The sequence below is a fragment of the Rhinolophus ferrumequinum genome, chromosome 17 (genome assembly GCF_004115265.2).
Source record: "Rhinolophus ferrumequinum isolate MPI-CBG mRhiFer1 chromosome 17, mRhiFer1_v1.p, whole genome shotgun sequence".
In the NCBI taxonomy this organism is placed as follows: Eukaryota; Metazoa; Chordata; class Mammalia; order Chiroptera; family Rhinolophidae; genus Rhinolophus; species Rhinolophus ferrumequinum.
The window spans coordinates 18,156,018-18,228,106 of NC_046300.1; the positions used below are offsets into that span (position 1 = coordinate 18,156,018).

General features: G+C 37.5%; 2 protein-coding genes across 4 annotated transcripts; both read left to right on the forward strand.

Annotated features, from left to right (window-relative positions):
* The first annotated feature begins 10,285 nt into the window (after positions 1-10,285).
* On the forward strand, positions 10,286-41,407 carry DYNC1LI1 (dynein cytoplasmic 1 light intermediate chain 1). 2 transcript variants are annotated; one of them, XM_033132799.1, is made up of 13 exons: positions 10,286-10,567; positions 10,778-10,851; positions 26,531-26,647; positions 27,365-27,595; positions 29,606-29,775; positions 31,562-31,655; positions 34,253-34,388; positions 34,871-34,982; positions 36,569-36,628; positions 36,749-36,793; positions 37,343-37,463; positions 38,462-38,617; positions 40,597-41,407. In XM_033132799.1, the coding sequence occupies exons 1-13, from the start codon at positions 10,422-10,424 to the stop codon at positions 40,710-40,712; spliced, it is 1,578 nt and encodes a 525-aa protein (XP_032988690.1). In that variant the 5' UTR covers positions 10,286-10,421; the 3' UTR covers positions 40,713-41,407. The 2 variants fall into 2 exon arrangements, with proteins under 2 accessions (XP_032988690.1, XP_032988691.1); XM_033132800.1 differs by having other exon boundaries at positions 40,600-40,756.
* Positions 41,408-53,220: 11,813 nt separating this feature from the next.
* Positions 53,221-69,393, forward strand: CMTM6 (CKLF like MARVEL transmembrane domain containing 6). Of its 2 annotated transcripts, none has more exons than XM_033132960.1 (4): positions 53,221-53,457; positions 61,284-61,460; positions 65,899-65,997; positions 68,616-69,393. In XM_033132960.1, the coding sequence occupies exons 1-4, from the start codon at positions 53,320-53,322 to the stop codon at positions 68,751-68,753; spliced, it is 552 nt and encodes a 183-aa protein (XP_032988851.1). In that variant the 5' UTR covers positions 53,221-53,319; the 3' UTR covers positions 68,754-69,393. The 2 variants fall into 2 exon arrangements, with proteins under 2 accessions (XP_032988851.1, XP_032988852.1); XM_033132961.1 differs by having other exon boundaries at positions 53,221-53,454.
* Positions 69,394-72,089: the final 2,696 nt, after the last annotated feature.

Sequence of the window (72,089 nt, forward strand, 5' to 3'; positions counted from 1 at the left end):
CTAGTGATGTCTAATAGATGATATCCAATAGAGAAACCTAACTGTTCCTCTGAAGAAAAGTAGATGAAATAAACTGTGGTTTATTCATACAATAGAATTCTACATAGCAATTAATATGAATGATCCAAGACCCATTTATAATGCTACATGTCTCAATCTTAAAATATAATATTGAGTAAAAATAGCAATTTGCAAATGTACACATAATGCAAATGTACACAAAAATAGCAATTTGCAAATGTACACATAATGTACAATTTATATAAACATACAAAACAATGGAATGTACGAATATATATCTGCATAGAATGAAATTCACCTGTTTTTATGATAAAGACTACCTCTAAGGGAAAAATGATTAGAAAAGGATGGAGAGTGGGCTTTCTTTAAAAAATTCTCAAAGGGAAAGACTTTCTATGGTGATAATACATTACTTTTATATAATGTTTATATTATATTGTTAATGTGTATTAATGTATCAATAAGTATTGGTATTATTACATTTTTATATTTATATATTTGAAATATTTTATAATTAGTAATTAAAATGGAGATTTTTATATGGCTTCAAAAAGGATTTCAATAACATTGAAAAACTATTCATATTCTTTAATAACTTTTTTGCTCTAAACCTGTCTATTTTGATATATCCAAGACAAAAAAAAAATTTTTTTTATCCCTTAGCAGGAAGTTAGAGAAACTAACAAAATGTAGAAAAATAAGAGACAAAACTCCTTGATTAAAATTTCATGATGATAGAAAGGTCAGATTAGATGTGCAATAGTTTACCCTTATTGTGAGAGGTTTTTAGGTAATCATGAGACAGGGCAAGTCACTTAATACTCCTACCCCTCAGTTTTCATTTCTAGTGGCTGAACTATGAAATCCCTTCCAGCTCGAAGGTTTTCTGAGATTCTAGAACTCTAAGCTCTTTGTGAGAGCTTAGAACTCAGATCAGTTTGCCAGGAGTTGCTCTCTCCTGGCGAAAGTTAAAAGCAGTCTCCTGTCATCTGGAGAGAATCAAGCAGGGAAGGCTCAGAATACAGAGGACAATGTGGAGAGGAAATCGACACCCTGACTTGGCAGACCAGTTAGGAACCAGCTGGAGCAGGGATGCTGAGAATGTCAGTCCTGTAGGTAGGACAATGATTGTTCTGCCCTCTTGGACAACAGCAGTGTTTCAGAACAAGTGTATCTACTTTGTTTTTAAGTATTGGGCTTTACATGCGTATCTCATTACTTGTAGTAAAAATTGATGGTAATTTAAATATATACAAGAAATTCAGTAGTTGCATTTTTCTTTGACATGATTAGTATAATGGTATTGTAGTTATGTTTTAAGAAAAACAGTCCTTATTTTTTTTAAAGATATGCATTGCAATGCTTATGGATGAGATAATACCATGTCTTGGATTTGCTTTAAAATAATTCCGAGATGGAGGGAGAGGATGGGAATCAAACTAAAATACGATTGGCCATGTGCTGTTGACTGCTGAAGTGGAGCGATGGCTATGTGGGGTCATTACACCTTCTCTCGACTATGATGTATGTTTGAAATTTTCCATACTGAAAAAGGCAAAAATAATTCTAGTAAAATAAAGTGCTTTATGAGCTAGTTTCTCTTCTCAGTTATTTACACTTGCTGAAATTCTACCCCTTCTGACTTAGGCCCCACAACTTGCCTTGGGCATTTCCCCAATCTATTCCCACAACATCTGGTATGAATTGATTTGCTTGCCATGCAATGATAAACTTTTAAATCAATGTTGAAGTTGATTTCATAATGATAGAATTCTAAGAAGTTTTCAAAGAAAATTGGAATTTTTGTCTTTTTCAGGAAGGGAAACTATCACAGTCTCCTTACTGGATAAACCAGTAAATCATTTCTTTTAGAAAAACTGAACTTAGATTTGTTAAGCACCTATAATATGTCAGGTACTGTTTGAATACACTATTTTTTGTTTCACTAAAATTGCTTTAATTAGAAATACATTTTATTATTCTTCATCTTAGAGGTGAGGTAGCTTGACCCTGTCAAGGTCACCTTGCTAACAAGTTTGGAGCCAGGATTTTTTTAGTTCATAGGTGGATAAATCCAAAACCTGTGTTCTTTGTACTGTATAATCTTGGTTTGTGGCCTAGCAGTATGAAAACCCACCTGGAAGCTTTCAGAGATGCAAGCTCTCAGGCCCCACTCCCAGTCCTACTAAATTAGAATCAGCATTTTAACAACGTTCCCCTGGAATACATGTGTACATTTAAACCATTTAAACACTGAGAAATACTACTCTACGAAACACCTTATAAATTTATCTCAAGTAAGGATAAACATTTTGCTAACATTCATAGAGTCCTTACTGATGTCAGATTTTCTATACTCCTAAATCTAATTATTCGAGTTGAAGAAATTCAGGCTCCAGAATTTAATGCCAAGGTTACAAAGTAAGTGGCAGAGTCTAAATTTGAACTCAGATTGGTCTGATTTTAGACCCAATACCCCGTGTACCTCACTCCAAACATTGAATCCATTTTATTTCATCTAAGTGATGCAAGTTAATTGTCTATATCACTCAATTTATCACTAACATTGTTTAATCCAATATTTAGGTTTGATAGTGTGGACGGAGTCTCAAATGTCAGACTCAATATAATATTGCTATTTAAAACAAAATTTTAAGCCATGAAATCATATAGCCAATATACTTAGACTAGAGCCAGTGTATCCAAATAAAAATATATTAGAGTGAAAATTCTAGTAGGTTTTCTGGCTATTCCTCATTTACAAAAGGGTGAACTGAAATATAAGATGAGCTTGACTCCTCAAAACAATACTGAGATTTACTGAGGAAGGATCAGAAAGGACATTCAGCTTCTCCATTTTATTTTTACATTACTAGGCAACTATGACTTTAAGTTTCCTAGTAGTAAAACGTCTAGGATGATTAAAATCTCCTTAAACCCTTTCAAATAAACAACTCTTTTATTTTACGTGGTGTAAAATAACTGAATCATTTTGCTTATAAGAAATTTCCTGCTGGGCAACTCTTTTGTCCTCTTTCCTATCTGGGGGTAAAAAAGAAACATATCTAATGTTTTCGTTGGTATATTATAACAACATAATAGTTATAATTCTCAGCTTACTTCTAGTAAAAGCAATGTGAAACCATAATTAACTCTAAAGTAGACTAAATTGTTATAAATATGAAGTATCCTGTAGCTACAAAGGGCAGCACATTTCTAAAAATACCAGAGAATTTCATATTTTTTTCATTTTGCCTTACACAAAACCCACAAAGCAGAAAAACTTAATGACTTTTATGACCAAGTATTGTCAGATCTCAATCTATAAAGTCAGTTATTAGATATCATCTCCTTTAGGAAGTGAGTAGGTGGCAGAGGGTAACTGGAAATCTAAGAAGCTGCATTAATATCACTATTTTTTTAAAAAGGTAATGGACTTGAACTTCAGAGTATTTGATTACAAGGAAATGACATCCTCCAAAATATATGCAATAAATATCCAGTTAACACTATTTGAACCTTTTTCTTCTTTTCAGTGGTAAAGAATAGATTAAAATAATGATGACACTAACCATTCTAAAAATTCTATCTATTCTGTATTTAAAAATGTGTAAGGAGATAATTAAAACACTTAGATGAAGAATAAATACCCTTCTAGCCAAAAAAGATAGTCTCTTGTTTTCCCTGTGCATTTCATTGGTTGTCTATTCAAGCTATTGTGAATGTGAATTGATTTATAGGTTGTTACCCTTACATTCATCACCTATTTTCAGAAATGAATTATTTATAGTGTGGTGAGCAGCTCAGTCTAAAATGAAAAGACAATTCTAATTATTACTTTAGCTAGGACTTTAAAAAATATTCAGAGGGGATTATTTTTCAATGATACATTTTTAAGCAAATAATTTTCTTTGTACAATTAAATTCTAAAGTATGCTTGCACACAAAAACACACGTGCATACACAGGCATTGATTTTTTTAAGAAGGAGGAGGGGTGGATTTCATTTTAGACTTCCAAATAGAGGAGATTCTCTTTCTAGTGTTTTCTATTTAGAGAAAAGAGAGAAAAAAAACACCCACCAAGAAAGTCTATTGCTTTCTTCTTCTGTCAGGTATTTCTCCATCTTTTTTCCTTTTTTCTTGTCTAAGATTATGAAGTTCTGTAAGGGCTCACCTGATAAAAATCTTAGGTGAGGAGCAGGAGAGAAGGTAGGTCTATAATTAGAGGGACTGGTGACTAGAAATCAGTTCGATACCCATCATTTCATTCATTCTAAGGAGGTACTTAGAATAAGATAAACAGGACTAAAAGGAAAGCAAATCATGCATATGTAACACTGGGAGTCTATTTTCCCTCTAATTGGATCCCTTGATCTCCTGCTGGGAGAAATTGTAAGGAAGGACTCTGCCAATTCTAACATAAGAATTTTTGTCTCAAATGTCAAGGATGTTACCAAAAAAAAAAAAAAAAAAGTCATGTATTGTGTAGGGGAGAGAACTATTTAATCTCTGAAGTTCTTCCCTACACTATTTTATTACCTGAGTTGCTTATAGGAGTCAAACTTTAAAGGTCCACTCATCTCCTTACTTATTGCCTGTTTCTTTGGTTTTGGCTTTTCAGCGGGCATTTATATCAACTGTGATTGCCAGCATTTCGCACAGTGGGTGAAGTAAGTCTTATTTGAAAATCTGTCAGAGGCAGCCTGTGGAAGTTGGTACAATAGGAAGCAGCTTAAGGAGTGGCTGCCTTGTCCCAATTCTCAAACACAGAGGGAGGGACCCCCAAAAGAAAGAGGAAGCGGTCTGTATCTCCCACCTCAGCCTGCAGAAGGTTCCCCTCCCACACCAGTTTTCTGCAGAATTTCTGCACCTGCCCAATGATCACTTTCTTCAAATAAATAAGTACCCACTGTGGCCTTCAGGAAGCTGAGTAAGCAGGGGATGATGGTTGACCGAAAGAGAAAAGAGATGTGTAGCTCTGGGAGATAGAAAGCTGGAGAGAGGAGGAGCTGTCTCTCTTCTGGCTAATATCTCATTTCTCACTTCCAGGCCTTGAGGCTCAGCTGAATTAGAAACAAAACTGAAAAAGACTCTGGGGGACATCCTGGGGCATCCCAGTAGGGTCTAAGCACTTCCCCATATAACAGCAGGGTACTATAACTGATGACCCTAAGGAAGCCCAGGGCCTCCAATTAAAGGTAAATCTGTATTCATATAACCTGTTAAAGTAGCAAGAGAATATGTAATATATTTTAGAAGGATTTATATTTAAAAAATGGTTAAAATTAGCCTAAACAAGAGCTCCTAATTTCAGGTGTTGGAGTGAAGAAATGTTTTGTACCCACTTTTCCTCTTAAAACACACACATCATCATCATCATCATTCTGAAATTTAGAACCCAGTAGCAAGGAGTAAATCTGTTCATTCATTCATACTTTTTAACAAAACATTAGTGAGTGTCTGCTGTGTCCCAGGCACAAAGTGCTTGGGATACATTAGTGAAGCCCTCACAGAGCTTAAGTTGTAATAAGTAAGTAAATTCTATATTATGCTAGACGGTAATAATAAGTAAATTTTATACTACGTTAGAAGGTAATACATTTATGGAAAACAAAAGGCAAGCCAGGTAAGAAGAACCTGGAATTCCAGGGATGAAGGTTCAAGCTGCAGTGTTAAATGGGGTGCTTAGGGCAGACCTTATGAAGAAGCTGAGAACTAAGCAGACATTGCAGAAGGAGAGGGAGTTAGCAAAGTGGCTCTTTGGGGAAAGATACTGGCTTGGAGAGCTCATTACCTCCTTCAAGGCACAGGGAAGAGCTAACACAAAGGGATACGCAGTATGTTTAAGGAACAGCAGTGGGGCAATGTGGCTGGATGTGAGAAACTAGGGAGGGAGTGGAGACGAAAAATTCAAAGAGGCAATGGGATCAGATCCTATACAGTCATTGTAAAAACTTTGGCTTTTAATCTGATTAAAATGGGGAGCCACTGTAGGTTTTGGGTAGAGGAGTGACATAATCTGGCTTAAATTTTTAAAAGATTCTTCTAGCTGCCATGTTGAAGAGCCTTTTTTAGGCAAGAGATGATAGCTCAGACCAAGGTGGTATCAGTCAGTGGATGAATAAGAAATTGGATTGTGGATATATTTTGAAGGCAGAGACTACAGGATTCCAAATGGATTCAATGTGGGGTGAGAGAGAAACCGAGACGTCAAGAAAGACTCAGGCACCAAAGAGTTGCTTCCTCGCGGGAAAGGCCGTGGGTAGAGGAGCTTTTACAGGGAAAGGTCAGAAGTTCAGTTTGGAGCATGCTGAGCTTGAGATGTGCTATTTAGATATCCAAGTGGAGATGTGGAATAAGCAGTTGGATGTATTAATCTGGAGTTCCAGATGGAGCTCTGGGCTGGAGAGATACATTTGGGAGTTTTTATCCTACAGATGGAATTCAATGGCACTCACCAAGGGAGTAAGTGTAGCTAGAGAAGAGGAACAAAGATGGAACCGTGGAGTCCTCTAACTTTAATTGGTCAGGAAAATGAGGAAATGGTAAAGGAGACTGAGGAGCAGCAGCTAGTGAGGCAGAAAAAAAAAGACAACATGGTGACAGGGAAGCCACGTAAAAAAGGCCATCCAGAAGAAGTGATCAACTGTATTATGTGCTGCTAATAGGTCAAGAAAGACAAGCATTGAGAATTTGCCATTGGCTTTAGCAACAAGCAGGTCATTCACAACAAGGATAAAAGCAGTTTCTGTGGAGTCACAGGGATAAAAGTCTGATTGAAGTGGGTAATAAGGGTAAGGGAAAAGAGGACTTGAAGATAGCCACAATAACAGCTATTTTAAAGAATTTTGCTGTTAAAGGGAGGAAAGAAATATAACAGTAGCTGGTGAAGCAGTAGGGTAAAGAGAAACTTTTATTTTTAAGATAGGAGAATTAATAAATAGTATGTTTTATGCTAATGGAAATGATCCAGTGGAGATCAATAAATGATTATATAGAGAAAGAGGGGGAAGAATTGTTGGAACAACGTCCTCGAATTGAGGAGATGCAATCTTGTGCATAAATGGAAAGATTGCTTTAGTATAAGACTATGGATTATTCTTCTATGATAATTGGCAGGATAACTGGTATGAAAGTTTAGGTACTGGAATGGGAGTAATTGTGTTAGTGGAAATCTCTGTTAGTTCTAAGGCCTCCAAGGAGGAAAAAAAAAAAAAAAAGAACAAACAGCAAAGGATTAGGAAGCAGAATGGCTTTGGATTTCTCAATGGCAACACTAGAATCTAGCAGATTCTAGGGCCTTTAAAAATCTAAGGGAAGATAATTTGAAACCTAAGAATTCTATACCCAGCCACACTATCACTACATGAATATAGACTAAATGCATTTTCAAAGGTACAAGGTGTGCGGGATATCTTCTGTTTGCCCCTCCAGATCCACTCTCCACCCTTCTCTATCCTTTGAGCTCAGGGAGGTATACCTGCATGGCCTCCTTCACTAGAGTTCTCTTGCTCTCTGGCTTTTGGTTGGGTTTGGCCAATGTGAGACACTGGTAAGATTCCAAGGGGCAGAAAGAGAGACGTCAGTCCTGTGTTCTTTTACTGAAAGCCACGGATCTTGTTGGGCAACCCTTTCCTATAGCTGAAGCTGTCTCTGGATTCTAGTAAAACCTCCTTATTTCCCCGTCAGGCTTTAATCTTCTGGCTGTTGCTTAATATTGTTCACACCATTGTAAATAGTTGCTTCATTAAGTTTTCATCTAGCATTCCCTTAAGAATGCCATTTTTTTCCTGGCTTGACCTTGACTGGATACACAGGTCTCCAAAAATGTATCCATACGCCTTTTCTTATTAAACTACTGGAGGATGTTCTCCACTAAAATAAGAAATAAGAAAGAAAACGACACAGGAATGCGGCAAAGGGAATCTCCAGAACAATAATGAAAGGAGATCCCAGGATGACACCTGAGTATTTGGTATACAGAACAACCAATTCAAATTGGCGCAGGCTAGAAAGTTCTTCACGATGTCTTCAAGTTGTTAGAATACCTTAAAATTGTTAGAATACTTAACGAGGAGTTTTACACAACTGAGATAAAAATTTGATACTGAATTCGAGTTAAGGACATAGAAATCTAAACGAATAAAAACCAAGACAGTTGTTCATTTTAGTTGTAACAAAAAGTTGGGCAAGTAAGAAAAGTAATCATAATGTAGGAAATAGCTCAATTGTAAACAGCATTTATGTAACAAAAATTCCAAGGGACTGATGAATTTTCCTTTTATAGACTTCCTTAAAATACATATGTTCTCTATTTTGTTACGCAGAGATTTCCATAGAAGGTATTCACCATAACAGTACTGAAAGTTGCCAGGACATTTATTCTAACATGATTTGACCTAGGCCATTTGACACAGTGGAAAGTTAAAAATCTCAGTTTATCTACCTCTGACCACTGTGACCTGGGACAAATTACTTAATTTCTGATCCCTTACAAAGTATAAAGATTGCAAATCATACCATGTAGAGTGCCTGGCACATCGTAGGCACTCATAAATGACCACTCTTGTCAGCTATCTTAGTGGAATAATACTGGACAGGGATATTATAAAACCATGTGGAATACAACTTTGACCGCAATGTAAGTGGATAGTTGGGCATCTATTAAGTAATGTGGTATTAGAGGCTTGACACTATTATAAAATGACTTCCAAGACTAAGTAAATATGACACAGAACTGACAACTCTGTATATAAACAAAATGGAGGCAAAAATGCTCTGAGGTAAAAAGATGACTGAAGGAATAAAGTATAGAGAGTGAATCAACTCAGAGGTACAAGTGCAGTCTACAGTTCTCCTTTACAGCAGTGATTTAAAGTCCCAGATTCTCTTGGGAGTCCCTGTCCTGCTTGTCACCATAGAAAGCCTGGGATCCAAGACAGGGTTCTGGTTCCTTTCCTAATCGTACAAACAAACAAACAAATGAAGAGTTTTAGCTGCATGAGTTCATTAGGCCCATCAATTTCCAGGGGTGGTCAGTTATTAATGGTTTGAAAGGTAAAGGAAAAAACATATATTAATAGACACATAATAAACACATCAAGCACTAAAGATTTGTCAGTCACTGTTCTAAGCCATTTTACGTCAGTCGTCCCATTTAATCTTCATAACAATGCTAGGTCCTTTTATCCCCATTTTACAGATAAGTTAACTGAGACTCAGAGGTTAAGGAAATTGTCTTAGGTTACATAGCCAGTAAACTGATAGAACTAATTCTGAACTCAGATTTGCCAGCCTCCAAAGCCTTTTTGGCTTCTAACTGCATTGTTAATATATAGCAAATACAGTCTTTAGCTGTGTATTCTTTTACTAGCTTAACGGCATCGATGAGGTCATATATAAGCAAGTGACCTTCAAATACAAGATGATAGCTAGTATAACGTACAAAGGCCAGACTATTTTAAGTAACTGTTTTTCAAGGTATAATAGGATAGAGCCTTAAAATCCGTCAACTCTTTCTGGACATGGGTCTCAGACATTCAAAATATAACCAGTACGGTTCTGATAGAAAGGAGTTTATGTTCGGGTTATTTTAGGTTATTTTCCACCCGTGTATTCTCAGTACCAACTGTGCCTGCCATTGTTGAATAAAAATATCTGCTGACTGGATGGACAGATGACTCACCTGGAGGGTCTTTTCAAATCTCACACAAAGCATCTCATACAAAACATTAAAGCAAGCCCCGTCACGCGGCTGCTTAGGGGCTGGGGGAACCTGCCACTGATGTGGGACAAAAGTTTGAGAAACATGTCGCCGCCTGATAATGAAAAAAAAAAAAGCCCAGAAATCGGGGACCACAGTAACACTTCAGACCCAGAATGTACAACGGCCTATTTTGCAGCGGAGCTCCCTGTTTCCATCTAGGTGCCCGTGAAACGCCAGTGTAGGCGGGAGACCCGCGCTTAGCCTGAACGGTGGGACGGCAATGACAGTGCAAGAATTCCACGCCAGCTACAGTGTTTGTGGACCCGACTGAGAACAGGAGGGAGAACTGTTCACCTGACACACCCTGCTCGCCCTGCAGCAGGCCAGGGTTGCGGGTGGCGCGGTGGGAAGCGCTTCAACATGCTGAGCTCAACCCAACTGGGGTTGCAGCAGATCGACCTACCCAGGAACCCGCGCACGCGCATCCCCTCCGCGCCGGCCAGCCTGTAGCGCACGCGCAGTCTGTCCTCTCTCGCTCCGTCAGTCTCTGCAGCGCCCAGGGCTACGCCCCCGCAAACCCCGCCCCGCTCCCGTGCGCGGAACGCTCCATATCCGGGTCCCCACCGCCTCCAACGCCACCGCTGCCGCCTAGCTCATTCAGCTTTGCCGGGAGTGGTGTGATTCCCGACCAAAATGGCGGCTGTGGGGCGAGTCAGCTCCTTCGGCTCTTCTCCGCCGGGATTAGCCTCGACTTACACAGGGGGCCCCTTGGCCAACGAACTAACGTCGGGCAACGGCGGTGCTGCAGCAGGCGACGACGAGGACGGGCAGAACCTTTGGTAATGACCCCACCCCTCCCTGGGTCCCCGCTGGCACTCCCGGCCCTGCGGACGCCTCGGGATCCCGTGCCCGCCGGAGCTCGGCGTCTGCCCCAGTGCACTGCGTTGTCGGCAGCCCCCGCCCATTTGCGCGGAGGCCGTGTCCATCCCTCCCGCGCGGCGGCTCCGGCCTCTGGCCCCGGCCTCAGCGTGCGCTTTGCTCCCCGTTAGGTCCTGCATCCTCAGCGAGGTCTCCACCCGCTCGCGCTCCAAGCTCCCGGCGGGGAAGAACGTACTGCTGCTGGGTAAGTGGCCCCCGCCTCGCTCCGCCCTGCCCGGCCCCACCCCGGCCGGGGTCCGGGTCCGCCCGCCGGCTCGCCCGTCCGCTTTGTGCGGACTGCCGGGCCTGACCCCGCCCCGCCGCCCGACCAGTCGCTGACAGTTGGGGGAGAAGGGGAACTGGGACCCCTTCCTGCCCCCGGACCTGCAGGGACGCGTCCTCCCCAGAGCCCTTTTTCCTCCCTTGGATGTAGGGAGGCCCTGATAATCTCCTCTGGCAAGGACAGAATGCGACAGCCCATCGGAGTGATTCTAGTGGCTTGAGGTTTACCTAGAAAATAAGGAGGGTTTTTCTTTCATAGCAAAAATTGGTAGCAGAAGGCTCTTCGCGAGAGCACCAGTGCAAATGGTATGCCATTAATATTTAATAGCCGACTCTTTGTATAATTGACATAGAAGCTAGAAGTTAGACCTGATAGTCGTGATAAATGTTCTTATATTTGATTGAGCTTTTTCGCGCACCATGGTCTTGTGTAGCAGCTGCCTTTTTAACTATCACTTATAATTCTGAAATTTGTAAAGGGCAGCAGAACACCTTTCTAGTGCAGTCCCTTAGGCCAAATGGATATCACAAGGAGAAATGGTCTAACATCTCAATTCTCCTGATTGTTCTATATCTCCTCTGCTTTCTGGAAGTTATGCATATTGTTTCTTTACTGAGACGGAGTGAGGATAGACGACAGTGAGGGAGAACAATTCACAGGTTCGTATTTTTGCAGGCTTGGTTTAGCCCCTGAGTCATTTACAGGAGAAATTTCTTCCATACTCTTTAAATATGAGATATTGCAGTTTGGCTTATAAGATGATGGTTAAATTTTAAAACTTTGGTATTGGTGTCTCGACTATTTTTGTTATGTACATGTAAATACAGGAAAGGAAATAAGTCAAATTTACTTGACAGGGTCTGCTTTTAATAGGCATGTTTAAATAGAAACAAATTACTTATTTTTCATGAACTGCTGCCAATCTAGAATATAATTCTTGACGTTCTTTAAAATCACATGGAGCTAGTTGAAAAATTAGTTTTTACCTTTGTTTTTAATGTGATTGAAAGTACCTACTGCAAATTAACCTGGGTTCAGTCATGGCCCTATCACATACTCGCCCAGTGATCTTAAGCAAGTTCCTTGACTCCTATAGTTTCTTCATCTTTAAGATGGATGTTATAGAAGTATAATGCCTACCTTTTAGGTTTATGGGGAGGACTGAATCACATAATGTTTATAAAATGATAACAGCACAGTGACTTTTTATGATGGATTTGTCTTAACTGGATTAGAAAACATTTGATCAGAACTTTCTTTTTCAAAAGGGAATTAGCGCCTGTGTAAGTGATACAGGGCAAAGATAGATTAGGATCCGAAAGGAAAAAAATTCCAGAAAATGTTTGAAATTTACTAATTTAAACAAATTAGTATTAATTACTAAACTAAAATGAACTTAAGACAATATGATCTGATTGAAGTGAATATTTTAATTACTTTAAGTTAAATAAAGCTTCTTTTCAAACATTGCCATTGTAAAGATAAGATTCCTGAATTTTGTTTTCATTTTATAAATTCCTCCCAATTATTCCTGTCATTAGTTATTATGCTACTTAGATGGTTCGGTGTGTAGTGAAACAAAAACGACAGTTTTGTCCATTTCTTGCTGATTCTAATTTGCACTGACGTTGCACCATGCTTTTTTTAAAATCTGCTTTTGACACTGGGTCGGCCAGTTCATGTGACTGAGTGTACTTAGAAGCCCCAGAGTCTTCCCTCCCTCCATACTTAGAATAGATTAAATTTCCTTTTTTTTATGAGCTTAATAGTTCATAAAGCTCCATCTAGTGTCAAGTTATATGAGCTTGAAATTAAAAATTTTTATGTGAGTACTATTGGGGATTTTCATCAAAGTCCTTTTCAGCTTTGTAAGAAGCAATAACAGATTTTTATACTGATTACATAAATAGGATTAATTTTCTAAAAAAGCTCTATAGATTTCTTAAAGACATTTAACCATCTTGTGGCAGCATTCAATTTATGCTGATTGAGGGAATAAATACATAAATAGTGATTGTGGTTTTCTTTGTTAGGAGTTTGAAGCTGTGAGGCAGGAGGATGCTTACCTTAATATGCCTTTCATGAATTATGGTGATCTCTGGAGTTCCATATTTAAAAAAACAAATACGAGACTTGAACAAGGTTTTATATTTCCAGAAATAACTTAGAATAGGAGTGATGAGCAAAGCTTAATGTACCGTAGACACGGATTGCAGTTTAACCTTAGCTTGCTACGTGGCCTCCTTTCCCATTGCTCGTGGAAGAAAAAGGTTAGGACCAGCAGTGGGTCAGCCATTCTCAAAGCCTTTTCATATAAATCTTAGTTTACTTCTGTTTCCCCCTCCCCAAATCTGGGAGATGGATGTTAGCACCAACTTTTGGATGAGGTAATGAATTGCAGAGACCTTTTAAGTGAGTTTTCGAAGGTTACACTACTATAAAGATCCTATGTTCTGTGACTTTGGCATGGCTTTTCAACTTGCCAGGATAGAAGTTCCTGCAAGGGAGACAGTTCTATGTACTCTTCCTACTGCACAATTTTTTAAAAAGGCTGTCTTTGACTGAAAGTACTAATAATTATTTTAAAGTAAAATCCAAATATTTGTTGGAATTCTAGGATGTAGCTTATCGAGGGACACCACTGTGACCATGGCACTTGAGTTTAAGCAGTCATTTAACCACTAGGCCTGACCTCTAGCGAAACCCAAAAACACTATGACATTAGTGTTCAACTGTTCGCTTTCTTGAAAGATTTTGGGCGTGAGCTTCAGTAAAGCTTATTTTTAATTTTAAAGGCAAAACGTGTGTGTGTAGGTGTGCATGTATTTTAAGTAGCATTTAACTCATAAATTGTCCTTTTAGGAACTATCTTTTCTTCTTTACTGTTTATATTTAATCAATTTTACTACAATAATTGCAATTATATTTTAATGGGTGCTTTTAAGGACACTTTCTCCGTATCTCGGTTACTTTCCCATGTTTTGATAAGAAAACTCCCTAAAGAAAATAATAATAATATTTATAGAACACTTACATGTACTGGTCATGTAATATTGTTTACGTACTCTTTTTATCCTCTTAAACATCAGGAAATGGACACAGAGCTGTTAAGTAAATTGCCAAAGGGTTACACAGCCAAAAAGAGGCAACATAAGAATGCTAAATTGTGTAGCCTGGCCCCAGAGTCATCATTCTTTAACCTATCCACTGGACTGTCTCCCTAGAGGAAAAGAGAGCTTTCTTTGTAGGAAAAGTAAGAAGGTGTTTAGCAGTTATTAAGGAATGTTATCTGATTCTCCTACTGTATCTATTTCATTACAAAAAATCTCTGGTTTAGATTAATTGAATTCATTGTCTACTAAGATATACACTTAGCCCCCAGTATAGTACCTGGTTTATAGATAAGACATGTTATGACTTTCTGATTTGAGACCAGCGCGAATTAAAACTGGTTGGCACTTTGGTAAATCACGTAAGCCTCATCTTTCTCATCTACAAATTAAGATATTTGCATTTAGTGATCGCTAAAGTCCTATGTGACAATCTATGTATGTTTTTAATTCTAAAGCTTCTGAGATACTAAATATTTTTAAAGAAATGTTTTGAAGACATATTGTAATTGGGTTTAAATTAATAAAGTATTTCCTTGTAGATGTGGGCTGTTTGATTCCACCCAGGGAATAAATCTAGAGTCTGTTTCTCTCTGAAGGCACTAGTCCAGGATGATATGCAGCTAAAAAAAAAAAAAAAAAAAAAAAAAAAAACCATATAATGCTGAGCATCATCAGAAAGTATGTTTGAAACAGTCTTCTTTCTTATTCAGCAACAAAATTAGCTACTATTATGCTTGAATTATTGCAAGTAGGAAACCTCAAGATGTACACAGTGGAACTAGAAATCTGTTCAGAGAAGTGACTAGTCAAGGAAATGGATGGTTTTCTATGTGAGAGCTGACACTGAAAATAATGAGATTGTTCAGTTTGAAACTATTAATCTTGTGAGAAACTGGGATTAAAGACCATCAAGATTCCATGACTTGTTGGAAACAGATTTTTATTAGGAAAAGTATGTTAATACAGTTTTATGGCATGATTGGTTGTGGGAATGTGATGCCAGGAATAGTGTGTTACTATATATATATGAGGCTGGATTGGTAATTTTCAAAGGATTAACAAAATTTTTTGTTGCATGTTACGTATTACTACTACTAAAAATATACCAAATATAAAATGTTTTGAGAGTCCAATGGCATATTGGTATTTTATAATGGTCAGGGTCATAGGCCTTTTATGTAAAGGGCCAGATACTAAATAATTTAGGCTTTGTGAACCATATGGTCTCTGTTGTAACTACTCAGCTCTGCCATTGTAGCTCCAAAACAGCCATAGACAATACACAAAATGTAAATGAATGGGTGTGGCAGTGTTAATAAAACTTTATTATGAAAGCTTTATTTACAAAAGCAGACCAGATTTGGCCTGTGGGCTAAAGTTTGTGGACCCCTGATTTAGTTTATTATGGGCATCAATTTTATTAAGAAGCATAGATACTAGTTAAGAAGAGGTTTTTGGTTAATGGAATATGATGTTTGGCACATAATATGTGTTCAGTAAATGTTGGATGATGACTGGCTTTTACTTAAAGTATCATTGTTGTTCCAGCTAGAGGTATAGTCTGAACATAGGTTCAACAAGTGTTAAGAGGAATTCATATATTTCCCCCAGTGCTGCTGTCAAAAACAGAAACAGAGCTGGAAAAACCACAGATACAGGCTGGTAGAGTGGTAATCCAGCTGGTGTGACATCAACGTGAGAGAAAATGTCAGCAAAAGCACTTTGAAAATGCAAAACTGAGGAGAACCTTGAGTTAGGAAAAAGAAAGGACCCAAGTTTAGCATAGGACTCTGTTATTAATAAGTGAGTGACCATGAGCTAACCTTTTTGGACATTATTTGTAAAGTCAGGCCAGTGGCTGTTAGAAAGACCTCTTTATTTATTTGTTCATTAAACATTTATTAGAATGTGCTGTGCTTAAAATGCCTTGCTAAGTCATCTGGGGAAAACAGGGCTAAGATTCGGTCCCTGCCTGCTAGGAGCTTATAAACTCCTGTAGTAAAAATCGTATATATCAGTATGAACTAATTGGTTAAAAGAGCACATAAGATATTGTGGAAAAGGTGGCATGTGAGTAAAATTTTGCTAAGTAGAGTGGGGAGGAGAACAGTGTGGGCTGTGGACCAAGGGAACATGTTGCAGTAGTTAACACCTGGTGAAAAGGACCAAGGCAGCTTAGGTTTGCTGGAGTCCTTACCTAGAGGCACCTTTCTACCATTTGGAGCTGGGGGATTGTGGGCACGTTACAGCCTCCTGACCTGTTAATTGAGATTCTTTCATACTTCATGGGATTAAAAGAACTAAAAGAAATTATGTCTAAAATACTTTCATCTCGAAATTGGAAATCACTATTTTAAATTATAGAAATATTACATGTTCCTTGCCAGAGAGGGAGAAAAAGAAATTGACAGAAAAAATGAAAGTAAGCATGATCCCTCCACTTAGAGATAATCAGTGTTCATTTTTTCTATGTGTATATTTTTAAAACAAAATAAGCTAATACCTTATATATTATTTTGAAGTCAGATATTTATTTTTTACTGTCTGTATCACAGGGTGTTTTTTTTCATGGCAATAAATATGGTTTTCTCCCTTTCATTGACTGAATAATATATGTGGCTACACCATAATATTGATTGGTAAATAGATTATTTTTATTATACCTCCTTCTCCACTTGCCCAGTGTTATGTTTGGGATAAATTCCCAGAAGTTGAATTGCTGGGTCAAAAGTATATTATCTTTTAAGCCTTTCTGTATATTACCAAACAGTCTTTTAGGGAAGTTGTACCGTCTCACATTCCCACCGTCAGTGTGTGAGAGTACTTGTTTGCTAGCACCATTGCCAATACTAATGATTATTCATTTTAATCTTTGCCTGTCTGGTAGGTAGGTTAAAATTTGGCATCTTAATTTAAAGGCAGTTTAATACATCATATTTGTTGATTGAGAATTACTGCTTTCGTGTGACTTTGACCTTCTGGAGCATAGGAACTGTTAATAACCATTGGGATTAGCGTTTATTGGCCTTCGTAAATGTTTATTGAATTAAACATTTCAGTTCATGTCTGGTCAGTCTGCAAGAGTGAGGGAAATGATAAAGGATAAATTCTTATTTTTTCATGTAATGTGGATTACTGATTGATGATATTCAAAGATAGGGCTTTGGCCAACCAGTGGGAGATGGGAACATATGTATTATGCCTATTACGTGGGTGTTCTGGTAGGTGCTTTATTATGTAGCATGTTCACTGTTTTACAGAAGAGGATTTTGAGCCCCGGGTCACACAGCTGAGCCAGGAGTCAAAATTGGGTTTGTCTAACTTTCCGCTATATGGGCACTCCTTAACATATTGGAGGGATGTAGTTCTGAACAGCCGTGCCTAAATGTTTATGTGCAACTACTAGGTGCAGATGCGGCCGCTGGTTAACAGCCTCTCCCTGCCTGGTCGGTCGGCTGAGGCAAGGGAGGAGATGTTCTCTGTGAGATGGGGAGCAGACCAAAAGCCCCCACCCTGCCTGGGTCATCCAGATAAGCTGTGGAAGGCGATTGCAGAATGTCTGAGCCGAAAAGTAGTTCCAGTGAAGACCCCACATGGCTCTTGTCACCACATCTTTCAGATAAAATAGGATGATTTACATATTTTGCATCATGCACGGGCAAATCAAAAGTGTCAACTTCACAATGTTGTTATCTCACTTGGGTAAAGAAGTAATATGGCAGGCTAGAATTCTCTCCATTACAGTTACGATGCTGTGCACCATAATGTACCCAACAGAGGTGTGGAAATGGGAAATCAAAGCTCTGAGTAGAATGCAGTTATCGGGCACACTAACTTGGGCAAAGCAAGGAAAGCACAGTACTTGTCTTCCATGACAACAGGAGAGGAAACTGGGAGAAAAGGGAGGCAGAGTACTGCTTAAATTTACCTTATGTCTTTTCTATTTATCTTAAGCTGGTGAAGACTGAAAGCTGCTCCAGGAACAATGGCAGTCAGTGGTGTTTAAGAGCATTTCTGGATTCAAATCATGACCCTTTCACAAATTGCTTAATCTTTCAGATTATAATGTTTACCTTGTAGGATTATCGTGAGGATTGTGTGAGATAATGTTTGTAAAACACTTCAAACAGTGGCATACATTGGAAATGTTCAAGATAGCTGTCATTAATGTATTATGTGTACTTAAGTGTTTTGCTTTAGTTGCTCATTTTCACGATTCATGTTTTTATGTCATCTTTTTAAAACACTGTTGATTTCTTATAAAGGAATTTTATTTCTAGTGTGTCACTGATCAAGAAGTAACGAATGGGGGCTGCCGTTGGTTAGCTCAGTTGGTTAGAGCATGGTTCTCTTAACAATAAGGCTGCCGGTTTGATCCCCACACGGGCCACTGTGAGCTGCGCCCTCCACAACTAGATTGAAACAATTACTTGGCTTGGAGCTGATGGGTCCTGGAAAAACACACTTAAATAAATAAAAGTTTAAAAAAAAAAAGTAAGAATGATAATAGTCATAGAGCTTTAGATCCATCACCATAGAGATTGTCTGGTTTTACTTCCTCTGTTTTAGAAGCCGGGGAGCAAACAAAAATAATTGACTTGTCCAGGTTCACACAAATAGTGGTGACAAGGTTGCAGTTAGAAATTATATCTTCTAAATCTTCCATTTTTAATCTGTTACTCAAATTGTCATTGTAAAGTTTATGGACATTACATTGAATTAGAGACCTGTTGAGGAGATAAAACAGTATGGTGAGCACACCTTTATTTCTACACTGTTTTGGTGATTGTGTATTTAAGGAGATTTTCTTACAATTTGGTTTTCAAATTTGAGCTGGGAAGAGGTGAGAATTGATGGCTGTTACTGCTTTATGGTAAAATGAGTTCTTTTTAGTGCTTGGATTTTATACTAGGCTCGCAGAGAGTGACTTACTTGGACAGGGTTCAGACAAATAATTTGGAATACAGGTTTATATGCTGTGGAAAATTTCACTGTAATTTGATCAACAAATCTTCCTTCCTTTGGTCCATCCACTGGGATAGGGTTTAGCCTAGAGACTGTTTCTGTATAGCCAGCAAGCTAAGAATCGGGTTGGTTTGTTTATATTTTCTAAGAGTTGGGAAAAAATCAAAGATGAATATGTGACAGACCTTAATGTGACCTGCAAAGCCAAAACTATTTGCTACCTAGTCCTTTACAGAAAAAGTTTCCCAGCACCTGGATGAGGATATGAAAATAGCTTTGCTATAATAGAATTCGATGTGATGAAATATTTTAATTTATTTTAAGATATGCCATCTTTAGGAAAATTTAATATAAAAGGGCAAATTTAGATAAAATACGGAGAATAATTTTACCACCACCACTACAGGGTTCTTTACATTACAGAAGGACTTTCATCTTAGTCTGTTTAAACAGGAAATTTCTACTTGTATAAGTGTTTGTTTACAGATCATTAACTACTTGGCTGGCACATGTAAAGCTGGTATGTCTGTTTCACTGCCAGCTGAAGGCCAAGGAACTGAATGAAGATAAAGCTTTCTTACAGTTTATAGACAATAGGTAGGTGAATTCCTTCATCATTGTTCGAAGCCACACAGGCTCCGTTTCCCTACTTGCCACTTTAAAGGTTTATTAATTACATAGAATGAAACACATATGTAGTATTTTTATTGTTTTATTTTACTCCTCAAACTATAGGGTTTGTGTGTTGTTTTCCAAATATAACTTGGAATTTACTGACTTCTGCTTTTTGAATTGTTTGGCCAAGATGATTTTTAAATGTCAATGCCAAATACTGGCATCCTGAATTTTAACATTTTTTAAATCCTTCAAATTACATAATAGATTAAAGAGAGAGGGTTCGTTCATGATGGACTTTTTAATATCTTCAAGCATCGTTCAGCTTGGCTGTGGCAAGGCAGCTGAGTACCGGCAGTTCAGTTCAATGACTAGAAAGTTTTCCTAAGTTTAGTGAAGGAGGTAAGTATTATGAACTTAACACTGTTAATCTGTTATTGATGAGAGATAGCCACTTCAGTTTTATAAATATAAGTGATGAATTATTTTAATAGACTGTGGTAAAGGCCCAAGACAAGTAATTACAGATGAGGTATAGTTATGAAAATAGAAACTGGGGTTGTGATTAAAGATACGAATTTTGGTAAAGGATCTTCTGTGTATCGGGCGGGTGCTGTAGAGTGAATGTGTACCCCCCAAACTCCTATGTTACAATCCTGATCCTCAATCTGATGGCATTAGGAGGTGGGTCTTTGGTAGGTGATTAGGTCCTGACGGTCGAGCCCTCAAGCATGGGGTTAGGACCCTTATAAAAGAGACAGCAGAGAGCTAGCTCTCTCGCCCCTTCTGCAATGTGAGGACACCGTGATAAGATGGCTGTGAATCAGGAAGGGAGCCTTCTCTAGGTACCACATCTGCCAGCGCCTTGATCTTGGGCTTCCCAGACTCCAGAATTGTGAGAAATAAATATCTATTTTTAAAAGCCACCCAGCCTGTGATCTGTGTTTTTTGTTGTAGCAGCCCGAAAAGACTAAGAACGTGGTTTGTGTTTCTGGTGAGCAAGCAGGGACAGTATCTACTAAGAATAGGATAATCTCTTACCTGGGAGCACCTTAAAGACAAGGGCCTTATATCCTGCTGACTGTTAAGAGAACTTGCCCAAAGAATGTTAGTTGAATGAAGGGGACAGACTTTATACACTTACAGTGTGCTGAAGGAAACACACAAATAAGCTGACACACAACTGAAGTGCCTCAGTGTGTGGTGTGTTGTTGAGAGTACAAAGAAGGGCGCTGAACCAGACTTGTGGAGTCCAGGTTTCCTAGAAGAAACTAAATTGAGACTGAAAGGATAAGCTAGGGTTTTCCCAGGTGTGAGGGGAAGGGAAGAATATATATTCCAGAAAAAAGTGACAGCATGTATGAAGATTTAGAGGTGGGAGGGAGCCAGGCCCCTCTGCTGCACTGAAAAAAGTGAGTGGCTGGAGTGTAGCATGGGGGTGGTGGGACATGGGGAGATGGGCAGGAAAGGTAAAGGGACCTTTGTCGGGAACACTGGTCTTTACACTTTACCCTTTACTGCAAGAGCAGCAGGAAGACCCTGAAGGGTTTTTCTGACATCTAATGAAAATTCCAAACATACAGAAAAGTTGAAGGAATTTTACAGTTAATACTTATACCCAAACCTAGAGTCTACCATTAACATTTAAATGTATTTGCTTTATCACATGTGTCCCACTGTGGGATCCTTTCTTTTTAATACACTTCAAAGAAAATCACAGATATCAGTATAGGTACTTCCCTCTATAAATACTTAAGCGTGCATATCATTAACTAGAACCCCTGAAGGGTCTTGTGGTGGGGGAGGTTATGAGATTGTTTCAGAAAGATCACTCAGCTGCTGGGGGAGTGGACTGGAGTGTTGTAAGAACCTAGTGAATGTTCACTTTTGAGTGGTGTGTTTATATAGTGAGGAGGAGAGAACTAGGAGGAGGCCATGGGTTAAATGCGTAAAGACTTAAAAAGAGAAAAAAAACAGCCTAACAAATAATCTCACTGGAGGATGTGCATAACCCTGGAGGAAGACTATATCTTTGTGAATACCTCAGATAAGATTCTGGGAAATAGTAGGTAACAGATGAGATTTTGTTTACAGAATATGACTTCATTGGCCCTTTTAGGCCTTTTATAAAATAGATCTATTTTCAGATGTCCCCATTTGCCACTATTACAAATCATGTCAGAGTTCATTTAGGTGTAGCACAAAATGGTCATTGTAATTGAGGCTTAAGACTTATGAAAAGAAGAAACATGCCTAATATGCGTAAAATAGGAATGTTCAATTTCCAAGTATCAAAGTTGAAGAGGGGCAAAGAGTAGTTGATAGAAATTTTGTTCCCAGATTTTGTTTCAATAAGCAAAGTGTTTCTTTAAACATCTTGGGAATCTTTTCTATGCCAAGTACTGTTAGGTATTAGAATATTCTTAAGAATGAGATATTCTTCTATTTTATTCTCTCATCCCCTTTGAGAAAAAGAGGAGTTGCCCTCTTGAGAAGGTTGTTTTGTATGCTCTTGGGAGGCTTGCATTATTGCCATGCTCCCACACCTCCTGATTGTGGCCTGGCCTCGGTTTCCTCCCCTGTAAGCAGAAGAGTTCGTTAGAGTTCTTTGATCTGTATGTGTTTATGAAATTCTTTATTCTCATTGTGAACACTTCTGACTTGTTACAGTAAGTGAGAAATTTTGAAATCACAGGGTGGGAAAAAAATCGACTACCGTATTTTACCAAATTACATTTATTTGACCCTATGCTCTTTTTCAAATTTAGTGTTGTAATATTTATCTTACAGTGGATCCCCACGGTACTGAATGTTAAGAGGCACACTGTCTTCATCTAAAATTCCAGGAGAGAAATTGCCAATATATTAGAGTAAAACTAACCTCATTCTCAGTCCTTAGAGGTAGAATCAGGAGGATAGGAGCATAATCACCGACCATTCAGAGGCAGCCCACAGAGAAGAACACATTAAATCATTTTTCTTCTGAAAGTATCAGTGACCCCTGAAAGCAGAAAACCCTTTTTCTTTTGTGAATCATAATACAAAAATAATTAAGTGTTGTTTTAATGGCCTCTAAAAGATAGCACTATTGTATAGTGGAAAGAGTATGCTTTAGAGTTAAATTCATATGAATGTAGACCCTGGTCCTGTTATTTCATGAGACTTGGGATAAGATACTTAACTTTACCAGTTCTAAGCCCCAGTATTCTCAACTGCCAAATGGGAGATAATCATCATTTTGCCTTACAGTTGTGGTTGTGTTAGAATTACTGTGGGTTAAATGCATACAGTAGGCACTCTGTAAACGTTTGCTGCTACTGCTGCTCCTATAGAGATGGAAGTGGAAGGCACTGGTGGTTCTGTTTGCCTAAGATATAGGTAAAGGGAGGCAGGTTACAGTGCTTTAATTTTGTTTATGGATGTGAAGCAGGGCCCAGTTGGGACCCCCATAGTAGAGGCCTCGTCTTTCCTTGACCTAAAGATTAGTAATAGATAGTTCCCCTGCAGCCTGAGCTCAGCTTGAGCTTGGAATGTCCCCTGTCCCACCCTGTTTTAGAAAATTACCCTGAAATGTAGGCTTATTGATCACAGTCTCTATGGTCTAGCATTCTTTCCCGGCTACTCCCATCATTGTTCCTGGGTTGCTGACTCCACCAGAGAATCACATTGCCAGAAAGAAGGCTCCATGCAGACCCTCTAACCCTCCCGTAGCCTCTAGAGGAACTCCCAGATTTTCCCTTAAGTACCCCAAGCTGATCTGAGAATGTGAGGTGTTAAGCGCTGCCTTCTCAGACCACGACTGCTCTGATAATAAACGCTTATTCTATGACTCAACTCCTGTGTCGGTCTGTTGGCTGAGCGGCGCAGGCACCACAAGCCCGGGACTCATTTGGCCTCTGGTTTCAGAAGCATGTTAACGGATTTGAAATTTCATCCTTTTTCTGTGCTCACTTCTTAGGCTTTTGCATTTCAAAGCCATTAATACACAAAGTTTTAAAATATTCCCAAAGTTGGTAAGGCATCAAAATTTGTATCCTTCATTCAGGCATTTGTGAATCTCATATTAATATTTTGGCACATTTTTTTGTTGTTGTTTGAGACGAGCTTTATTAGTGGTTGCTCTTAGGAGTATACACTTTATTATGAAAGGAGCAAAGTTAATAGGCATTCTCTCTGCATTGGGGATGCAACAGGAAGTAAAACACAAAATGCCTGTTGCTCTGGGGCAGGGGTGTCCAAACTGCGGCCCGCAATCCATTTTTAATTGGCCCGCAGCAAATTCCAAAAATATATTTAGTTTACTTAAATAAACCAGGTGAGGCAATACGTACTTCACCTCAAGTGAGTGGAGTGAGTGGCCCAGCTGTTTGTGTATTTTACCTCATATGGCCCTTGGTGGAAAACGTTGAAAAAAGTTTGGACACCCTGCTCTGGGGCTTTTAGGGGCAGGGAGTGTCTAAGTAAAATACATTATGTTAGTAAGTTCAATGGCAAAAAATAAAACAAGGAATAGGAATGTTGGGAGGTTGTGATTTTAAATGGGAGTCTTCCACCCTTTTGCCATAGCAGTCTTTCTAAAATATCAGTCTTTCTAAACACTTTCTAAACACTTCCAGCGGCTCCCCATTATCTAAAGGATAAGGTCTAACCACCTCAGCCTGGCGTAAGATGCCTTTCATAATCGTGCGTCCCTTATTTGTTCTTACCTTCTGGCTCCTTTCCCCCTCACTTTCTAAATATCATGCATTCAAATTATTTGTCCTTTCTAGAAGGACACTTCTTTGCCTCCAGGCCTCTGTCTATGTTTCCCTTACTTCCTGGAATGACTAACTGTCCATGGGTCATTAACATTACAGTATTTAGCTAAAGTAGTTCCTTCTCTACAAAGCCCTTTCTGAATCCAAGCAAAACTTGCAATTAAGGGTGACTTCCTAGGTGGTTGCCTATTTCTAGTGTAGTCCTAATTACAATATCTTGAAATCGGCTCCCGTTTATTTTCCTTCTCCAATTTATGAGCTCCTACAGGACAGCAACAGGCTCAGATATCTTTTTTTTAAAGTTAATAAACTGTCTTTTAGAGCAGGTTTACATTCACAGCAAAATTGAGTGGGAAGTCGAGTTTCCAAATATCCCATGTGCCCACATAGGCACAACAACCCCCACTATCGACATCCCACACCATGGCACATTTATTACAATTATAATTAATGAACTGACTTTAACACGTTGTCACCTGAAGTCCATAGTTTAAGTGAGGGCTCATTCTTGGTGGTGTACTTATCTCGGTTTTCACAAATGTGTAACAACAGGTATCTAGCATTACTGTATCAGACAGAATGGTGTCACTGCCCTAAAAGTCTTCTGCTCTGCCTATTCAGACTCGTTAAAAGGTTTTCATGGATCTTCTTACATGGTGATTTAAATTGTTTTTATGTCTAATGTTCATGCCTATTGAGATGACTAGATATACGTTCTTTAAACTGTTTTTGTTTATAGTTATTGAACAATTACAAAACCAAAACGAATTATAAATTAAATGCGATAAAAACTATAGAACTGATAAAATTCCTATTAGCAATCGATATAACACATGATGTTTTACTGAAATTAAATGCCAGTGTTGGGTTTAACAGTGGCTATAAGTACTTAATGTGTTTATTTTTCACTGGTTAACTGTATTATTTCTATTTTAAGCGTGATGGGTCATTATGGAAATCACTGTCACTATCATGGACATTACTGTTTTCAACCCAATCTGTTACTTTGATGGGCCATTTTAATAATACACAGCAAAAATAATATTGACAAATAAGTACTCATTTAATGACAAGCTCTTTATTGCTTATTTAAGGCTACACTTATTGCTATGAAGTGTTGGAAAATGGTTCATGAAAAGAACCAGTCTGGCCAGTACAGTTGAATATAGAACTGACTGCTCTGTGACACTTTGAGTTTGGCATGCTTGTGTTGTCTGCAGCACTTGCCCTCAGACTGGCACCAGTAGGATTATAAACACCAGTGCAGAGGTGGGTACTGCAGTTTTATGGCAGCATTTACATATAAACATGGTTATTCAGAAGATCTAAGACAGACCATTTTTTTTAAAGCTTTACATGAAAATGAAACAATTTTTTAAATTCTCAGAGAATTCATGAATCTCCAGGAATAAGTCTTTAGATCCAAGAAACTACTATTACCATGATATTGTTAATAACTAAATAAGTTTATGAAACAGTAACATGTAGTATTTAAATTCACAATGTAAAAAAGTCCTCACCAAAATATTGAATAGCTAGCCTAGTTTTAGAACTTTTAAACTTGAGCCAAGTTTAAATCACCTGATTTTTTGCTATTAATATTTTTAATGTCTGCATTTTATTTTTGTCTGTTCTGTGTTTCCTCTGCCCTTGTTCTTGCTCAGCTTACTACCACCCCTCTTCTTTGCTACATATTTCTTAAGGCTTCATGGTTCGGGCGAGGCTACAGTCACAGTTCCCCGTCCTGCTTAATTTTGATGTACCGTCTATCCTCATGAGTGGCCCTTGCATAGGCACATGACCCAAGCTGGGCCAATTTCAGACTGAAAGCCAAGAGAGATTCTTTTGTTCCTTGTAGATTAAACTGTGATGACATAAGAGTTGAGCTTCCTGAAAAATACCCACAGAGGAAGCCATTTGTAATAGGAAAGAACAAGAGACTTAATAAGAGGAACAGAAACACCAGGAGAGAGAATCCTGGAGGTGAAGTCTGCGTCTTCAACTCTGTAGTTACCTAGTTATTTTCCATCAGATGAACCTTCTGGTTGAAGCTAGTTCAGTTAGGTTTTTCACTTGGCACTAGAATGCATCCTTATTTATATTTGTGTGTGTGTTACATAGTAAATTAAAAAGATTTGTCCTTTTTTACAGGTGAAGATGGAGCTGGGAAAACAAGCTTAATACGAAAACTTCAGGGAATAGAAGAGTACAAGAAAGGAAGAGGACTGGAATATTTGTACTTAAATGTTCACGATGAAGACAGGGATGGTACATGCCATTTATTTGTAACATTAGTTTCCTGAAGTCTTTCTGAGGTGCACTGCTGCTCATATTCGTCTTTGACTTTTCTTAGTGTGTCATTTTTTACTGAGAGTCCTACTACATCATGCCAATCAATAAAAACTTATTTTTAGGCATACTTTTATTGGTTTGGGATAGGGATTCCTCTAGTAGTATTTTTAAACATTTTATGGTACTGAGGTGTGCAGACTTTAGCTTTCTTGCTATCCTGGAAGAATCTCAATTTTTCAATTCACTTTCTCTCAGATAGTGAATTAATAGTATCCTATGACTGATGACTCCCTTTCATAGTCTTTTCATTTTTTTGACATAAAAATGTCATATCCCCAGCTTTTTTCATCTGTTCAGCCATTTTTTCCTTCTATAGATCACTTGCCTTCTCATTTTTATGTATAATATCTTGAAGATGCATGGATCTATCTGCTGATGGTGAGAATAGCAACATGTTATTCAATCTGTGATTTGGGATTGAGAAAAACGAAGTAGAAGATGCTGGTGTTCTATGTTGGCAGTTAAATCGTTTTCCTGAATGTTCGTCAGGCTCTTAATTGGCAGCTGCTACCCAAATTGAACCCTGTAAAAGGAGACATCGCCTGTGGAGATGCCCTAAAATACCAAGTAGTATTGTTAGCTACATGATGACATAATCCTTTTGCCTTCGTAACTTTCCTTTGTCTATTGTAGATCAAACAAGATGTAATGTATGGATCTTAGATGGAGATCTGTATCACAAAGGCCTCCTTAAATTTTCACTGGATGCCCTTTCTCTGAAGGACACTCTAGTTACGCTGGTTGTTGATATGTCAAAGCCTTGGACTGCTTTGGATTCTTTACAGAAATGGGCAAGTGTTGTTAGAGAACATATTGACAAATTGAAAATTCCTCCTGAAGAAATGAAAGAAATGGAACAAAAGTGTGAGTAATCTAGAAATATTAATATAGATTTCAAATACAAATTTTCCAGCTGACTATCATAATAGTTAGAATTTTTGACTTTGAATAAGGTTTAAGGAAGGAAACATACTGTGAGTGCTGTTTTTGAAATTCAGTTTAAATGATGTGGTAGGTTTTAATATAGTTTTAAATTGGAAACATATGCATAATGGCAGACTCTTTAGTAAAGGTGCCTTTTCTCCTTTGCCAAAAGGAAATATGTGTTCATTTCGGAAAGTACTTTTTCAAGACAAAATAAAAAATTGAACCTTTCTTCAGCTGCTCATTTTCAGCAGCTTCATTTCTTGATAAGCGGAACAAGCTTATCAACCTTGTCAAAATGAAATACGTCCAAAAAGATGTTAACAACATAAATACAAAGATGTTAAGCCGATTTTATGATTTACAAAGTACGTAATTATATTTTGTACATGCCCATGTAAATTGGAAGTTTTCATGGAAATTATGAAAATGATACGGGTCATTTCTAACAGTTGTAAGCCAGTTGTCACAGTTCTTAATTTCACTGAGAGTGCCAGTGTTGCACTTTGCTGAAGAAAATACGCAGCTGGGATGCTGCTTTTCTTTGTTATTGTTAGTTGACGATAACTTTGATGAGGGAATTGACAGCTTACAGGAATTTATATGCACAGAAACAGCAAAAACAAGAAGATGTATGTCCTAAATCTTTGAAAAAGATGTCTAACTGCTTTAACCTATACCTTTCTTTCCCTGTTGGCCATGACCTGTGGGTTCCCCCCCACCCCAGATTTATACAATAGAGGTGGTTCAGATGTGTGGTCCCAGGGCTAGCAGCATCGTATCAAGACAGCCCTGAGCTTGTCAGAAGTCCACATTCTCAGCCTGCACCCCATCCCACCCCAGGCTACTGAATCAGAAATTCTGTGCATGCTAAAACTTGAGAACCACTGTTAGATTTCAGCCTCTGATTTGAATTTGAAGGGTAGTAGCTCCGTACCAGAGCTGCTAAGGGTATATATGTGCCCATGTTCTTGGAGGAACTGCGCTCATGTGTTCAGGATTCCCTCTTCCTTGACCCCAGGAAGTTTAAGACACTCTTCCTCCTCTAAGTCTCTGTATAATATTGCCTCCTGTACTGTTTTTAATCTCTGCAGATTTGTTTTGCTTTTAAACATGAAAAACAGTCTTAAATGGAAATCCCTGTGTGTGCATCACTGATTATTTCCTGGAGAATTCCTCGAAGAGTAATTCCTGAGTCAAAGTATACATTAGGCTCTTGATACATTCACTTTCCTTTTTTTTTTTTTAAATTTATTGGGGTGACAATTGTTAGTAAAATTACATAGATATCAGGTGTACAATTCTGTATTACATCATTTATAAATCCCATTGTGTGTTCACCACCCAGAGTCAGTTCTCCTTCCATCAACACTTTCCCTTTTTTTAAGTGAAGGTTTTGACAGTCTTGCAAATGAGTTCTAAAATTTTATCAGCATTGGTAATATCTCATTAATTCTCATTAGGGTTACAGAATGAATGTGGCCTAAGATTGCACATAGGTGAAATGGAGAAGACCCGAATAAAAGGGTTTAGGAAAAGGAAGTCAGTATTAGAAAATCATCTAGGACTGTCTTTTAAATTGTGGAATTCTCCCCACCACACACACATTTTTCTTTTATCTTTTTTCAGTACCCTTTGTGAATTAGAGAAGGGAGTGAGTCAAAACTAGGTTGTGACTTGTCCAAAGTAAGTTGCACGAACTAAACCAGGCCTGTATTGAACCCCACTCTTTGGAGCCATTCAGTGTTGTATTCTGCCTCCTGATTAATGTGGATCCAATGTTTCGTGCTGTCTTTGAAATAGATTTCTCAAACCCTTTTTGTTGTTTCTCTTACACAAGATGATGAAGAATGACCGCTAGTAAAATATATACTTAGATTATGGCAGGGAAAGCTACCTACTGAAATAAAGCAATTTTTAAACTATGTATTAATTTACTTTGATTTTCAGTGATTAGAGACTTCCAAGAATACGTAGAGCCAGGAGAAGATTTCCCAGCTTCTCCTCAGAGAAGAAGTACCGTGTCACAGGAAGACAAAGACGACAGTGTGGTTTTGCCTCTGGGTGCAGATACACTTACACATAACTTGGGCATTCCAGTACTAGTAGTTTGCACAAAGGTTAGTTTGCTTCCTAGAGATTCTGTTACTGATAATAACCAAGTATGAACAACTGTTTTGTTTCCCAGCCTCCTTTTGGAATCGACACATTATTTTTCCTAGATAATTTTTCTTAACAAATAGAAATAATTTGAAATATTGAATAATATCCACATGTTGGTTTCATGATCTTAATCATAACTTCATTGGAAGAAAATGTTATTTCAGATATTTGTGATTGAATTTCATCTTCCTAATTCCAGTTAGCCTTCGTTGCACAGTTTAGTAGAAATAATCACAGGTAAGGTGATGATTGAATTATTAATTTTTATCAAATAAAGTATTTTTCCACATTAAATTTTGATATACTAATATCCTAATATCAGCAGATTACGTACTTACAATAAAATAGACTTTTAAACCCCTACCAGCACTCGTGTAAAGTTGATACACAGTTATCAGGGGCTCTTTATTTATTAAAGAGGTCCCGATGGGATTGCTAAAATTAAAATTCTACTAATCTAGTTCTGTCACTGTATATACTTTATAATAAAATCAAATTTCCTTTAAAAACAATTTATAGTTCAAGTTCATCTTCTCCCTATGTAGTCCTAAGTAGTATGTCTTTACTGTTTGTAAGTCATGGAATAGCTAAGAAAATGACAATATATAAACTCTTTGGAGATCTAAAATTACTGGTATTTTTTGTAACATGCATGGAAAATGTGTACATATAATTGAAGGAGGGTATGGAATTAATTCTTTGGGATGACAAAATGATAAAAAAATTTTAAATCTAGCTTAAGTTTTACTTTAAACACTACAAAAATTATCAATAAAGGAATGGGGGTAGCTTTAAAATAATCAAGTCAAGTCTGTTATCTGCTTTTCAAATGATGATTCCGGTTTAGTTTATTGTTACTTACACCTTTTCTTTAAAACCGTTCTTAAACTGTCATAGTAGAATCCTTTTGTGTGTGATTTGGTTTGTTTTTTTGGCAAAGAGCTGTTTATTGTTAGCATGCTACATCATTATTATACAAGGAGACTCTTCTGTGAATTTTTATGCATAACAAAAATTATATATTAGATTTGACCCCAAACTAATATTTGGGATAATGAACATTATTAAATGTATATTTTCAGATTTTATGCTTCAAATCAGAAGTGTTTTAGTGGAGTTATTTGGATATCCTGATGCTTGAACATGCTTTTTTTTCCCTGTAGCAAGCAGAATTCAAAATTTGTTTTATTGATTGTACAAGTGACATTTCAAAAATAGCTTGTAATTCCCCTTTTTTGCTATTGGTGAAATTGTAGTGAGAATGAATAAAAGCACCAGAAAAGAAATGAATTCAACTAAGAATTGTCAAATAAACAGAGGAACATAGAGGAAATAGTGAAAGGTGCAGACTCCCTGGATATATAGTGTTTTATAGAATTAGAATAGATTTTAGCTCTTAAAAACTTTGTTCTAGGGCATAAGTGGTTGAGTTAGCAAGTATTATAAGCTTGTCCTGTCATCCTTCTTTCCTTTATGTACTAAAACTTTCTCTTTGGTATTCTCACCACATTCAGTATAACAGAAGTCAATGCTTTTTAAAGAAATAAAATTATTCATTAGTCTTGAGACTCCAACTAAATGTCTCTAGACAAATAGGAGTGATTGATCTTCTAGGTCTTACTGTTTAGTGACCGTATCAGAGGTAGTTTTGTGATATTCCCCCACCCCAAACTGAACTGTTTAAATCATATTTAATTTTGATTATTTAATGTTGTATTGGTTTTTTAAAAATTATTTTAACAGTGTGATGCCATTAGTGTATTGGAGAAAGAACATGACTACAGAGATGAACATTTTGATTTTATTCAGTCACATATCCGGAAGTTTTGTTTACAGTGTATCCTTTTAATACATCGATTGGTACAGTGTACCTTACCTGCTTGTATTTTTTCTTTTTTTAAGAAAAGGAATTAAGTTCACGAACTTTAGAAATTCAGTAAACTTTTTTCCTCCTGCCTCTGGCTGGAAATTCCATTTTAGTTCCTAAACCATTTATATCGGGGTGTTTTGAGATATAAAAGCAAATATTGAAGTATATAACTTTGGTTTCCTATGTTTAAAGTACTATGCTTAAGAAAAAGAATTTATCAGTCTTATGTGGAAAATTCTAATGACTTGGCATTGTAACTTTCTGATTAAAAAGTGGTATATATACCACCAATATAATGTTTGTATCCTAAAATGCTAAGGTGAAATTGTTATTAAACCAGTTTGTATTGTTATCTTTAAAAAAAAAAAAGCCCAATGCTAAATTATATATAGAATAACTCAATACTCCGTATAATTAATAATCTTTTAACTGGCCATTTTACTGTCGACATTCTATTTTAGAGTCTGAATAAGTGAAACCAGATCTTTCCACCTCCCCAAAATGTGTTATTTATTGGGAGGGTGGTAGAGCAAGATCAATATATATATTTGTGTGTTTTAATATGTTTAGTATGTTGTTTTCACATATAGTCTATTGGAGTGGTTTCAAAATCTGGCCATGCCCATCTAAGACTGACTGAATTGGAACATTCCAAGGGGAAGCTGGAGAACCTATACTTTTCAAAAACTTTCTGAGTGATTTTGATGATCACAAGGTTAGAAAACCTGTCAAGAAATCCTGTCTAGTCCAGGTTGCAGGGATTAGAGGAGCCAATGAGTAACAGTTACAACTAGTAACAGAAGGATCAAATGATGGTGGTGTGTGGGTGCTGTAAGAGAATTTCCTACTGAACACTTCACAGCTGAACACTTCACAGCCGGAGTGCACTGAGAGCTGTTCTCAGCCACCCCTCTTGGATCAGATACTCTGCATTCCCCAACCAGAGGTTTTGAGCCTGACAAGAGAAGAAATGATCTTAGAAGTAGATGGGAATAAGAAGTAACGTGTTCGTGTTTATAGTATCTATAGTTTTTAATTTTCATCAGTGGACATTTGATTTAAGGACCACTTACAGAAAGCTTAGCTGAAAAATGAGTAAAATTACTTGATACTGGTAGTTTCCTTTTCTCCCTTTTCCTTCATTACTTTGTCCTGTCCATAACCCTTCCTCATGTCACATCATGGTTGAGTTAAGTTGAACTAAAGGGCTTTGTATGCTTAGAGTCTTTAAGAAGAAAACAGAGTGGGAGTAATCGAAATAGGTATATAAAGCTTTTCTATCTTTGAAGATTAGAAAATTTGAGAGCAGTGTCTTTACACACTTATTTAATGGTGTATTTGAAAATGTACATATAGAAATGTAATCAGTAAGGAGACTGTCCACTAAAGTAACTATACACCTTTAGTAAAGCCAGTTGATTTTAGGAGAATATGAAATGTGAGAAGTCACTTACTTCAAGGTAGTGAAGTCTGTGTGTCAGTGAGTGAGGGCAACAGTTCAAACTCATTTTTATTTTTAAATTAAAAAAATTTTAATTGTAATGCAAATTTTTCAGCTGTAGAATTCTAAATTATCATAAATTGATTTTCATTATGAGAAAGATCATTAATGAAAAGTTACGCAATTAAGCTTTTACTTAAGATTATGATGTTTGTTTCTTTTAAGTTTTATGGTAACGTAAATATTATTTAGCAACACCATTTTCAGGTTTATAAGTCTCACTTCGTGTGCTAGAAAATATGAATTTCCCAGTTCAGAAGTTAGACCACTCCCAGCATTTTCATTTGGCCTAAGTTACCATCTCAGAATACACTGGCCAGTGCTAGAGTGTGGTACTTAGCAATGGTCATAGAATTTCTGATAGCCACTCTGATCTCATTCTTTGTCAGTAGTCCCATTGCCCCTTTTTCCACAGGCTTCTTTTGATCCACCATTATGTTGTTTAGATAAAAGGTAAAGTTAGGATCTGCTTTAATTAATAAATCACGTGAGGTTATGTTATCTCAAGTTTTGGTCATGAAATCTACTTGTACCTTGGATCCTTCCTAAAAGCTTCCTGGTAAGACCTATTGGTTCATCTTCTCTTTTGTGGGCCTCCTGAGCTTTGTCCCCAAATTCCTAATTCCTGGAACTACATAGTAAAAACCATCAGAGACATTAGTGCAAAACATTTTTGTTGAAAAGGCAAACAAAATAGTTGTTGATAAATAATACCCCTCCTTCATGAAGTTTAGGAAGCTTAAAAACAAAAACAAACTGCCTCTTCATGTGCTTTAAATATAGAGGTAGTAGAAGTGTCAGTATTACTAAATTGACCTTTCCTTTCTTGGCTTAATGAGACTTTTGGTTTTATTGTCTTGTAGCTTATTACAAGATGTTTCATTTGCATTTTAGCCTGTATGTATTTTATGCCTTGAAATTTTTAACTACCACATAAAATACCTTTAGAAATTATTTTATAAACTAATATGTATGTAGATGTAAATGTTAAGCTGAGAATACAGAATTTTGTGGTACCTATTTGTGGAATTTGTCCAAAAATTTCTTTAACGGTATTATTCAGATGGTGCAGCACTTATTTACACTTCAGTAAAAGAAAACAAAAATATAGATTTAGTATATAAATACATCGTTCAGAAACTATATGGATTTCCATATAAGATTCCTGCTGTTGTTGTGGAAAAAGATGCAGTATTTATGTAAGTATACACTTAAATCTATTATTTTATCATGTATTGTTGCTACAACTTGATGGTGAGTCATTTTTAGTTTTGAGGTAAGACCAATAGACCCTTCCATGAGGAGGTGGGAGTCTGTTCTAGATTGTTTTATTTATAACCTGTCGTGATCTATTTATCATCACCTTGTTGATTTACTGCTGACCTGAGCCTTTTCGAAAGGTCTTGCTAGTATAGCTAAACTATCGGTGTGTATCTATAGCTATTGGGTGTTTATTACTCTTTAATTGGTTATGATACATAAAGCACCCAGTATATAATCTAGACATTTTAAGTAGAAATTAGTAAACTATAATTTGAGCATTATAATAAAAAAGCTGATTAGTTTTCTGTAATTGGTCAAGTTTAACTTCATAAAAATGTTTCCTTTAATGTTATCATGGCTTGAATGACAGAATCACTGTATAAATGCTTGAGAATTTCTCATGTGTGTTTCTTTCCAGTCCAGCAGGGTGGGATAATGATAAGAAAATAGGAATATTACATGAAAATTTTCAAACATTAAAAGCAGAAGATAATTTTGAAGACATTATAACTAAGCCACCTGTCCGAAAGGTAACAGTTTTAGTATATAGTCTTAATATTTAGGCTTTTAAACTGAAGGGGAGGCCCATAATTTTAAGATTGTAAGATAGAAAGGTGAAGGGGTCCTTTCCTTTCAGAGGGGTTTCCAAGTATAATTTGGGTGTTTGTAATGTACCATTCAAATTAAAGATCTGTTTTCTCAAAATATATATTACCTATTCAGTTACTGAATCATGACTAAGCCTTTGGCATATTTATATCAGAAAATATTAGTGCAGATTCCACATTCTAATGGAATCACGAATTAGTATGAGTGAGTGTATGGATCTTGAATAGTTTGAATAGATAGAACTTTCTAACCTAGAGCTCAGCCAAAAGCCAAGGAAGCATTGCTAGAATAATTTTATTAGCCTCTATCTACTGAGACAGGTCTTGGATCTTCTTTAATAGTCATTAGTTAGCTATGCTAGCCCACAGCTGTCTCGGAGCTTCCAGTTTCTTATATCCAATTTTAGTCTCGACTGTTACACGTCATTCTTATGACTATTAAATCGGGTCCCAGAAGGTACTGTTCTTTCATATATCTTTATTTCAAGTTAAGCAGTATATGATGTTCTATAGTTAGATATTATAGATGTTTCTGAGAAGTTGTATAAAAGTGAGATTTTGTACGTTGTACTTCTCACTGACTTTTAATTTGGACATGTTTCAAGAAAAAGTAATTTTGATTTTTCATATGATAAGATTCTTGCTTTAGAATCTTGTTTAGAAACATTTACATTGAGCATCTGTCTTCTGTTTATGGGTAATTAGAAATAAGAAAAGTAATGTAAAATGAAATATCAATTGGTGTGGTATTTGGTATGTCTATTAAAAGAAATGCACACATCAAAAAAAAAAAAAATGCAACAGTATTCCCCAGGCTCTTATTTTACCAACAGATTGTGCTTTGTTTTAGTTGCCTTTTATTTAATCCACAAATATTTCTGGAGCTATTGTTGAGGCACTAGGTGCTCACCAGGAGGGGAATGCTATAGTAAATCCGTACACATGCCATCTCTCAAGTGGTCAGAAGTGCTGTGGAAATAAAGCCGGGGAGAGGGAGTGAGAGCGCGAGGCGCGCAGGCGTGCTGTTGGCTGTTGGTTGTAGGAATGTCTGTGCAGAAGCCCGAGTGTGGGAGGCAGCAGGAACCGAAGGTGCACGTGCCCTGAGGCAGATAAGTGCATGCCCCCCCCCCCCAGAGGCTGAACAAGAGCCACAAGGGGGGCTGGAGTGGGTGGTAGGAGATGAAAGGCAGAGTTAAGATCTTGTGAGGCCTCACTTGGGATGCAGTCGGGACTTTGGATTTCATTCTGAGTAGGATAGAAAGTGCTTTGAGAGGGAGTTTGAGCAGAGGAATGATATAATCTGACCTAACCTTTTAAAGGAATCACTCTGGCTCCTGGGTGGAAAATAGACTGGCGTGGGTGAAAAGCCACTTGGTCCTGTTTCCCTGAAATAAAAATGTAATGGCTCTTCTATCTGCTGAATGATTAGGAAAAATGAGTTGCAAATGTCCCCTGCTTCTATTATTTCTAGACTTGCTTATTTATGTATTTCTTACTGTTCATTGCAGTTTGTGCATGAAAAGGAAATTGTGGCAGAAGATGACCAAGTGTTTCTTATGAAGCTACAGGTACGAAATTAAATCAGAAGCAGACTTAGTATGGTTAAACTGTTCTTGCATATATTTTCTTTAAAAATATACCAGTACATGCTATGAATATCTAACCTAAAATTCTTTTGTGTTTTTCAGTCCCTTTTAGCAAAGCAACCACCAACTGCAGCTGGAAGGCCTGTGGTCAGTATTACAGATTTTGACAAAATTATTAAAATACAGTGCATATTGCTTTAGTTCTTTTTTCCTTAATCATATACATGTCTCATATGGGTGTACTTTGATATGAACTTGAATTAAGAATTCTAGAATTCCTGAGATTTTAAAAGATGAACTTTATTCCCTTTTACATAGATGACTTAAATTGTAAAGATCTATTTTGCAGTGTTTGTTGTGTATTAGTTACTGTACTGAACCATTTATATGTGTTATTTAATAAATCCTCACAACAGCCCTTATGAGGTAGGTACTAGTGTTAGCACCATTTTGCATTCAATATGTTCTCCTTTTTCCATCAAGGGAAAATTAGTATTTTAAAATGTGGTGGGTCTCTGGTATACTATTTTCTAATTATGAGGACATGACTGCTAAACGTTTTTGTCAATGGTTTGCAGTGTAAAAGAACCAGTAGAACAGATGGGGTACAGTTGCAAAGGAATTTGTTTTTATAATAACCTTGTGAAGTTGAAAGTTTTTGGTTTTAATAATTATGGCTTTCCTATTCTTACACAGGATGCCTCACCAAGAGTCCCAGGAGGTTCCCCTCGAACACCAAACAGATCTGTGTCATCCAATGTTGCCAGTGTGTCACCCATCCCTGCTGGGTCAAAAAAAATTGATCCAAACATGAAAGGTACATTTCTCTTTTTCTTGGAGAAAACAACACAATACATATATAATAGAAAGAAATCTACCTAGAATTGCCTTTTACCACAGCTATTTTCATTTTTGTGCAAAATCTTCTAATGTTTGTCTCTGTAGATATAATCTCATAGTTAATCAGACTGAGAACCATTTTTTAGTATAGTCTTAAAATGTCATCTCTTTGTAAGCTTTATGAAAGCTTAGTGTTATATTTAATCATTCTCCTATGGTAGGTCTTTGAAGAAATTCATATTTTTATAATAATAGGTTACCTGCAATCAACATGAAGGAAAACAGTATGCATAGTAATTATTTCTATAGGGATAATTGCCACGAGTGGGATAAGTAGGTCAGAGTTATTACATTTTTATGCCTTTTAATAGTGTTTTTCAAGTAGATTGTTCAATTTACATATCATCAATATCGAGTGTTGTAATTTTGCCACAGCCTAATCTGCATTTTTAAAACACTAACTAATAAGAGCTTTCCCCCCCAGTATTTCCTTCCTATTTGTATTTCACTTCTGTGGCTTGTTTATTGCTATTCTTTCCTCATTTATCTCTTGGAACTTCTACTGTTCCAAGGTATTCATACAGGATTAGGTAACTTTTTGTAATACTTGAGGCGGATATTTCTTAAGTTTTATTTTTGAAGAACCTCTTTCAAAAGAGGTATATTATATCGCTTTCGAAAGAGATATATTTATACTGGCATTTAACATGTTTGTTTAAAATACATTTGGCCTTTTTAAAATAACATTCTAATTTTTAAATAATTATCTTACCGTTTTAAAGTTACTCATATTTTGTTTTATATATGAGTAGGTTAGAGAAGTTACCCAGCCTCTAAAGACCAAACTAAACTTGAATTTGGAGTATACAGCTTTTAAATTTGAAGTCTGTTATTCATTTTCTGTATGTGGTTACTATGATAATTTGTACAAAAATTGAATGTTTTGATTGAAAGTTTTTGTTTTTTGTTTTATAGCTGGAGCTACAAGTGAAGGTGTCCTGGCAAATTTCTTCAATAGTTTGCTGAGTAAAAAGACTGGTTCTCCAGGAGGCCCTGGTGTTGGTAGTAGTAGCCCTGGAGCAGGGGCTGGAGGTGGAAGCAGTGGTTTACCACCATCTGCCAAAAAGTCAGGTATAGTTACCTGGGGCTTTTTTTTTTTTTTAACAGCTTTATTGAGATATAATTCACACCACGGAGTTCACTCATTTAAAGTGAACAACTCAGTAGTTTTAGTATATTTACAGTTACGCAAACCATCACCATAATCTAAGTTTAGACTATTCTCATCTCCACCAGAAGAAACCGCCAGCCTATTAGGTACTAGCAGTTACTCCTTCCCTTCCCCTGAACTCTCTAGTTCTAGGCAGCCACTAATCTGCTTTCTGTCTCCGTGGATTTGCCTATCTGGAGATTTCATATAAATAGAATCATACAGTATATACCTTCTCTAACATAATGTTTTTGATTTCAGCCATGTTTCAGTATTTCAATATTTTTTTTATTGCTGGATAAATTTCCATTGTATGAATATGCCACATTTTATTTATCCATTCATCAGTTCATGTACATTTAAATTGTTGCCACATTTTGGCTATTATGAATAATACTGCTATAAGTACTTGTTTTTGTGTGGACGTGTGTTTTTATGTCTCTTGGGTATATATCTAAGAGCGGAATTACTGGGTCATGTGGTAATACTATGTTTAAGTTTTTGAAGAACTGCCAAAGTGTTTTCCAAAATACTACCATTTTACATTCCTAACAGCAAGACATGAAGGTCCCAATTTCTTCACATCCTCTCTAACATTTGTTGTTGTCCGACTTGATGATTAGAGCCATCCTAGTGTCTGTGAAGTCATATCTCTTGGTGGTTTTGATTGGTGTGTCACTGGTGGTTAATGATACCAAGAATCTTTTCATATGTTTATTAACCATTTGTATGTCTTCTTAGGAGAAATGTCTATTCAAATCCTTTGCCCATTTTAAAATTGGGTTATTTGTCTTTTTACTGTTGAGTTTTAAGTGCCCTTTAAATACCTATTTATTAGATCCTTATCAGATAAAGGATTTGCAAATGTTTTACTCCATTGTGTTGGTTGTTTTTTCACTTTCTTGATACTGTCCTTGGTAGCACAAAAGTTTTGAATTTTCATGAAGTTTAGTTTATTTTTCTTTTGTTCTTTAAAAAGACTTAACTCATTCTGTTTTTTTATTCCCACCTTCTTGCCACCCTTGTAACAATACCCATAGCTACCATTTTTTTTGAACCTTTTACAGATTTCTGGGTATAAATTGAATTAATTACTTGTTGGCTTTTCCATGGACAGTGTAAAAGATTAAGTTTATTAGGACTGCCAATTTAGTTAGCACTCATTCATTCCTTTTCTTTCCTGATTCCAAAATTTTGTTGCTATTTTCTATTTTACTGTTCTTACTGTCCTATGCCTTTTTAGAAAATATTTTTATGAGATTAAATGATAGGTGCTAATTTTATTTCCATTTAGTAACGGACCCTACAATTTAAAATGAGGGGATTTATTTTTAAATTAGGATGTTTATATAAATTAGTGTTAACCTGAAAATAAAAGGCCAAAGTGAGAGGCAACAAGCATTTATTTGAGATCCAGATGAATAGCTATTCACGAAGCACTGATTCAGGCAGAAACCGAAACAGTGTTAGGAGGTAAAGGCAAGGAGTATTTATGAGAAAGGGAAGGGGAACAATTACATCAATAGAAGGAAGGCATTTCTATAGGTGCAGAAAAGCTAACATAGTGATGCTAATTCTAAAGAGTGTTTTTAATTTTTAGTCCTGTAGTCATAATAATATGATTTCTCGTTGTCTTTGCAAACAGTTGTTTGTGATACAATGCTGCTTTAGGCCCAATACAAAGTTATTATTTGGCCCTGTTTTAACATTCCAAAGGTTTGAAGCATCCTCTGAGATGGCAGCTTCTACTCCATTTTAAAGTAGTTCCGTTTATATTAGTTGTGTTTACATTAGTATGCTAGATAAAGTTATTGAAAACATTGGCAATTTTTAAATGAAAAGACATTGGTGTAAAAGATACATTGACTTATATCTAAATCTTGTTTCTTTTCCTTCAAAGTAGGCCAGAAGCCTGTCCTATCAGATGTTCATGCGGAACTGGACAGAATTACACGAAAACCAGTTACAGTTTCTCCTACAACACCTACATCTCCTACGGAAGGAGAAGCTTCGTGAAGATACCAAATAAAGCCATTTATTCAGTTGTGGGATAATGTAAACTTGCCTCTGCCTTTTCCTTCAAAAGTGGAATTAGGGAGATGGAGTGCTTTTCCTGATGGACTAAATTTGTCTTTTTTTTTTTTTTTGTGGTTGCCCATTTTTATAAAAGGGAGTGATACAGAAGGAAATTATTCTTCGCTATGTAGCACTGCTGTTTGCATCGCCACTTTGCATAAGGAAGTAATTTTGGATTTCAAAACACTCAGAATTTATAGATTTGAAATACAGCCATCTGATCATTCTCCAAAGGCTATTTAAAACGCATCAGAGGGTTTAGGGAAGGGCAGAAAATAATATGCTTTGGGCATTTGACTGACTTGGGAGTCCAAACTTATTTTAGTTAAGGCTATCAAAATCATTTTTTAAAATTATGTGTTAGTTTTCCTGGAAAAGAGAAAATGATTGTCAGATTTTTCACATCATCATAAATATACTACCACACGTGGAATATGCTGAGAAAACTATTGGATAGCATTTGATACACTAGTCATTGTCTCAATCCATGATCCTGTAAGTTGTCATCAAAATATGATTTCAAAATATTGGCCAAGATTTGTTCTGTGAGAAGAAATGAAAGCACACTGCCTAAATGTGTAAAAGAAAAATGCAGAGGTTCTTAAAATGTAAAGAGGTAACAGTCTTTGGATTTGTCTATATATATATATATGTCATATATATGTATGTCATATATATATATGTCATATATATATATGTATATGTATATGGCTCTGCCTTAATATACGCCTTTTTTGTTTGTGACTTTCAACTGTAATCAGTTAATAAAGTATTTATTCTCTGCATTCAGGGTCAAATAACTTGTTGCATTCTCTTATATTTAAATTTGTATTTATCAGATAAGATTTGTGAGTATTTTGAAGTGTTCAGCTTAGTAGGATTATTGAACATTCTGATCTAAGAGACAGTGAGTATATGAGATTCACTGTCCTGTAAATTTCCTTAAATTGGGAGTTTACATTGATCAGCACATCTTCTCCACGTGTCTGGAACTGAAGAATCCTATGTCAGTATTCCTAGTAGATAAAAATACAGCCTTTTAACATTATTTAATGGGCAGAAGCTGTTTTTAAAAGCTTGGCAAATACACTGACATGTAGCTACTCTCTTTACAGGTGAGAGTACCTGTTAGGAGTTCCACCTTTCCAATACTAAGTTTTCAATGCTTGTTTTAGAACATTCATGAGAACAGTTTCATCTTACTGAAGTTCAACTACAGAACACATGTACATTTGACCAGTTCAGTCATTTTAGATAACTGGAAAAGTGTGGTTACTATATGTTAAATTGGTCTTTGTTACTACTTTAAAATACGTACTGCAAAGATACTGTTTTTCAACAAAATGTTTGAGGATAATACACCTACTATCTCACATAATCCTTTCTTTAGAATCTTAAAATCTGTTTAGTTTTATAATAGTATTTGGCTCCTACTAGTTGAATATAAATGCTAAAAAATACATTTTTAAAAATACATTTAAAAATATAAATATTTTGTAGCATTTATAAATAATTTGTTTCAATGTGGGAAAAACTTAGGATGTTCCTGGGCATGGAAAAATTAGTTTGTAAAAACATTTTGTTGATAAAATAGGAGATGAAAAATGCCATTGATAAAATCGCTAGTCCAGAAAGCGTTCTACAATCATGGTGTAAAGACAAATTTTTCTAAACTAGTACTTGATGAAATAAGTGAAAGTAATGAAAGAAAGAAAATTGCAGACAGCATCATGCAGTACTTTGATATGTCTGCTCTGTTTTCATGTTTAAACCAACTCAGTTTTTTCTGTGTGACACTGGAAATGTACTGGAAAATCCTTGCAATTAATTGGGTTGTTACCTGAAATAACTAATTGTTCATTTTATATGAGATTCAGTTTTAACTAATCTAAAACCTTATGTATATACACCATGTTTAAACCTTACTTAAATCTATTTTTTTCTCAATTTTTGCAAGGAATATTATTTTTAAAGCACTTTTTATTGAAGGTTGCAGTACACAGAAGTGTACAAGTTACAAGTGTATGGTTCGAAGTACCACAAAGTGACCACATATAACCAGCACCAAGATCAAGAAAGATGTTGCTAACACCCCAGATGCTTCCCGTTGCCTCCTCGTCCGTACCCCTAACCACCAAGTAACTACTAATAATTCCCAAAGACATAGATAAGTTTTATTTTTAATCTTTATATAAATGGAATCTTAGTGTTTATATTCTTTTTGTGCTAGGCTTCTTTCAATATTAGTTCTGTGGTTCATCCATTTTGTTGCATGTAGCAATAGTTACCCATTCTCCTTGCACCATTATGTTCCATTGTGTTATTGAGGGGTGTATATTAGTTTCCTCTTGTTGCTGTATCAAATTACCAAAATATAGTGACTTAAACAATACACATTTAGATCTGAAGTCCAAAATCAGTCTTACTGGGCTTGAGTTAAGGTGTCCCCAGGGCTGGTTTCTTTTGGAGGCTACAAGGACCATGTTTCCTTCCTTTCCAGCTTCTTCTAGAGGCTGCCTGCATTCCTTCGTTTGTGGTCCCTTCTCCATCTTTAAAGCCAACAAACAGCATTGTATCCGTAACTCTGCTTCCATCACATTGCTTCTCAGTCTAACCCTACTGACCCCCGCGTATCAAGATCCATGTGATTAAATTGGGCTAACCTGAGTAACGCAGATACACTCCCTTCACTCTCGTCTTGCACGGTTTTTGAAGAGAAATTGGATTTAAACCTTATCTTTGCCCCTCCATAGTTGTTTTTTCTCCTCCTCTTTGGCTTTCAAGATTTTATCTTTAATTTTATGAAGTTTGAATATGATATGCCTAGGTATAGTTTTTTGGAGATCTATCCTTAGTGTTTTCAGGACTTCCTGGATCTGTGTTTAGTGTTTGACATTAATTTGCGGGTAATTCTCAGTCATTATTGCTTCAAATATTTTTTCTCTTCTGGTATTTCCCTTATGTATATGTTACATCTTTTGTCCCCCAGTTTTTGGACATTCTGTTCCTTTTTATTCCCAGTCTTTTTTCTCTTTAGAAAGTTTCTACTGTTGTATTGCTCCAGCTCAGAGATTCTTTCCTCAGCTATGTCCAGTTAGATAATGAGCCCATGGAAAGCATTCATTTCTGTTACAATTACATTTTTTTAATCTTCAGTATTTTTTTATTCTTAGAATTTCCATCTCTGCTTACATTATCCATCTGTTGTTACATGTTGCCTACTTTTTCTGTTAGAGCCATTAGCATATTAATCAGTTATTTTAAATTCATGGTCTGGTAATTCTAACTTCTCTGCCATTTCTGAATCCGATTCCTATGCTTGCTCTGCTGTGTTTTTTCCCTTTCACTATGCTTTGTAATTTTCTGTTGATAGCTGGATATGATATAGGGAGTAAAAGTAACTCCAGTCAATAGGCTTTTAGTAATGTGCAGGGAGGGAAGCATTCTCTAGGCCTATGATTAGGTCCCAGTGAACCTGTGGCCCTGGGCTGTGAAGTTAACAAGTTCTCAGTCACCCACCCTCCCTCCCGCCCCTTAGGTAGGACAAGATGGCAGGAGGGGGCTGAAGTTGGGTATTTCCTTTCCACCTGGCTGCTTAGGCTCTGATAAAAACCCCAGTAAGTCTGGCTTTGGTAAAATAGTTTCTCTTGAGGGCAGACCTTGTTAAGAAGAATACTCTGGCATATTTGCATGTTTCAAAATGGTTATTTTCCTCTGCCCTCTGCCAGAAACATGAGGGGATTTTTCTCTGATTTTCCCTTTAAGAAGCTGGTAGAGCTCCTGGAGGTAAAACAAAAGTATGGGGATCCTCCTAAGACTTTCTTTTTTTCTTTTTTTAACTAACAGACTTTCGTCAGTTACAGTTCAGTGTTTTCTACCCAGCACTGTCTCGAGGTTTCTGCTTCAGTTAAGTTTTGATTTTCTCTGCCCACCTGCCTGTCTCCAAATTTTGGAACAGCCATTGGCCCTGTGAACTTCTATAGCAGATCAAAGAAGAGGTTTAGAATTTTTAAACTTGTTTAGCTTGTTGCTTGTTAGGATGGAAGGATGACTTCCAAACTCCTTTCTTGCTGGAAGTCTAATCTCCCCCTGTCAAATCCTAATCACATCTACAAAGTCCCTTTGCCATGTAAAGTACCATTCACAGGTTCCAAGGATTAGGACATGGGCATCTTTGGGGATCATTACTCAGCCTACCACAGAATGTTTGGGTGTTTTTCAGTTTTTCAACGGCTATTGTGAATTGTGCTGTTACAAAAACTGAAAATGAAATACATTTTTTCATATTGATCTTACCCTACAACCTTACTCAAATCAATTTATTAATGTAATAGTTCACCTGTAGTTTATTTTTTTCGACATACAATTATTGTCATCTACAAATGACATGAGTTTTATTTCTTCCTTTCTAATGTCTTGCTTTATGTCACCCGCCCACCAGTATAGAATACTATAGAACTAATGAGAAAGCATCTTGTTCCCCATCTCAGAGGGAAAGATTTCAGTGTTTCACTATTGAGTATAATTACTGCATGCTTTTTTGTAGATACTCTCAGAGAAACAAAGTTCTCTTCTTTACTACTTTGCATCACGAGTTTTTTCATGAATGGGTGTTGAATTTTAGAAAATGCTTTTCCTTCATCTACTGAGATAATATTCTTTCTATTTTCTGTTAATGGTATCAGTTACATTACCTTTTAAAAATATTAAGCCAACTTAGTATTCCTGAAATAAATCTAACTTGATCTTTATGTATTAGTTTTATTATATTGCTGAATTTGGTTTGCTAACATTTTCTTAGGACTTTGCATTATGCTCCCGAGAAAGATTGGCCTGTACTTTTCGTTTCTCATAATTTTTTTTCAGTGGTTGTTATAAAGATTATGTTCCCACAGAACAAGTTGGGAAGTAGTCCCTCTTTGTTTTCTTTGTGAAGAGTTTGTGTGAGACTGGTGTAATGCTTGTCGATTTTGTTTCTTTAAAACTATCATATATCAGTTTATAAGTCCTTTTGTGGAACTTAATGGCTCCAATGGTAATATCCATTACCATTTTCTTATTTGGAGATGTTTGTTTGTTTGTTTTTTTAGAGAAATAACTTGCTTTTTAAACTGTAAAATGGCAGAATATGGGGTGCTCCTCTTTCATGTAACACTTACTAATATCCTTACCAAATAGTTGTTCCCCATGCACAAATAGGATTGTAAACAAGAATGGCAGGGGATTCCTGCTGATAGTTTTCCAAAATTCTTTTTTTCCTGGCAAGTTCAAATATTACCAACGCAACAAATACTATCAGTTGCTTTCCTTGTACTGACAGGCTCACATCATTCGTTTTTGAAAAAATATCTGCCAACTAAGTCTGAAAAACCAATTGGTCTATAAGTAGTTCTTGCAAGCAAACATGGTGAAGAAAAGAGGGGTATTTCAGCTTGTAATTCAATAGCACAAATGCTTTTCCTTGATACCATTATACGTCAGCGTGCAGCAGAAGTGTATGTATACTTCCCATTTCCTCACACACAGCTTTAAGAGGACAGGTACTAAATGGTTGCAACTTAATAAGTTTTACTTCATCAAGGGAATTCTTAAGTAGTGGTGAAAAATACAATGACTACAGATTCAGTTGGGTCCCACTGCCTTGCTTCGTGCTGAAGTGCCAGCAATTTTACTCTACTGGCAGTGCAAACAAATGTCCACCCAGTGAAAAAGGCAAATGACCTTTTAGTAGTCATATGAGAATAGTTCTCACCTCACAGAACCCTTACAAAGGTTTCGAGAACCCCTAGTGGTCCTCTGATGGCACTTTGAGAACTGTGATAATCCAATAGCCAAATTAGTCATTTGATTTTGCCTCATATTGGCTTAGAATTTAAAACAAGGCTTTGATTCAGAAATTGTGGTTGATGTACGTACTGTAGAATGGGACTCTTAAAAGCATTTTCTATTTGGTTTCTGTCTAATGTTACAACTTTGTCATAGTTAACTGAATTAGTCTCATATTGTTCTGCGTTTTGTGTGTGTGAATTCTGGTGTCTCCAAGTTGTGCTAGGATGGGAAATAACATGTAAAGGGTAGGCGATGACCTCATCTTTTGCTCTTCTCCCAAAGCCTAGTATAAACTGCAGTAGGTGCTCAATATTAGGAGCACAAGTAAAATAGAATCGCAGTCCCGCCCTGCCTTGCAAAATGTCTTGCATTTTAGCCACATCCTACTCCCTTACATGGGCTTTGTAAAGCATAAGAATCTTAATGTGCAAGATTTGTAGTGCCAAGATACTGTAGAAGATAGTGGAAAGAGCCAGAAGAGCTAGGCTACTCCATTTGCTAATCCCATGACTGTAGAAGAGTCGTTTATTGTTCTGTAGCCTTAATTTCAGCATCTGTATAGTGGCGAGGACAACCTGCTCGGGTAGAGTTATATCGTAAGTAAGGATAAATGAGATCAAGGATGCTTTCTAACCTGTAAAGTGTTACAAAAATGTGAAGTTTTCATAGCCACCAGGTAAGGAATTTTAGCTTACGTAATTGTCTTAAATACTAGTCCCATGAGTGGATTATTCAAGCAAACATATCTAGCTATCTACTCTAAATGGTTAACGTAATTAGACCACTTCTGAAAAGATTACGGCCTTGTGTGCTTGTTTCTACCAAAAAAAGTTTACACACACACACACACACACACACACACATACACTATACCAACAGCTAGCTATTTGTAAAGATAATATTGGCTCCATACCTGACATCAGTCACAAGACTAAACGGCAAACGTATCAGACCTAAATGTAAAATACTAAACCCTACAAGGTAGGGTAAGAAAGAAAATGTGGGTAAATTTATTTATATTTGAGTGGGGAAAGGCTTTTTAATTTTAATTCAATCCACATGCAATAAAAAAATTCAACGACATAGAAATAACATAATTAAAAATAATGAAACAACAGTAGGATGCCAAAAAGCACCATAAGCAAAGGCAAAAAGTTGAGAGACTATAACATATCACAGATAAAGGGCTAATAATATATGAAGAACTCTTAACACTAGCGGTGGGGGAACTGCCTAGAATATAAATAGGCAGAAGACACGAGCAGACAAGTCAAAAATAATACAAAAATGCCCTTGAACATGTGAAACTATGTTCAACTTTCCTCACAGAGGAAGTATAAATTAAAACTACACTGAAATATTTCTCCCTATCCAAATAAAAGAATTTCAAAAGTTTGACAACACACGTTGTTGGAGTGGTGATGGAAAAATGGGTGCATTCATTCACTGCTGTGCAAAATGGTACAACCTGCATCCAGAGAAATTTGCAGTGTTTAACAGAACTACCCATGCAAACTCAGTAATCACATGCCTCAGAACTTATGCTGAAGATACATCTCTGACAACACAAAAAATCATATCACACCCTTATTCACTGTGACATTATTTGTAATTGCAAAATATTGGAAAACCTAAATGCCTGTACATAGGCGATTGGTTGAATAAACTGTGGTTACAGCCACACAGTGTACTATGCAATTAAGTAAAAAAAAAAAAGAAAAAAACTGATTTCTATGGACTGATACGAAACTACTTCTAGGATAGCATCAGTCTCTTTCCACGAAAGGAACACAGGAAAGATAACCAGAAATGAAATCTGTTAACCTGCAGAGGGAGGTTGGGCAGAAATGCGATGGAGACTCAGCTACATTTCTCTAAGTGCTCCTCTTTGTATGTTTTCACTTCTGGAAACTTTGTTAATGTTTCACATTTTCAAAAAAATTTCATCAACAATGAGGACAAAAATCCAAGACTGTTTTCTATAATGTTTAATGACACTCAGTAAGAAGCAAGGCTTTGTGTTTAGGGCTGCCCCGTGATGACAGGATTCTCTGTAATCTAAATCCCAAACTGGGCCCCTCCCTTTGTTCTGCAGGTAATCAGAAGCTTCCACCTTTCTTCACGGCATCTCTCACCCAAGTAATCAGTGTTCTCGACTAAAGGACAACTACTAAGTGATAATGGGAGCAAAGAGGCTAAGTGATCCACAGTCACCCCGCTGCCTCCCCCAGGACTAGGAATTGATTGACTCCCCACACCAAGTGCAAAAACTCTAGAACAAAAGGCATTATTCACATTCCCTTGCGGTTGTGGCCCTCTGCTGGTATAAATGAAATGTGGAGACTGAGGATTTTATTTGCTTATCCTCAAGTCTAGTCTTGTTGGGAAAGGAGCTTTGATAAGCTACTATCATCTCTGGAAAATCTCTGATCCAAACTTCTCTTTGTTTCTCTGGCACCGCTGTCCACTCTGAGCTGTTTGGGAAAGTGGACCAGGAAAACTGAACACTTTTTCTTTGCCTTCCACCACACTCCTATGTTCTCTTCCAGCTCTCTAAGCACTCCTTTGTTTCCCTGGCCCCTCTTCACCTTCTCTCCCACTACCTCCAAAGTTCTAGTCTAAATCCTCTTCTTTCTGTAAGTTCATCCCTTTCACATTGGTATGGGTCTGTCAATTCTGTGAGCATCTCCCCCACGCTTCATCTCCAGTTCTCCAGATCAGAATTTGAAATGTTTACCCAGGACTCCACTTGAAGCCCGCTGGCACTGCACCCTCAGCGTGTCCTCATCTGAGCTCTTCATACTCCCTTTGTTAACGCTAGTGATCCAAAGCCTGGAAGGAAGGTGAAAGGATGACGGATGCCCTCACTGTGCGACATGTCATACCAGATCCGTGGTTCTCAACGTACCGTCCTGGACCAGTAGCACCACCGTCCCTTGGGAACGTCTTAGAAATGCAAGTTCTGAGGCTCTACCCAAGATCTACTGAGGCAGAAACTTGAGGGGTGAGGCCCAGAAGTTTGTGTTTTCACCAGCCCTCCACGTGATTCGGATGATCACTCAAGTCAGAACTACTGAATTGGAGCAGGGATCAGCCAAAGGGGGCCTGCGGGCCAAATCCAGCCCAGTGCCTGTTTATAAAGCGGTGCTGGACCATGGCTGCATCATGGCATTTATTTATGCATCATTCATGGCTGCTTTCACTCTACAACAACAAAAGGGAGCTGAGTAGTCGTGACAAGGACAGTATGGCCCTCATAGCCTGAAATACTGACTCCCTGGTCCTTTACAGAAAAAGTTTGCCAGCCTCTGGACTAGAGCGTCATCTGCCAAACCTTCCTAGGGGCTTGGATGGTTTAGTGACTTACTATTTATTATTGAGTTGGGCCCAGAGTCTATAAGTTAGGTGTCGGTTATAGAAGACTGATAAGTTGCAAATTAGTGTTGTCTGATAAAGATGAAAAGTATTTCTCTCTGCTAGAGTTAATCACAAAAGTAACCATGTTATTGACCTATAGAACGGGAGCCAGTTTTGGATCTAACCTAGCAATCATATAACTTTTGAGTTTTTTCCTTTTGTTATGACACACACACACACACACACACACAATCGCACACAAGTACGCACCACGATCTCATCACATCCTCCTCTGAATCAGTTTTGCATTCTTCTGGTTACTAATAAGTTAAACACATCTTTGAAGCATGCTCACTATATACTTGCATGAGACTCATCTTTTTAACTTACTGAAATTTATACTTCGACACTGACAGAAGTTAATCCCTCCCATATTCCGTCTCTGTCATTCTCCTTCCATCTCCTGGTTACATGGGCTTGAAACCTTGAACCTGTTCCAATTCCTCCCTTACTTACTTCAAACAAGCCTGCAAATTTTACTGGTTTTACCTCCCACAGCTTCTCTTGGGGCCATCCCTTCTATTCCTATGACTAATGCCATAGGAGTTGAGGCCCCTATTCCCTCTTTCCTGAAATTTTACAACAGCCCCTGCCTGGCTCTTTGTGATCAATCCAGTCTACCCAAGTCTCCTGGAGAAATATCCCTAAGGAAGACCTCCAGCCATTTCATTTCCCTACAAAGCCCTTTGGTTTTTCATTGTTCAACAACAAAGGAAAGCGCCAGTTCCTCAGCCTGATTTCTCAGGCCCCTCAAAATTTGACCCCAAATTTATATTCCCTATTTATCCTTCTTGCTCTCCATAATCTGTGCCTCTATGCACTCTTGTTGCTTTTCTTCATATTGCTCCTCTGCCTATAATACCCTCAGTCTTATTTCTGCATGTCCAAACCTAAGTATTCGTTAACCCCCAGACTGAAGCCCCCCCATGTTGATCCTTTTAGCCGAAAGTCATTTCTCTCTGCTGTGAATTCCCAACACATTTAATTTTTATCTGTTTTATGGCACATGTCACTTTCTATTTTGTGACATGGTCCTTTATGGACGTTTCTGTGGTCTCATTGTAGGACTGCCGCTAGGATCCAACTTTGTATCTACATTATTGCCTAACTGTGCTAATATTGATAAGAGAGCCAGTGAAATTTGTTGAGTAGGAGCTGAAAAATTAAAATCTGAATGGAAAAAGTAGCACCAAAATTATTTTTTGAATGTATAAAATCTAATCAAAGTATATTTTCCTAAACTATCTTTTTGTGAATATTTTTTCCCTCATTTAAAAAATTATTTAATATGAAAGGAGAAAAATGAATATTTTTCAAAAGTTAAATAGATCTTCCTTTCTTCTATTTGGTATATTTTTTCTTCATAAATAAGATTTCTCATTTCAGTGTGGCAAGTCCCAGCATTTATGTAGTGTTGTTTATTCATTAATGAAGATGACACTTTACTGTATGGACACACCCATCAAAAGTGCTCCCTGATATGTGTTTGTTCATGTAGCCCTAAAATCTTTATTTGATTTTTTATTAAGAAAACATAAGTGACACACTTTGAACTGGGAGGATTATTAGTGTCTAAATCCTGGGTATTCCCAAATCAATTAGGGCAAAGGAAGGATGGCACCTCTGCTGTCTCCTACCTAATGGTTTTATTCCCATCACATTATAAAAATGTTCCTCCATATGGATGAATTTCTCACAAATATCACCTGGAGAGCTTGTTACAAAAGTATATTCCCAAATTCAGACCCTTTGGCGTTGGATTTCTAAGAATTTTTATTTTTTAATTAAACTCCCAGATGGTTCTTATGCACCCTGAAGTTTGTGAATCATAGACTAAATTTTTATCCACTTCTAAATTCAAACAGAAGAACTGCCCAACTGTACCTTAAACAAATCAAGCCGGTTAAGAGAGTTTGTCCATCTTCTCTCCTGTCTCAAAGTGTCCTTTCTCTTTATAACTTTCCCTCGATTTTTATTTTGAAAAGTTCACACAGAAAAGATGAAATAATTATACAGTGGACACCCATATACTATACCTTAAATAGGTTACTACAGTTGCTTTAATCACAAGTCTATTCTTTTATCCATCTCTCTATTCATCAACCCATCTTATTTTTTTGGATGAATTTCAAAGTAAATTTCAGACAGCAGCAGTGTCTAATCTGCGTGGTGATTTGAAGAATAACAGGACAGTGAATCTTTATAGCCCTGCTGAAAACACAGTGGCCTCATTTTATTGGACAGGATGGGTGTCTGCTTGGCCTTGGCAGGACATTTATTTAGAATGCAATTAATCAAAGAAGGATAGTGTGGGCTGGCTGTAGACAGCTCCCGCAAAGTAGTATCTATCAACTTGTCTCTATTCATTTGAATGGGAGCTTTGTTTTGTTATGAAGAAGAAAGGGAGGTTTGGAGAGGAGATAAAGGCAGAAGCAGATGGCAGCAGTATCCCCTCCCCTCTTCCATGGGATTTGAGTCCCTAATGGAGAGATGGGTTAGAGGCTGAGGTTTGCTCGCTTGGTGGTTAGTAGCAAGATTTCAAGTCAGACTGGCTAGGTCTGCATTCTAGCTGACGCTGGCTCTTTGAGCTGGGATATGATCCTCAGCCTCTTGGCCTCGTTTTTTTCATCTGTGAATGAAAGTAATGATAGTACCTACATTATATTGTGGAGAAAATGTGTGTGCCTGACATGTAACTCAATCAACTTCAGTTGCTAAAATATAATTACATTCCTTGACGAGTTTCCTTAAGTTCACACAAAATTAACATTATGTGACTGGCAGCTGAACAAGGGGCCAGTAAACTAAATGACGCTGACAAGTAAACCTAAAAGGAATTAAGAGAGATGCAGAAGATAGCAAGCCTCAAAGTCCTTCCAGACAACCCTCTGCACTTAAAATGCCATCCAATTTCTTCCCCTGCTCTGCAAGGCCCCTACGTTATCTGGCCTCTGCCCGCATGTCCAGTTTCACGTCCTTTCCTTCTCCCTTGCTTAGCTCAAGCCACAACAGCCTTTGGTTTCAGAATCAGCCAAGCTCCTCTGGTCCTCAGTACATTTGTACTTTCTGTTCCTTTGCACGAAAGTCTCTCCCCTAGTCTTCATATGGCGTGAGATGAGGCGAGACAGTCCTATGGGCGGCAAGGGGCGGGGCAAGGGAAGAGGCGGGGCTATAGCGGAGGCGGGGCAGGGCGGAAGTCGGGGCAGAGGCCCAGGAAGTGACGGCCCCACCCGCGGACTTCTGCAGTCGGTGAAATCCCCATTTCCAGCTCTCTGTTTGCTGTGTTCCTGGGTCCTGGGCGATGGAGAACGGAGCTGTGTACAGGCCCACCACGGAGGTACACCCAGGCACTGCCAGGGACACCCGGAGCAGCCTCGCAGCCTGCTGCTTCCTGGGCCGGCTCAAGTGGCCCCGGCGAACGCTCAAAATCTTGCAGGTGGTGAGTCCGGGCCAGGGATGGGGGTCTGGCTCCTGGGCCATCAGCCCGTGGGTTTGGGAGGCTGCCGGGCCGCCTCTCCTCAACCTGGTGGTTCAGGAAACGGCGGTTTCCACACCCCCAGTTCCTTCCCTCTCCGCCTGGGGAGGGGGGCGTTACCCTCCACCTCCCACCCAGGCCGCCGGGCGGCCACTCATCCCCAAGTCCCTGCCTGGCTGAGTCCCCGAAGGCGACCTAGGGCCACCGAGCATGTTAGGCAGGTCCAGGAAATGCGTCGGAGGAGACCCAAGTGAGACACTTAGACTTATTTCATTCACGCTTCTGTAGCCCTTTTCGTCTCTTCTCCCGGCTGTTACGTACTCGGCATTATCTCCCAAGTGCCTGTATTTAGACGACGAAGTGCTTTTTGTTTATCTTTCTCTGGTTCTTGCGGTTTTCCTGGTGCGAGCCCATGGGGACAGTTTAATTTGGTGGACAAAGTCTTCCGACACCTTTCGCGGCATTGAGATGTGTTGTCCACTACCTTGCCTCCCAAAAGTTATATATTGATTGGAAAAGAACTATTTCTGAATGGGCACGTGTGTGGGAAAGTAACGAAGTCAAAAGGACAGCGTTGTGTGTTTGTGTGCAGGCAGCAAAACTAGGGCATGGTATTTTCAATTTCATTGAGTTTCAGTTTACTTTTTAGGCAGTGAAGGTACCTTAACCTATTAGTGAAAATATCAAAACATCTTTGAGATTTAAATTTTAACTCAATTTACACACATATTAAGCTCCTATATTCTGTTTTAACCAGCAAGGAGGAATAGATTCTGCAAGATGAAAAATGAGACTGCTTGGAATGTTTATGGGTTGGTTTGTTTTTTTAAACCGTCCCCAGTAAAAATAGAAGAACTTAATTTCTTAGAACTTAGATAACCGGAACTAATATTCTTAGAACTCAGATGACCTACTTTTATGGAATAGAAAGACAGCAGTCAGGAAACTGGTACTACTTTTAAGCCACCAAAAGCACATCTGGGAATAATTGGGAAATCACTTGGAGGCAAGTGACAATGTAGCCTGTGGAACCCAAGAGGGTCTGGCTGTCTCTCCAGCCTCCTTTTAGGTAGTTCCACACTGGCAGCCTTTAGACTCTTATCAAACATCAGGGATTCCCTCCTGCCATTGTTCCTTCTGCCCTCCCTCTTGTCAGCTCTCACAAGACTTAGATTTCAGCAGTTTCTCTGCTGTTGCCCATTACATCTCCTATTTTCAGTTGCTTTTATCTTTCCTTCCTAATCAGAAATGGCAGAGCTAAAGTAAAATGTCTCATTACCTTATTTATAGCTTAGTAAACTATATAGTTCCTTCTCTTCAGAATTGACTACAACCAGAAATTTGGTGGTAGACTTTACTTGGACACAGAGAAGAGGGGCAGATGAATTTGCTTTGCCAGGGTTGTTAGGCTTCTGCTCCATCATCCATGAGGATAAAGAGGGAAAGAATAAAAACTAATGTCTCTTCTTGAAATCTATTTGTTTATGAGAAACTTGTGATGTTATAGGAATGCTTTCTTCATTATAGTTTTTAAAAATATTTATTATTATTGCCTTTCATTTTGGTGGTTGTCTTTTTGTTCCTGCTTTGTCTGTTTTAATAATTTCTTAACTTTCACAACAGTATATTACAGGAGTTACCCAGAAAGTCCCAACGAACTTATATATGAAATTAATTAAAACTGGCGTGCAGCCTGGGGCAACAGGCAAAGTCTTCTTTGACTTACTCAAATTCTGTCTTTAGGTTGTCCTTCTTTAAATGACTTATTTAAAAAAATTAAATCGAATCGCAGAGCTCCAGTAAGGAAACAACTGTATTTGAAAAACTCATAGTTAGAAGAGGAGGTACTTTAACAGGGGACCTGCAAGCCCTATGACATTTTATTCAAAATGTGCATTTCTGTCTTTGGGTAGGTTGTTCTGGACCCATACATCTTATCAGATTCTTAAAGACCCTAAAAGAGAAAAGAACCTTACTCTAAAACTTAAAAACCAGACATTGTGTACTTAGGAAATTCTTAGGTTAGAGTCCTAAGATGTTGAATTGGATTTCCTCTGAGGTTCTTTCCACGCTTAAGATATTTACAAATGTCTGAGGCTCTATGGGGTGTGCTGGTACAGAGCTGAACACCAAAGGAATAAAGAGGGGAGCCTGCAAACACAGAAGGGGAGGTGAGAGATTGAAGAGCATTTACTAGCTCGAGTTATATGTCGGTAACTCTGAGTTACAGCCTCTTGGAGTTGTATAGCTGTGTTTACCATTCAGGTTCAACCTTAATTTTGTCAAAGGTCTGTCCAAAACATAAGCACCTTCACTTCTACCTACCCTTCCAGAGCTGAAGAGGAAATGAAGGTTCATCTAGGAATTCAGTGTCAGGAGTCGCTGCGGTCCTAAGTGTATGCAGTCCGTTTTTACCAGTTTATTCTATCCTTAGATTGGTCCTTATGCCCATGTATTTTATTTTATTTTGTGGGGGTTGTTATTGCCACTTTTGAGGGAGTCTGTTTTTGTTTTATGGGGAGAATTACATGTTTGCTGTCATTATATGTTCCTATGCATTTAGCAATCTAATTCCTTGCTAGTAAGCTGGTGCAATGATCTAAATATGTCTAATATTCTCTGCAACAAGCTGACATTGTGTTTATGGTACCAGCTAAATATCCTGATGGCTGCACAGTACTGTGATTATAGTGACTCTTCAAGCAAGCAGTTTGCGTTAGAGTTCACTAGTGATATAAACTTATTAAATTATAAATAATGTTATTGTGTAAGTGCTAAGAAGCAAATCCTTAGAAGCAATTCACCTTATATTGGTGCTCTTTTCATTATTTAAATGTGAAAATTGATAGGTGCTAAATTGAAATGCTCCAGTTTTACCTTGAGCAAGACCCCTGTCAGCAAACTTTATCATTGAACCTTTTTGGAGAGCAAATGTTTGCCTAAGGCAAGGGAGGCCTAGCCTGCCTTTCAGCCGGACAGATTTGTTTACTTAATCCTTACAGATGACTACAATTGTCTGCTTACCAAAAAAAAAAAAATGTATATATATATATATATATATATATGATTAAAATAAGCCACACTACATACAGCCCTCACACTCTCATACTCCCCAGCTCACTGTAACAGTTCGAAGGTTTACTTGCTTTTCCAAGGCGGTCTCCCTTCCCGTGACTTGCACGTCTTTCCCTCCCTGTGGCTAGCTGCTGTCCTCCTCCCACTCCAGGACAGTGCTATTCCATTCCTTCAGGCCCCACCCAGTCCTCTGCTCCTCTGTCTTCTAACCAACGACACCAGGCGGCCAGTTCCTCTTGTTTTCGTTGAGAAGTCCCTACTCCCTTTCCTGAGCATCACAGAACCACACCCAACACCTTAACCATCTTACTTGTCACTCCCCATCCAGTTAGGTCGCTTGTCTTATTATCCCTTTTGGGCTCACTGGGGAAATTATTGCTTTCATGAACGTGTTCTTTTTTTTGTCGCTCTCCTGGAATGCCCTCTGCCTGTCCAGATCCTGTGTGCCTCTTGGCTCTGATTTGAGTCTTGCTTTTCCACTCATCCTTCTCCAGCTATTTTTAGTCCAGGTGGGTCTGAACATTTTCCTGCGATTTCCTGAACTTAGATACAATGAACGCTCAACTATGAAGTGCAAAACATATTGTGTTCTTATTGTTGCTCGTACATTGATTTTGTTGCTCTAACATTACATGTTCCTGTGCATATGATAGTGCCGCATACATGATACTCAAATACACTTCATTTTTTAATTGAGGTATAATTGACATATAACACTATATTAGTTTCAGGTATACAACATAACGATTCAGTGTTTGTATATACTGTGAAATGATCACTTTATTTTGCACTACAGACTGTAGAGTGCTGTGGGAGATTTTAAAGGAAGCTTAATAGCGTTAGAAATCGGGAGTCAGGAGAAAATTTTGTTCTGCATATAGCTTGTAGTGCTGACTCCTTGCCTTTATCTGAGCGTAGGGACTGGTAAATGTCCAAACTTGATATTGTACCCCCTCAGTCCTTAGGATGCTCATGTAGAACCTGCCTCTTAAGGTTAGTAAGAGTGATGCCTATTAAACAAGTTTGGAGCAGGACTTGTACTTACTTGGTAGTGATTGCTTCTGGCTCACCTGGATCCTGCCCCTTTCTTAGTGAGAATAGATAAGCGGCCTGTATTTATACTACAGATAAGATTTTTGTTTTGGTTCATATAGCCTACACCGATGAGTGTTCATGATAATCTATCGTAACAAGAATGGTTCAGGATCAACTATCCTCAAACCCCAATTAGAGTTTTAGGCTGATACCTTCTCACAGTGAATTGACTTTTATACAACTGAGGTATATTTTGCACACTTCTCATAGAGAAACTCGTAAAACTTGGACAAGATTTAACAAAGAGGCAAGAATAAGGCAAATGGAATATGAGACATTTAGTATTTTATTATACTCTAGTCATGTAAAAACTTATCCTGTAATTATAATTACAGGAGACTAAGGAAATTCCCTTACACAGTGACCTTCTGGCATTTGTCTTGGTGTGTCACTTGATATCCCATGGTTTAATGATTGGGAATGCCTTACCTAGCGACTGTCTGAAGGAAGTTTGGTATATACTGGAATATTTGATGCTTCACTAATAGGAAATCATACCAGTAGGATCCATTTTCATCTTTATATAGATTCTTTTCATTAGTGGGGATATATGAATTTTGGGGGTCAAAATTCCTTAGGCTTAGATGCCAATTTAGATTTGACCTTTTTAAAAAAACTTTTATTTTTAAATAATTATAGATCACAGGAACTTGCAAAAAAAAATGTACAGGGAGGTCCTGTGCATGCATGTGCACATGTGTGTTTATTTCTATGCAATTTTATCACGTGTGTGATAATTTTATCACCACCGTTAATTTGTTCTCCATCTCTAATTTTTCTTTGAGGAATGCTATGTAAATGGAAACATGCAGTATATAACCTTTTCAAATTGGATTTTTTTCATTGCATAATACTCTGGTGGTTAGTCTAGGTTGTTGCATGTATCAGGTTTGTCCCTTTTTATTACTAAGTAGCAGTCCATAGCTGTGAACATTGCAGGAATGCAATTGCTGGGTTGTGTGGCAGTTACATGCCCAGTTTTTTAAGAAACTGCTAAGCTCTTTTCTAGAGAGGCTGTACCATTGACCTCTTTTGTATGAAAATGTTTTGTAGAATAAAATTTTTATTATATATTAGGTCGGTGCAAAAGTAATTGCAGTTTTTGCAATTTTTAACCTTTTAAACCGCAATTACTTTTGCACAAACTTAATAGTATGAAATGTATCTTGATTTTGTAGTAATCTTGCTGCCCTTAATATATCTGGTTGCTTCTACTGACTTGGGTGAGAAGGCATTTCTCAGTAGGCTTTTACTTGGGTCATCAGTTATTTTGATGATTTTAACTCTCAGAAGGAAACTCCCTATGCTTCAACAAAACCCACACAAACTGCCCAAGTGAAACTCTCTTCACTCTCTTCCCTCCTACTTCTAGAGAAGAGTTAGCCCCAAACCTGAGCTCTGAATCCTACCTTTAGGGAACCTCTTTTCTTCCTTTCTTTAGACCCACTCATCTTACTGGTTTCTGCCTAAGCATTTAAACACACGTGCGCAGTTCTCCCGTCTTGAAATTTCCTTCCGTTTGACCTCATCCATTACTACTCTGTCTGGCCCCTCTTTTGACACCACACCCCTGACCTATGCTGTCTCTATTCCACTGCCTCGTTTTCCTCTCACTTCCCGATATGCTATACTGTAATCTAAGCTTCCCTATCTGACTACACTGAAATTGTCTTGCTGATGTCACCAGCAACCTTGCAGCTCAGTCTAAAGTAAGTGTTTCAGTGCTCTTCTTACCTGACCCCTAAGAACCTAATTAGCATTCTGCACTCTTGATTACTTGCTCTTCATAGAAGTACTGTTTTCTTGGTCTCCTTCACCTCGGACTGCTGCTCTTAATTGTCCTTTGCTGGTGTCTCCTCTTCTGCATATCCCTTAAATCTTGGGGTCCCTCAGAGTTCTGCACTAGGCCAACTTTCCTTATCCTGGGTGATCTTTCTGGCTGACTCCCACATCTTTATCTGCACCTCAGACCTCTCCCCTGAGCTCCTGACCCATAAACCCATTTGCCTCTTGGACATCTCCACCTGACTCCAGACCCCTCATACACAGCATATGTAAAACTGAATTTAGTCTCTCCCTGACACCCTTGCCTCTTAAAAAGAAAAAAAAAAAAAACACAACAAAACCTCTTCTTTCTGTAGTGAAGCACCAGTATGTTAACACCACATGTACAACAGTGGGGGCACTGTTAAAACCCACTTGCATGTAATTGAACTGCTGAATCAACCGGAGTTAATCATTCTCCATTCCGTGCAAACAAGCATTCTGTCTGACCCAGGCCCGCCTGTCACTGACAGTCATGGCCAGGGAGGCCCCTCTGGGGCACTCATCACTCCTCCCTCTGCCATCAGTTAACTTGTGTTATTCCCATACTGGTTTATACTAATTATACTTTTTATGGTGGAACATTTAATTAAATATTACTCAGACTCAAATTGAGTCTGAAAAGGAATTGTTTCTATGAAAACTAAATTGGATGCTTTGGAAAGATCAAAAAATAAGTTACTAAAATATGTGCTGTAAGTAAGAGCAAGGCAACTGTGAAAGGCTAGTAAAATTAGTCCAACTCTAGAAGGGGGTTCTGTACTCCGTGTCCAAGATCTTGCTCCACTTCAGATAACATCATTCTGGAAGTGGTAGTCATACATGATAAAAGTGATTAATGCAGAAAACATGATGTGGAATTCCAATCGGTAGGCTCATACTCAAAGAAAAGATCCACTTCAAATGACTGAATAAACGTGCTTTTCTGTGTTAAGTTAAAATGTTTAAGTATATATGTATTATCCTGTTTCCTACTCTGTTCGTATTCATCCTGTCTCATAAGGGCTTCTACTTCATCTTTCCGTGATTAGCCATTCTCCTTCTCCGTGACTGTCACCCCGGGCACTCTCTTTTCCCTGATTTCCTACATGAGCTTCCCAACTGGATGTCTGTCCCAAGTTTTGCCCTTCCTCCAGTCCCTTCTCCATATTATAGCTAGTAAGAACTACCAAAAGCATAAACTGATCATGTCACCCTTTGCTTTTAAACCCTTAAAATCCAGATTCCTTAAACCACTTAAAGAGGACAGTTACATCTGGCCTCTGCTTACCTCTGTAGTCTCGAATCATTGTTGTACTGCCACCCCCTGCCCTCAAACCTGGACCCTTTAGTCACAGTGAGTCAACCACTTGCTTTTACCATTCATTTGTGGGTTTGGGATGTATGTGTGCATTGGGGTAGGAGGGTGCCATGCTCTCACCTCTACGTCTTTGTATGCACCACTTCTCTGCCTGGAACGTCTTTCACTGAGTTTAACCCCCCAAACTGACTTTTCTGTCCTGTGGGTCTCAGCTTTCTTTTAGGGAGCCTTTCCTGACCCCCAAGTTGAACGCCTCTTCCGTGTTCCTTTATAACGACACCCTGTATTTCCCCTATTCTATAGCACATGGTAGTTAATTGTGTACCTATATTCCCTTCCAGGCCACCAGACTATAAGTTCTGTGTAGACCAGCCATTCAATCATCTTGTTGGCCGTAGTCTCCACTTTATAAACATTTGAGTGAACAGATGATGTTTTCTGAATACTGTAGGTTTTGCTGAAAAACACTTAGTAAAATGTTTTGTTTGTTTTGTAGTTGCTGTCTCTGCTGGCCTTTGTCTGTGAAGAAGTTGTATCACAATGCACTTTGTGTGGAGGACTTTACTTCTTTGAATTTGTAAGTTGCAGTGCCTTTCTTCTGAGCCTCCTGATGCTGGTTGTGTACTTCACTCCAGTTTATGACAGAGTCGATGCCGTAAAAGTCAAGTTATCGGTAAGCATGAAAAAAACCTAATCCCTGTGTTAAGAACCTCGCTATTTAGGAATCTTGTAGAGTTTTATTACTCAAAGTAGTAACACTTTCCAGACTCAGTAACGTGAGAAGATTCTGCCTGTAAGCAACTCAGTTTTCTCTGCCAAATGGGACAATAGAAGGGGAAAGTGAAATTAGAATGAAAGTGACAAACACTACCCATAGTTTATAGTTACTGGTGGTTTAATCTAATGCACATTAGATATTTTTGTAAAAACTATGATTTTTGTCACTTTCGATTTCTCACATTTCAGAGTGTCACTCATTGGTTCTACAGTTATTCACTGTGTGCCCGTTCTACGCTAGGCGTCTTCTAGACACCACAGATAGAGTAATGAACTAACATGCTCTATTTCTGGAGCGTAATGTAAATAGCATGTAATTCTACCTATTTTGTTTTGATTTTATTATGAAAAAAGTTGTCTGTAAGTGAATTGAGAGGACATTTATTAGAGATGCATAACTTTCTAAAGACTTAGTCTGCTGACCCTGTGTTTTTATTTGAGTACAGCATGGATTTGTGAAATGACAGATGAGCTTATTCACATAGGTACTGTATTTAAGGAGGATAAGTTTTTAACTACTAAGAACAAGAGATGATAGGATAAATATAAAGCAGTAAGATTATGATTTTTAATTAATGAGAAGCCAGCGTTGACTCATATATTGATTATACACCTAAGATATTTACTTTTTTCTATATACATCCTTGTGCCTCTGACGTTTTGTGCCATAGGAATCTATTACCTTCTTTTAAAAGAATTATTTTAGGTTTAAACGTTCTTTTTTAAAAGATGATAACAAACAGTTAAGAAATATCTTTGAAAACCAGGTAGAGTCTGAATCAGCTGCGTCAAGTCTTTGATGAGCTCCTACATGCAGTTCTTGCTATGGCCAAAGTGGGACTATTTTGTCATCTTACTGACAACAGCTGCTGTCCGTGCTCACTGTGTTTCAGGTCCTGATGTGCTGTGATTAGAATCCTCACACCTTTATGCTCCATTTTTCTGTTGAGGACTCTTAGGTTCAGGGTAGTTACATAACTTGTCCCAAGTTACGCAGATAGGGTAAAAAGAAACTGAGATCTGACCCCAGGAAAGCCCTCACACTCTGCATTCTATCACGTGGCCGAAGCAGAATCTTACTAGCACCAGTGCCCTAGCAACTCTAGATGCTGTCATGGCAAATAGCATCACCACAGGAATCGCTGTATAACAACGGCAACAATGGAACTCATTCATTTTATGAAATACTTCTAAAAAGAGGATGCAGAGAGAATACCTTAGAATTTTTGTTCATTATATTTATAATCTTTGAAAAGTCTTCCTTGTTACAGATAAGTACGTGGTAAGATTTGGACAAAGAAAAAATTCACTAGTGTCTGAGCTAATTGATTTGTAGTTTGAATGTGTAAATTTATATTTAAAACATTAAAGATTAAAATCAGTTGTTTATTTCCTATCTCAACAGCAAAACAGTATCAGTATCCATAAGAATGTTTCAAGAAATGTTTGGTTTTTGCTTTAGTGCTACATCAGTAGTGTTTAAGAACATTGATCTTTTTGACAAGAAACAGTATTATAATACTTTCCAGTTTAGTGTAATGGTTAAACAAAATGTAAAACATTTATTACATCAAACTAGAGCATTTAAAAAGTTATTTTTGGGGCCGGCCCGGTGGCTCAGGCGGTTAGAGCTCCATGCTCCTAACTCCGAAGGCTGCCGGTTCGATTCCCACATGGGCCAGTGGGCTCTCAACCACAAGGTTGCCAGTTCAATTCCTCAAGTCCCGCAAGGGATGGTGGGCTCCGCCCCCTGCAACTAAGATTGAACAGGGCACCTTGAGCTGAGCTGCCGCTGAGCTCCCTGATGGCTCAGTTGGTTGGAGCACATCCTCTCAACCACAAGGTTGCCGGTTCGACTCCCGCAAGGGATGGTGGGCTGTGCCCCCTGCAACTAGCAATGGCAACTGGACTTAGAGCTGACCTGCACCCGACACAACTAAGACTGAAAGGACAACAACTTGAAGCTGAACGGCACCTTCCACAACTAAGATTGAAAGGACAACAACTTGACTTGGGAAACAGGCTTGGAAGTACACACTGTTCCCCAATAAAGTCCTGTTCCCCTTCCCCAATAAAATCTTTAAAAAAAAAAAGTTATTTTTGAGTAAATACTGATTTAAAAATACTAAGAACAAAAGAAATAAGTCATTTTATCTTAAAACAGCTTTTGTAAATGTTTTACTGTATTTCTTTTGCGTTTTTATGTCTGTTAATAGGTAATTAAAACATTTTTTAAATAGTTGTAATCAGATATATATATATATGTAAATCAGATACACAGACTATATAAATATATATATCAATATCAAATATATAAATCAGATACACACACGCACACACACACACACACACTGGGAGGTGCCATAAAAATGTGCACATTTTAAGAGATGTTATCTATGTGTTACTTTTTGAAGTTGAATTGAATTATGGTAGCGACGTGCAGTATGATGTTTGCTCACAAGATGGTGTTAATCAAATGAATGCTGGCGTCACCACAGGACAGGCAGGACTGTGTTTTTTGGCACCCCCTGGTATATATTGTGCTTTTCACCTAACATCGTAAGGATTTCATGTTTAATGGTTTAAAACTCACTTTCACTGTGTGCATATTAATGTACTTAAATTTTAAATATACTTTTATGTAAAAGTGGTTTTTCTGTTCTAGAGAAAATGTTTTGAGTGTGTGGTGATAGTGTCTTACACTATCACCACACCTTATCAAAGGTGGAATGATAATCTTTTACAAGAAAGAATCTTTTCTGTGTTTTGCTATTGTGGGTCAGAATAACAATATCAAGAATAACAATAGCCACTATTTATGGGATATTTACTAAGTGCCTGGCACTGATCTAAGGACTTTCCATGAGTTAACACTAATCTTTAGAATTACCTTATGAAGAAGGTACTGTTATTACCCCCATTTTGCAGATAAAGAGACAAAGGCGCACAGATGTTAAGTAACTGATTGAGCCATAGAGCTAAGAAGTAGTGTAACGGGGATTTGCACTCAGGTCATTTGGCTCTAGAACCCATGTTTATCGAATACTACATCATTCTGTCTCAAAGTGATTGTCTTGTTTAAACACCTCCTTAAAGGTACTCCAAATATTAGTCAATAGCTTTTTACATATATACATATATACGTATATATATATATATATGTGTGTGTGTGTGTGTGTGTATATATATACACACACACATATATATACACACATACATATATATATGTAGCAGATTTGAAATAATATTCAAAGGAATAGAAAAAACAAAGTATGGCAGAAAAACACCTCTTTTAGAAAACCTCTTAAATTATTTATAAATGTTAAGTGAATGATTAACAGTGGTATAGGAATTATGTGTTGGATAGTTTTATCGATACTAGGTTTAGTAGAGACTGCATTTCAGCAAGTTCAGACAACACCAGACCTAAAACACTTTGGAGTGGCTCTCGCTTACCATTTTCTCCTCTGAATCAAGTATGGCAAGCCCTGTTTTCAGTTGGCATATGAGAGAGAGCATTATGAGGTAATGCCTTAGAGAGCACTTGGAAACCAATGAAGAACTTCAGCTTTGTAAGCTGCATTATGATGAGATATGGAAGCTTTTAAGGTAGTAGCTACCTTGTCGTCATACAAGCTCATTGTGGGTTACCCACTTGGAACATTTGGAAGTAATATGTTAGTCCAGAAAGTTTAAATGTCTGAAAAAACATACTGTTGGCATAATTTTATTTAGTTAATGATGGTTCTTTTTTTTCTTTATTTTATATTCTTTATTTTTTTATGGTTACTATTTTTTTGTAGTTCTTTTTTTTTCATGTGTATAAAAAAACATAATGATTGGGTGGTTCTTTTGAGTCTCTCTTTTCCAAAGTGCTTTCAAAGCACCAAAGTACTCTCAGAGAAGCCGTCCTAACAGAATACTTGGAAAGAGAAGAAAACTGCTTTTTTTTTTTTTTGCTGAAAGTAAGATAGGATTTAATAAATCTTTTAGCTTTGATAATTTTAATATGTTCTAGAGAGAAACACACACACACACACACACACACACACACACACACACACCCCGCCTTTTGGGGAATTGTTTTTATGAAAAGATTATTATTTTGTGATGTACTCTCTGTAACGCCCTGACCAAAGGGTGGCTGGGGTTCCTTTATAGGGTATTTATCGAATGCCAGAGTTACTGAAAAGTTAGAAGTCAAAGTATGTAAATTTGGTTTGTGTGAAGGAAAAAAAAGTTTAAGTCACTGAAGTTTTTTAAAAACTAAAACATTTGTTTCCATCAGCCTAACCATACTGTATTCCTTATGTGTTTTATATATACGTGTATAGGACTTTTATATTACTGTGGCGATAGCATGTTTGTTTTTGATGGCGTCCATCATTTTCGTTTCTACACATGACAAGACTTCAGCTGAAGTGGCTGCAATTGTAAGTGCTTTGTATTTTTATCTTTGCTTATTTTTGCTTCATTAGAAATATGAAATCTGGAAAGGACTTGACAAGTTATACAATATAGGAGAATAGTCTGTCTTTTAACTTTTTTTAGCATAATTTTGAATAGAAGACCTAAAAGCAGATAATGATAGCTTTAAATATGATAGCTTTAAAAACCTAGAACCTGTCTTTAGAATTTGAGTTTTGTTAACAAAAACCCACTTACTCTACATATGAACGTGTTATTGCTAATGGAAGTGGTAGAATTGATTTTATTATCTTACATGTGCTATTCTAGGTGTAGAGAATAACAGGAGAAATGATCCCAAAATTGAGCCTAATAAAAGAGAAGGAGAAGTAAATGTTTTTATCTGAAATCCTGGGCGGGGAGCAGACTTTTTTTAAAATTCTAACTATTTTGGATTTTAGAAAGGTAATAATATATATATATATATATATATATATATATATATATATATGTGTGTGTGTGTGTGTATATATATATATATATATATATACATATATATATATATACACTTTATTACACCATCAGAGGGGCTGGGTAGCGTTTTGTTATCCCGCATATTAGTATTTATGAAGCATATGAATATTCACAGTAAAAGAGCTGTTTCTACTTTGTGTCGATTTTGAGCCAAATAAATTAAGAAAACTTTGAATGTTTGTAGCTTTCTGGGATTTCAGAATTGTAGATCAAGGATCATAGACCTGAATTGGTACCAGTGTTGTGAATGTGAATGACTGACAGCAGGAGGGCAAATCCTCTTGCAAGTCAGCGGGTTTCCAGTTGATCCCTTGTTCATGACAAAATTAAAGTTGTAATTAATTGAGTTGTGAGCTAATAGATCATTAAAACTACTTTTTATGATAGAATAACTTAAAAGAAGTTTAAGAGTTGCATAGCTATAATTTGTCTACCTATCACAGTTTCTTAGCACTTAATATGTGTAAAAACAAAACTGAAATAAAAGTAATGCTGAACCATGACTCATTCTAGCAATCTTTATCCATGGATACATGAACCAAGCCAGTTGAAGGAAGAGAAAATCAAAGTTTTAAGAGAGTCTATGGTTAATTTCAGTTTATGTACATATTTTTGTCACGGAGGAGTATGATAGGGTGATCAGGAAAATATTTTCAAGTATACATATATATATATATCACTATAAAATGCTGCGGAGGAAGTGAAATGAAAGTTGAGGAAAAGTTGAGTACAGGGGGGTAAAAAGCATGGCATAAAAATCCCAAGTATTAAGAAAGAGCTTACTTATGTATTTTAATTAAATGATATGTTAGATTGTTATGTTATTAACATAATGTTATGTTAGTATTTAGATTTCATTTTCAGAGTGACTGGTATTAATGGTTTAAAAACTCATTTATAATATGCTGGAAATTACCTTTTGCAACTCTTTAAATTATGAAAAATTCTGTAGAATCAAATGAGTGAGGGAGTCCTTTTTCAAGAAAATTTTGTGAAATATGTGAGCCAAAGAGCTGGAAGATCATCGATCTGGATTATTTGGCATAGAGGGCCCTACATGGACTGGAACTCTCTGAGGTGATCAGAGATGGCTTCACAGACAAGGTGACGTCTGGTCTACCTTTAAAGTATTGAATCAGTTTGCCAGACCAATAAGGGGGAAGATGCCATCAGGGGAGAAGAGAGTTGGGTTTTGGGGGTAGGATTAACAAATTTAGGTTGAATGTGTTGGGGACATCAAGGTAAATTAATGAATTTGGAGCTCAGTTTGCTTTACAGTGAAATGAAGCAGAATGCACGTTCTTTAGGGTGAAGGGTCAAGAGATCGTAGCAGACTACAGCAAAGGCTTAAAAATTACGGAGATGCGTGGTAGCGTTGGAGGGGAGTTTAACCATTATCTACCGGTACATCAGTTTTCACTTTTTACAGAATGCTTCTTTGGTCCCCATTTCTTTAAGGTTTTTGATAGTGAGGAAGTTAAATTTGAACCATGGTCTTCTGTTTTTTAACAAAACTCTCAGAATATTTGATGTTAGAAGAGTACAATGAATGAGGAAGTGATTTAAGGAAGAGGAAGTAGGTGGTGACGTCATGTTGCTGTGTCATTAGAGTGTGACAATTAACTGGAAAATATTTTTTTAGGTAATTTAACCTAAAAGTATCTTTAAAATAGAATTTCTGTTTTGATAGTAATAACTTTTTCCAATTTTACCAAGGCTCCGCTGCCTACTCACATATGTCCGTTATCTCATCTGTAGGTCAATCTAACCATTGCTAATAATCCTGTGTATTGTATCATTTTATAGGATTTTCATTTTTCATCTATTAACCTTAGTTTCATGGATTGGCACCTCAAACATACACATGTACATATAAGACAGGATATTTGTATTTTGTGAGACTAATAACCATTATTCTGGAATTTTTTTTTGTAACTTCCTTCCATTTTTTGATAGAAAAATTATTTTACTACTAAAGTTAAGAATAATGTATATAAGATAAAACTGATGAATCGTCTTGTTTGTATGAAACACGCTCAAAGCCAAGTAGAAAATGTGAAATTCTATTCCAGAATTCCTCATATAACTTTTCCCCCTTTTTCCTCCTCAGGTGTTCGGATTTCTAGCAAGTTTTATGTTCCTGGGTGACTTTTTCATTATGCTCTATGAAAAACGACAGGAGTCGCAGCTGACAAAACCTGAGACTGCCGTTGGGACAGCGGCCCTCACTGAACCACTTAATGCTTAAAGACTCTAGGGAGCAGGTGTTACGTAAGATAGCGACTGCGTGGTACCTGAGCCCTGGCAGAAGCTCTTGTACAATGTGTGTAACCGTTAAACCACTTCTTTTGAAGAGCAAGGGGAAGGGCAGGACTGTGTATCAGTCACCACAGATTAAGTTGGAGGGTTTTTGTTTTTTAATTTTTTTTTTTATAACGGTTGAAACTTGTGTCAAATGAAGTGGTTTCTTTTCTTTTTTTTTTAATTTTTTTTTTTTTTTGGAGGTGAGGGCAATTGTTTCTTTAAATCACAGCTCAACCGATGATAAATTAGTCTGTCACTGTTACTAGACTTAGCTTTCAAACTGTGCTTTATACACTGCGTGATTAATAAGTTCAGCTATTTAGAAATTGTTTCATTTTTACTGTAATTAACAATGAGATTTTTTTATTAGATAAAATTTAATGTGTATTTAAATTTTTAAATTCAATATTTAAAATGTTCGTCTAGGTTTTTTCCATAAAATATAATAATACCCAGGTTTCACTATATCTCACTCAGCCTTAAAATTATATTGTAACAATTTGGGATAATTATTATTAATTCTTTTGTAACCTAATAGAAAATGTATGGGAGATTTTGCTATTTTATGTATATAAAAGCAGCAACAATCATCAGCCCCATTTTAACTGATTGTTGATCAAGTAAAAAAAAATAAAAAGACTTTTATATAACAGAAAAGTGGAAGAAACTGATACCACGCCTAAGGACCAAAGATAAGAAAGATACCCTTTTTGTGCAATGTAGTGAAGTTATAAAAGCAGGCTTCAACCACTTAACAAATGCCTGAGTTCATACTGTGAGTTAGGACATGGTCTGTTCTCCTACTGGCATATGATCTTTTCTACTGAAATTGATACAGCTCTGCAGGTTCTCTTCAAGTGTTTTCTCTGGAGTCAGTCATCTTTTCAAAACCCCAGCCTTGATTTTTCATGTATTTGAGATACTCTCTTTTCTATCTCCTTATCAGAATGGTCCACACACTCACTACGTCATTATCTGGCAGAGGTGGGACCTCTGCCTCTTTCTTGGTGGTGGTTGTTTTTCAATGGTCCAGAATCTTGGGCCTTTTTACTTGCATAGAGTGTTAGCAGAATCTTTAGGGTTTTTGTTTCCAGAGGCACTGCTCTAGTTTTCTTTTGGAGGAGACCTTCTTAAGAAAGTGAATATCTAGAGAATCTTGCCCAGATCAATACTGTTGATGGTGTAAGGGAGTAGTCAAACTATTCTCAAGAGACACTTCATAACCAGTTCTGATAATTTCTTGTCCTCCCCCTAGATTTTTGACTCGATTCTGGTGTTCGGCAATGAGCCCATGTGTCAGGTCCTTCAGGACTTCGGTGGAGGTCTCCTGGGCTAGGCATGCTAGGTTTTCTATCTGAAACAGTGGAATCATGTTTCCAGTGAGATAGTTCAGTGATCCCATCTTTTTGTATCAGAGTTTGGATGCTAGTGGTGATGCCACCACTGCCTGTTTGAGAGAAAATTAAACTGATCATGGATGCTGTTCTTACTGGGCGTACCATCTAAGACAGAGGGGATAGCCTGGGTCTTGAGTTCAAGAATAAAGACTGGTTCAAAGTTAACCAAGTTATGGTAGGCACGTTCTGGAATTTCACATCAAACTGTACCATTGCCATTTTGAATATCATCTAGACCTAGCTGGGATTCACCGCAAACCGCCTAGGGTAACTCAGGGTCTCCACCCATGCAGTGGGTTTAGTTGAGTTTGATGGCCATGTCCTCAGCTGGCCACCCACGTACAGCGTGTTTGCACTTACCGTCAGCTCTCGTGGTTCTGAGGTTTCACTTCCATTTGCTTCATTGGTGTAGAAGTGGGCCTCTTAGCTGGCCTCTTAATCCTTTCCTTTTCAGAAAGATAATATATTCCCTGGCATTTTTGGTCACTCTGGAACCTTTCTTCACATTGTTTTTTCAGAGGACCCATGACTGGTTAGCCTCCCTCTTGTATTGTAGAAGGAATTAGGAGTAACACGACCATTGTGGTAAATAAAAAGTTCAAGGAGAACTTGGGACCAAAACCACTGTTACATACAGAAAGAGGCAAACTCAATAAACTCAAATTTAAAATAATTTTAATTAACATCTATGGAAAATTTAATGTTATATTTTATACAAATGAACTGTTTAGATTGTTCTTAATAATAGAAATGCACTTACAATACAGAAATTTTACAATTACTATCCTTAAATTATGGTCTGTTTGGGGACTGGGAAATGTATTTTTACATTGTTTATAGCCAATCACTTTTGTATTTATCAATTTAAATCCTGTGGGTCTTTTTTTATCTCTCTTAATGTCAAATTTTGTAGTCATCTTTTTAAATAAATCTGTCTTATAACCCATACCTGTGTAGTTGTTCAGTTATTACAGAAGCATGATATTTAGAGGAAAGCTTTCTCCAGAGTTCCAGGAATTGGATCTACAACCATGGTGAATACCTATTTGGAATGCTGGACTCTGGTTCTGCCCAGGTGTGGGGCATGGGTAGCAAATCAATAAATCCAGTTCCTACCCATGGGCTGCCCCTCTTGTTGGAAAGTTGGAATACACATTTTTAAACAATTTTAAGGAGCCATGGATGAAGAGTTATAAAGGAATGTTTATGGACTAAACGCCTTTACATACTTTCAAAGAAGCACATTTAGACTGTCCATCACCTTTCTTAATGTGGCTAACAATGCTAATAACAAACTAGGCACATTCTCCTTAGGACTGTTCAATAATTGGGAAAGTGGGAAGCAAACCTAGGGTGGTTCTGGTAAAGCTATGACTATTTGTATAGTTTGCAAAATTCCTGCCTCCAGCCTGTATGAGAATAACAAGGTCTTTATAGTCATCAAGAACTCACTGGAATTTGTACATTCTTCAGAGTTTTGTGTTTTGTGATAAAGAACATTGCATCAATATGCAGTTGACTGCAAGGAGCAGAAAACCTAACTAAGTGGGTCTTAAACATTAAGGAAAATTCATTGCACAAGAAGTCTTGGTAGAGCAATTCAGTGATTGGTAAATTCAGTGGCTTCGTGGTATCCTCAGGGACCCAGTTCTTTTCCATCTTTTTCTGCGCACCCGTCTTCTGCTCTGAGTGTTGGCCCTCGGGCTTGACCCTTCCTGTGTAGCAAAGTGGTGGCAGCATCTCCAGGCATCTTCTGCTTACACAACAACGTCCAAAGGCCAGAGAGGAGATTTGTTTATTCTATGTCTCTAAAGTGGTCCTTTTTTACAGAAGTCCCTTGGTGACTTCACCTCCTTGCTTACGAGAAGACATTAAATGCCTAT

What these genes read in the sequence shown, in the direction of transcription:
- CMTM6 (XM_033132960.1), top strand. Translation starts at nt 53,320, where the DNA reads ATGGAGAACGGAGCTGTGTACAGGCCCACCACGGAGGTACACCCAGGC. An exon ending in CGCTCAAAATCTTGCAGGTG is followed by an intron (nt 53,458 to 61,283) that starts GTGAGTCCGGGC and finishes TTTGTTTTGTAG; the next exon opens with TTGCTGTCTCTGCTGGCCTT. An exon ending in CCGTAAAAGTCAAGTTATCG is followed by an intron (nt 61,461 to 65,898) that starts GTAAGCATGAAA and finishes ATACGTGTATAG; the next exon opens with GACTTTTATATTACTGTGGC.
- DYNC1LI1 (XM_033132799.1), top strand. Translation starts at nt 10,422, where the DNA reads ATGGCGGCTGTGGGGCGAGTCAGCTCCTTCGGCTCTTCTCCGCCGGGA. An exon ending in GAAAAAGATGCAGTATTTAT is followed by an intron (nt 34,389 to 34,870) that starts GTAAGTATACAC and finishes GTTTCTTTCCAG; the next exon opens with TCCAGCAGGGTGGGATAATG. An exon ending in TGTTTCTTATGAAGCTACAG is followed by an intron (nt 36,629 to 36,748) that starts GTACGAAATTAA and finishes TGTGTTTTTCAG; the next exon opens with TCCCTTTTAGCAAAGCAACC.